The 54,282-nt window shown below is 59.0% G+C and overlaps 1 protein-coding gene across 1 annotated transcript; it reads right to left on the bottom strand.

Moving 5' to 3' along the window:
- Nucleotides 1-8,430: 8,430 nt before the first annotated feature.
- On the bottom strand, nucleotides 8,431-37,084 carry NACC2 (NACC family member 2, BEN and BTB (POZ) domain containing). The gene is made up of 5 exons (XM_012654833.1): nucleotides 36,090-37,084; nucleotides 12,667-12,831; nucleotides 10,774-10,879; nucleotides 10,184-10,281; nucleotides 8,431-9,110 (listed from the first exon to the last, which is right to left on the bottom strand). The coding sequence occupies exons 1-5, from the start codon at nucleotides 36,964-36,966 to the stop codon at nucleotides 8,605-8,607; spliced, it is 1,752 nt and encodes a 583-aa protein (XP_012510287.1). The 5' UTR covers nucleotides 36,967-37,084; the 3' UTR covers nucleotides 8,431-8,604.
- Nucleotides 37,085-54,282: the final 17,198 nt, after the last annotated feature.

Genomic DNA, 54,282 nt, shown 5'->3' with positions numbered 1-54,282 from the left:
GGGCTCGCTGCCCCGGGGCGGGGATGTGGTTGACCCTCCCGCCAATGGCACTGACCCGTGAGATGCTCCAGGAAGGAAGGCTCGAGCTTCCTCCACGTGGGCTTAGAGAAGGAGCTTCCTCCCTCAGGCTGGCCCCAGGGTGGTGGCTCAGCCCGGCCATCCCGGGCCTGGTGGCAGCTCAGACCACCCATGAGTCCCATTCTGGCTTCTAAAATGGCACCGAAGGCAGACCGCGCGGGCCAGCTTGTGCAGACGCTGACTGTGTGCGTGCTGCCCTCGCGAGAGCGCATGTGTGTGTGTGTGTGTGAGCGCGGTGAGTTTCTCTGCGCTGCTCTGGCGCTTCCTTTGTGGTCGGGGGGCTTGGCTGAGGTCCCCTCTCTCTCACCCGTCCCCATCCGTGCAGACCCTGAGTGGGTCCCACCCACCGTCGGCGAACACAGAAGCGGCCTAGGCAACGCCCCCGGCAGCGTGGAGGGCAGGGACTGCGCGGGGCACCCACCCGCACCGCCCGCCTGAAGCTCTGAGACCCCACGTTCGACCCGCCCTGTCCTGCCTGACACGCCCAGCGGCCTGGGGGGGCTGGATTCTATTCCTCCCGTGTCTACATGTATGTACAGGTTACCGTGGCGAAATACACACAGCATGAAATTCAGCGTCTTAGCCATTTTTACAGTGCACAGTCAGTGGCGACGAGCACACGGGGCTGTCAGCCCTCGCCCCTCCCCCACAGAACTCGCGTCTCCCCAGCGCCACGCTCTGTCCCCAGGAACCTGCCCCCCCAGTCCCAGCACCCACCTCTCTGCTCCCGGACTCTGTGGACTTGAGGACTCCGGGGACCTCCCAGGAGTGGAATCCCGCAGGCCAGAGGGACATACAGGGTTTTCTGGTTTTGATTTTTTTTTTTTGGCTTTTAAAGAAAGAGACTTTCGTTAGCGTCATCCGGGCACTCGAACCGCCCTCGGTGCACAGCGCCGCGAGCCGCAGGGGACGTCAGCGGAGTCTGTCACTGGACACAAGTGCAGAAGCAGCTTCGCCCTGGACGTCAAACCGAAGGCGAAAATCACTTGACAGACAAAGTAAATAAAAATAACACCCGTCTTCATGTTTTACAAAGTGCCAGCTCTTGGACGGCACATCGAGGCCACGGAGGCCACGGCCCCCGCCTTCCGCGCGCTCGCCGCCGGCCGCTTACTCCGAGCCTCCCAGATGTGCATCTTCCGCAGTACTTCTGTTTTCAGATTTTCCGTCTCTACTATTTTCAGTTTCTTAAGCACATCAGCCTAACAATTAGCTAGCGTAAGCGTGAGGACCGGAGACGTCCCGTCTGAGGGGCTCAACCCTGAGCAAGCAGGGAAGAAACAGACACCAGAATCTTACGAAGTCAGACGGCAGCACAGACAATCTAGAGACGTGCTCTCCCCTCGGGCTCTGCCGTGTCAGTGCTGACGATCACCCGAGGACAGGTCACTTCTGTCCTCACGTCCCTGACGGAGCCAGGCTGGAGCCAGGCTGGAGCCACACCGGAGCTCGGGACGCCTGCTCTGCCCGGCACGGCCGGCCCTGGCCCAGGTTCCCTCTCGCCCGACATCCGCCCCGAGTAGCAGCTGCCTTCCCTGGGAAGCGGGGCTTCTGTCACCCTCCTGGGAGGCGATGCCATCCGTCTCCTGGAGGCTGGGACAGGGTGGAGGTGGCGTCTGGCGTTTGCTGGCGTGGCCTGAATGTTGCCCTCACTCCTCCCCAGCCCAGACCTGCCCCACGAGGGGCCCTGGGGAGGCTGGCGGCGGGGGGACTTCCCACCTGGGCCGCTCCGCACCCACACCCAACCAGAATGTCTCTCCTCAGCCTGTTGGGGTCCAGGGCCCCTTCCTCTCCCCTCCCCTCTGGCTGCAGTTCCACGGGGGCCAGCTGGAGTCCCCCCTCCTGTGCCCCCTCCCAGCTCCAGCTCTGTTGCCGGCCACAGACACCCCCGGGGGCCTGAGAGGCCTCCCCAGTGGGAACAGGCATTTTCGAGCCCCTCCAGGCCGTTCTACCTCCCAACCCTGCCGCCGAACCTCCGCATGCCCAGACCACGTGGGCCCCAGTGCGCACTGGTCACCTCATGGAGCCGATTCCTCTGTGTGGGCAGAGGGGTCCCTCCCGCCTGCCCCACCCCGGCCCTAGAGCCCCCCAGAGCTCTGGGAATCCAGGCCCACTGAGAGCCCTGGCCGCCGTGCCCACCACTCCAAGCCACCAGCCCCCTTGGTGACAGCAGCAGTGGGCCCGGACCCCTCGAGCTGCAGGGGGGCAGCGGGCCAGGACGGGGCCATTCTCTCACTGACAGTCCCCCAGCCTCGGTTTCCCCCTGGAGTGGGATTCGCCCTTCCTGTGGGTGGCTCGAGGCACACGGAACTCCAGCAGGTCAGTGGCGGCCAGCACCAAGCCCTGGTGTGAAGGTGGCCATGGCCCCGCCCCCAGGCCCTCCTTCCCCCAGGCTCAGCTCCCGCCCAGTGCCCCTCCCCCACCCAGCACTCCTGTCCCTCTGTGCCAGGAGCAGGAAGCGCCAGGACACAGCCTCTGGGTCCTGCTGACACAGCAGCCTCCTCCCAGGAGGCTGACAAAGGGACGTGCAGAGGCGGGCTGGGATTCGGGAACCCAAAGGGTCCGATGCCTCAGCCACCTTCTGTCTGCAAGGCAGCCAGACCCAAGGACGGGCAGAGGGCAGTGGGACGCAGCACTGGGTGCAGGGGCCCAGCCCCCCCCTTCCCAGAAAACCAGGGAGACTCGGCACCCAGCGCAGCCGGGCTGGGGGGCCGTCCCAGGTCTGCAGGACCCCAGCTCTTGACAATCCTCCCCGCCCCTGCCAGCCACCGGCCCCAGGGTCCTGGATGCTTAGGGGCTTGGGCCCCGCCTGGGTGGGGCACTCGGGCCGTGCAGCTGCACCCAGTGGCGCAGAGGCGGGGATCGTGTCCTCGCCACGCTCCCACCAGCCAGGCGGGGGTCAGACACCGCATCTGTGGCGTCCCCCCCATCCTAGAGGACAGACCAGGCGGGAAGGCTCAGCCCAGGACCGAGTCCGCCTGGTGGGGCGGGGTCAGCCACATGGCGCCTGCCGCGGGCTGGGCTGTGGGACGGGGACAGGCAGGCTCAGTGCTCCCTGGCCCCAGCCTGGCACCAGGCCTCTGGGGCGTTCCTGGGGGACAGTGTGATGTGGCACCTGCAGGGAGGGATGGCTCAGGGTGACCCCAAACTGCGAACCCGCTGCCACGGGGGCTCTTTGGTGCAGAGGGTGCGGGAGGAAACCACAAGCATCCAGTTGAGACTCAAGGACGGCTCCACGCAGGCTGCGACCCCGGCCACACACGGCCCACCGCAGGCACAGACCCGCCCTGGGGAGGCGCAGTGAGTGAGCCCCAGATAAGCCCACCTCGCTCTGTGGAGCAGGGGCCGCGGAGGCCCCGGAAAGGTGGAGAGCCTGTCGGGTGGTCAGAGGGCCCCCACGGACCCCGGCGAGACTGCGGGCAGGGAGGCGCCCACCACACAGGTGTGAGAGGAAGACCTTGCCAGGCACAAGGCACCACCTGAGCACCGGCTGGTCCCAGGATCCAGGGCTGGGGACACATTAACGCAAAGCCCTGCGCAGGCCCATGGCAGCTCAGAAAGGTCCTTGTGGACACGGCCAAGGAGCAAAGGAGTGGGGAAGGTGGCCGGCTTGAACCGCAGGACCTGGGACCTGCTCCGCCCACTTGCAGCTGCCCCCACCGTCCACCTGGGGGCAGGCCTGGGCCAGGAGGGGGCAGGGGAAGGGAGGGAGAGAGCTGCGCACTGTGGGGGTGGCAGTGGCCAGGCGAGCCCCACCTCGAAGACAGTAAAGCCGGGGCCCAGGAAAGGAGCTCCTCCCTCCGCCACCCCAGCCAGGTCACCCAGGGCTCGGGGCAGGGCCCCCCTGACAGGCAAAAACACCCCTGGGGCCACCTCCCCCTTCCCTTGTAAGACACTGGGGGAGGGGAGATGAACCCCCAAACCCCACAGCCAGATCCCTGCCCCTCTGTGGGCAGCAAGCCTGGGGCTGGCTCCAGCAGCTGGGGGTCCTGAGGGCATCCCTGGGACAGTGGGATGCCCTGTCCCCAACAGCCCAGCCCCCTCCTCTGGCTCCTCCCTGTCTCCCCCACCAGCCCCACTGCCAGGCACAAGTCCAGGAGACTTAGGTTTGAACTGACTTTATTATTCTGTAAATGTGAATTTTACAAAGCGCTTTACAATAACATCACATCCTCCTGTTTGTAGGAGTTCCACTCGTGAAACGGCTCTGAGCGCGCTCGGAGCCCTCGGTTTCCCTGGTCACGCGCGGATGTTTTTGCTGAGTTATTGGTACAGTGTCAGCCGTGGCTAAAGTAACAGTCTCGATGCTACGAGTGACAGCCCGGGGAGTGAGGAGCAGAACACAAAAGAGGCTAACGCCCTAAAAGAAACAAAGAAAACTGCGACTTGCGCGGCTGCGCTCTGACCGGTTCCTGAATCTTCCTCGACGGCACAGGAACAATTATTTTATGTTTAACAGTCTTGAGTTACAGCACTACTTAACCCAGCGGACTCTCCACAACCACCGTCTCCTCTGAACGTCTCTTTTTCCCAAACATCCCGTCCAAAGGACGAATGCTCTATTTGCACCCAGCGCCGTCCGAATGTTCAAGTCAAAAATATTTATACATTTTATACCTAGTTTTTTTTTTTTTTTTGTCTGCTAAAAATAGTATTGCAAGTTTTGGCTCCTTTTGACATAGAAATCACAGTCATGTGCAAATGCTAACAATGGAAGTGACTGTTAGGATGCGAGCAGGTTGTCCTAGCCAAATGCTTTAGATTCTGCATAATTTTCCTTTTTGTCCCCAAAGAAACAAAACAAACAAACAAACAAACACAAACAACCTTTGCCGTTTTAGAAACATCTTGTACCAAGCCCTAAATGCTCCGGGTCTGTGTGTGTGTGTGTGTGTGTCTCACTCTCTCACACACTGCTACACACGCTCTCGTGCACGCACACACACGCACACATGCACACGCACACGCGGAGCCAGCTGGCTGACATAATGACAAATCATGCAGCAGCAACATTCTGAAACAGTAGTTAAAGCTGAAGACAGCTATGAACTCCGCATTCCGAGTGCAGGATTTACTGCCGGCAGAGGCAAACAGAGATTTTCTCCGAGTTTTCAGCCGGTTAATGGGCCATAGGCCTTTTCCACTTGAAGCAAAGACGTTTCCATAAAAATAACTCGTCTGAGGGGACCCAGGCAGTACACAACGGAGGCGGGGGCGGCGCTGGGCCTGTGCTCAGAGTCCCAGCTGTTGAATGAGGACAGATCAGGGCCAGGCACACCAGAGTCCCCTCGTCCCCTCGGAGGGGACAGGCCACCCCTCAGCGTCCACCTTCCTTTTGCCTTCCTCCCAGCTCTAAACACAAACACCAAAGAATGAGTTTTCATGGAAGAGAAACAAAACCAGACAGTTTTACCTTCGTGAAGCCCCCACCGCAGTCCCCAACCCCATGACACCCGGGCAGGGTCCTGCTGGCCTGTCACTCACAGCTCCATCCACATTCAGGGGCAAAGACAGACACCCGAATCAATGCAGAGTCAAGCAGCGACGGAGGACGCGGGCGCGCAGACACAGTGCAGGACACAGACGGAATTCAAGTACCGAGGCGCCGGCCAGGCGGGGCCGCCGGCCACAGTATCTGTCCCGGCTCCCGGTGCTGCTCCTGGACCTCTGCCCTCCGCACAGCCGTTCCTCAGCCGTCCCCGGGGAGCCGAAGGCAGGGCAGGGTAGGGTGGGGTGGAGGCTGGATCCCAGGCCGGCCACCCGCCACCCCAGCAGCTCCTACGTGGCCCAGTGCCTTCTGTCCTCCCCGAAAAGGCGCGGCTATAACTTAGCTCTAGAATAGACTCTATATAGTATATGCGTATTGCTAACAGTTAGGCTTAGGGATAGAGGTGCAGACGGCGCATAAATACTGAGTGGCTCTCTCTTGCCTACAGGGTCTGGATGAGTCAGGGTCACGCTTGCAGGACGGGACAGCCCCGGACTCTGGAATTAGTCATCTTGTAAACAAAGGAGAAGGGAGGGTCCGGTTGTCTCAATTGGTTTTCCTTGGGAAAAATGATCAAAGGATGCTAAGGCACTCTGGAAGGCCCCTCCGAGCCCAGGCCCGCTGCCGCCGCCGCCCCGCGGCGCATCCAGGATGCGGAGGGAGCACCCCGGCAGGTACAATCGTCATCTGCAAACGCTCGCTCTGACCCGCGGCCACCACCGCGGGACACATTAGTGCAAAACGCTCGGCCTGGCCCGCCCGGGGCGCAGGGAGAGCTCAGAACCCATTCACATTAAATTATTAGCATTGAAGTCTCACCTACAGCTCCTGCCTTCCTTACCCAGAACAACAGAACAGACGGCGATTATAAAGTTAAGGAACAGAGGTACGGGACATTGTGCTAGCCTGAGGGGCAGTAGTGTCCTCTGTGCAGCCACTGCCTCCAGTGGCGGCCAGCGGAACCCTCCCTGTGCGGGCGGGCGGGGCCTGCTGCGCAGCAGAGGGAGAGACGGCCCTTCGGCCAGGTCTGCCTCCCGCAGGTCCCGGGGTGGTCAAATTAAAGTGCAAACTTGGGTGGGGCAGCGATGAAGGAAAACTCCAGAGGGGGCAGGGTGCAGCTTCACCTCTCCCCATCCCCCCCACACCCCACGGCCGCCTCCCGGTCCCCAGTGGGCCCCACGGGGCTCCAACCCCATCTGGGCCCACAACAGGGGAGAAAGAGGTCACCTCTGGGCCAGGTGGTTCTCTGTGGCCACCTTCGCCCCGGGAACGCAGGCCTCGGGTCTCCCGGACATGGGCTCCGAGGGGCAGGTGGGGGGGCCGAGGTTGCCTCCACAGTGCCTGCCATGGTCCCCCCACCCCTTTCTGGAAGGCACCGCATCTTTCTGAAGGGCAGGCACACGCTCGGCCTGGCTGGAGGGGCCCAGGAGGCTGGGTGCAGAGCAGGAAGGAGCCCCCACGGGAGGGTCCCCAAGGCCTCTCCACACAGGGAGGGCAGTGTCAGCACACGCGGTCCCCACACCAGGGCACAAGCACATGGCCCCTCGCTGCGGGGCCTCAGCCTCGGGGCCCGTGCTGGGCTGGTGCACTGCGCTGAGCCAGGCCCGTCCAGCCTGTGCCCTGTGCGGGGCCGGGTTCCGGGTGGGCTGGGGGCAGAGGGGAGCAGCAGACCCTTCACGACCTGGGAGGGTCCTTTGGCCACACCTGGGGACCTGCCTGTGTCACTGAAGGCAGGCAGCCCCCCCGACAAGGACAAAGGCACCTGGGCAAGTGGCCACACCCGCAGCTCACACCACCTGTGACCCTCACCACTTAGGAAACAATACTTCAACTTCACAGTGAGCACTCCAGCCTCCAGCAGGCCAGCCCTCCTCCCCGGGCCCCCCCCGACCACGTACATCCCTGGTCCCCTTGCGGTGTCCACACCTGCAAACCACACCAGCCCGGGCCTGTGCCCGCCCACCTGCAGGCTGGGCGCCCCAAGGCGTGGCGGCCTCCTGCCCCTGCAGAGCCCCTCCTTCCTGAGGCTGGCCCTGAGCTCGGCCTCCACACGTCCTGGCTGCACTTCCTTGGACTCCTCCGCCCCCACTGGGGTTGGGTGGACCCTGGCCCGGTCTGGGGGCATGGCATGCACCTGCCCACCATAGGTGACCTGCCCCAAGCCATGGTGGGCTGGGCACAGGGACACCCATCCCTCCCCAGTTTTTTGCTCTGTTGGGTCTGACAATTTCCAAACAATATATGAAGCAGACCTAAATTGCAAAAACAAAAAGACAGACAAGCATAATCCCAAAGTGGCAGAGGAGGCAGCGGGTGGTGTGGCCACATCAGCCGCGCACGTCCACCGCGGGGCCGGTGGACCAAGGGGCCGCAGAGCCGAGAGGGTCTAGCAGGGCAAGGACGGTGCGTGGGGAGCTGGGCAAGCACCCTGCGTCCACCCCCGAGTGACCGGCCACAGCCACTGCTGCACCCTTACCGCGGCCCCCCGCCTGCTCGCACGCCTGCACACGCCAGCGCACACGCGCCCCACACAGGTGGAGGACCCGGTGGGCTTGGCCTCTGAGTCTCAGGAAGAAGGAAAATAAGGAGTTTGGCCCCTGGGCCACAGCCCTGCCCACCGCCCAGAGGGGGCCCCGGGAAGGAGCAGAGTGTCACGGGAGGCACAGCCCAGCCACAGGCCACCACTGGCCCCAGCTCTGGCTTCAGGGTGGCGAGGGGGGCAGAGTGGGCACCAGGGGCCTGGCAGCCTCTTGACCCCTCCCGGAGGAGCGGGGAGCTACAGCTTGGAGACTAACCTCGCGGATATCAAAAGGGAACCCCGGGGCTCTGCAACTAGGTCCCCAGAGGCCTAAGTGTTTACAGTATAATGAATGCATTTGTTTCCTTCATCAATTTTAAATACAAGCAGAATAAAAATCACATTTTTCTCAGGCAACAGTAGCAGTTCAGTAGGTAAGTGGCTTGATCACATTGGTTTGTATTAGTAACGCATGCAAGCAGCTCTAGTACTCGGTCCCTCGCGCGGCGCCCGGCTCCTCTTACAAAGTCCCCGCGTAGGCGCCCTCTGGCCTCCTGGCCGTGGCGGCCGGCGTCTGGGGCCTGCTGGAGCTGGCGCTGCCCTGCTCGAAGGGCGGCGGAGGGCTCTGGCCGTCGGCGGGCAGCGGCTCAGGGGCGGCCACCTCCTGGATGACCGAGCCGGCCCCGTCCACCTCCTCGCCGGCCTCAAAGGCAGGGTTGGCGGCACTCAGGTCGACATTCACGGCGTCAGTTCTCAGCGCCACGATGGTGGCCGTGTCGCTCCGCCGCTCGGCGTAAATGCGCTGCTCGAACACCTGTGCCGCCGCAGGCGGGAACTCGGGGTCGAGGGGCACGCCGGCGGCCGAGGCGCCCATGACCGTGCGGTACATCTCTACGCCCTCCGGCAGCATGGACTTGATCTTGGGCAGCCAGCGCTTGCGGACCCGGCGGGCGTTGGTGCACATGTCCGCGGCGATCACGTTCATCTCGCTCTCCTTGAAGCTGGGGGCGAAGTTCTGACAGTACACTGCAGGGACGGGGCGGCAGAGAGCGCGGCGTGAGCATGGCCGCCTGCCCCTGCTCGGCCCACCCCTCCTGCGGGGCCACGGGACCAAGACGCCCTGGACCAGCCTCAGGGCCGGGGCCTGTGTGCTGGAGTGGCCAGTCCTGGGGCCAGGCCGCTGGAGACCGGTGGCCCCCCACGGGCAGGTCCGGCAGCCCTGGCCGCCGGCCCACCTGTTTTTAGCCTCTCCTGGCCTCCCCACCTTCTCCTGCAAATTGGGGCTGATCAGAGGGTCCTCGCACAGGAGTGGGCAAGGACCGAGCCTGTAGAGACTCTGCCCTGTCCCCGTCCCCATCCTGGAGGAAGTGAGTGACAGATAGCTGCCGCTGTCATCGACTAAAAGCACTCTCCTCCCTTGTCCATGGGAGCCGGACCAAGGCTGGGCCTGATTCTCCAGATGGCACCAAAGCCGGAGGCAGGTCCCCAGGGGCAGTGCCAGCCTCACCCCGCCCCCCGCCCCCGGCGCTTCGGGGCTGCGCTCACCGGCTGCAAAGGCCCCACTTTTGCTTTAAAACAGAATGAGCCTCACGAGGGTTGTTTTAAGCAAGAAAGTAAGACAGTGTTTCTTGAGCCGACAGCCTAGGAGGCCGAGGTCTTGGCCGGCCCAGCCGTGCGGGCAGCAGGCGGCCTCTCCCACGCCGGGGGCACGGGGCAGGCGTCTGCCCCGCCACGGGCTGGGCCCCGCCCGCGTGCCCAGGAGCTGGAGGCAGAAGCCGGCCGAACAGATGGCACAGCCTCAAAATAACTGCGAAATGTAAATAAGGGGTTTTGTTCAAAAAGGAAAATTAGATCTATTTCACATATTAAAATAGTTTCGCAGCTGAATTCATCACACTTGGAAACCTACCAAGAACGTTAACACCTCGAGACCTGGCTGCCAGAGCTGCCAGAGCTGCTCTCTTTGCCTCCTCTCCCCGCCCCCATCCCGCGGCCGCCTCTGGCACCCTGCGTGGCCGCAACTCCCCTTGGGCCCATCCAGCCTTCCTCCGCAGGCACCTGACCCCAGCGACCCCGCCCCGCCGACCCCAGGCCCTCACGTTTCACAGCGTTCAGGACGCGGCTGTCCAGCGGCTTGCGGCTCGGGTCGCTGGTGGACGAGCGGATGCCGGTGCCACAGCTGTTGGCGAGCGTGTTCCTGCAGAGAGACGGGGCAGGGGCGGGTGAGGTGGCCGGGCCGGGCCAGAGCGACAGCTTGCCTGCCCCGCGGCCTTTGCGTCCACCCGGCAGGAGGGCACCCGGCCGGTGTGTCCCAGGGAACATGGGCCCAGGGTAGGAGCAGGTGCAGCCCCCCTCCAAGGGATGAAGGAAAAGCCCCCCAGGCTCGGGGTCGGGAAGATGACAGGGTCAGTCTTAGCCGTGTCCGCGAGGACCCCGGCATCTGAGCAGGCTGCTTCGCCCTGGGGACGGTGCTGCTGACCCTTCGTGCGACGGAGTAAGCGCGGCTCTTCACCTCGGGGCGCACAGGCCCTTGGGGAGACGCCCCCCGAGACCCGAGTCCTAGTCTACGCCCTTCCCAGGGCCTCCCACATCCCAGGCGCTGGGGAGTCAGGAGCACGCGAGGGCCTTGAGCGCTGAAGCTCGCAGCCAGAGGAGACTGGAACCTTCCGCCATCCACCCCCCGACCCACCTGTCAAAGAAGGTGGCCAGGAGCCTCCGCAGCAGCACTTTGTGCTTCACCCCCGCGCAGAGGTGGCAGTTCATCAGCTGGCCACGCGTGATGTACACTCCGGAGCCTGCGGTCGCCAAACACGAGAGGGTGAGGCCTTGAGTTCGCCTCGGAAACGCAGGGCTCACGACCTTCCCGGGGGAGGGACAGGTGTGCTAGGGCCACGGCAGGTGGGCGGGGGGCCGGGCTGGGGACCTCTGGGGCCTGTTTTTGGGAGAAGCAATCTCCTCTCCTGCCTGCTGGTCACAAGGACGTGCCACGGCCAAGGCCACGGCCCAGCAGACCCCCAGCCACAAACAAAACCACAGTGGCCACCCCCTGCCCCCAAGGAGTCCCAACCTCCCAGCTGTCCTTGCTGTGCTGAGGCCCTGTCAGCTGGAGGTAGCCGCCCCGGCCTCGGCCACCTTCTGGGAACACACTTCCAGGGGCCGCCCCTGGCCCTGGCTTGGGAAACACTCTGGCCTCGCCGCTCTGTCTCGGCCCAGATGCAAAGAGTCTCGGCCGGACCGGGGGTCTGGCTGCGGCCCCCGTGGGCCCAGCACTGACCTCCCCTGGGTGCTTCACAGGGGAAACAGCGCGGGGCAGGCAGCCGGGGTCATGCCCCCCGGGGAAGTGCCCGCCCGAGTGCCCTGCCAGGGCGAGGTGACCAAGGGACTGAACCCACAGCAGCATCAGACCCCGCGAGGAACAAAGGGGACGTCGCTGTCTGGAAAGGGAGCTTTGGAAACCGCCGGAAGGCTGCCCCACTCCTTAAAGGAAGGCACAGTGTGAATGCAGCGTGGCGGGCACAAGGAAACCCGCCCAGCGCTCAGGGGCTCTGGAAACTTTGTCTTGTCTGACTCCTCCTCTATCCTTGGATTTCTCGCAGACCACACCCGGAACCCTTCCATCGCGCTCTTTCTGGAGGGCTGGCCCGAGGGAAGATATGAGGACCTTGCTCTTGTCAGGGGACCCTCGGTGTGGCAGCCTCAGGGCCGACTGGTCCCCACGGAGGTCGTCGCTCTGGCGACAGCTACACGGCGACCGGCCCCCAGGAACCCACCTGGCCTGACGAGCCACCACAGCCCCACCCTGCTGGCCAGGTGGCCCAGGAAGCTGCCCTCCTGCAGGACGGAAGGCCCCACAGGCTGAGGGTGGCCCCAGGCGGGGCTCCCAGCAGAGGGGACCGCACCCGGGGTGCCTGAGACACCGCCCAGGGACTGGCCGAGTAGGGCGCGGGGCAGGGGCAGGGCGGGCGGCCCAGGAGGGCGCTGGGCGCTGGGGCCAAGGCCGGGCCCGAGGGGCCTGCCCAGCTGGGGTTGGGACTTCTCGGCAAACCGAGGGGAAGAATGACCAGAAAACGGCTCGAGCGTCACTGAGGAGGGTGACCACATGTTAAGTTTCATCTTTCTGTTGAGCGGCCTTCAAGACCCACAAGGAGCCGCAGTCCCAACACCTGGAAGATAAACCTTCGGACGGGCACAGGCCTGGCGGGCCCGTGTGTCTGCTCAGAACTGCATTTCTGCGCTGCCGTTTGGAACCCGGCTGTCACCCCCATGTGGCAATTGGATGCTTGGGGCAGGGGCTGGTAGACTGTGCACGGCGTGGTCTCACCGCGACCTAAATTAAAACACGTGATTGCAGCCCCTGCCAACCAGGAGCCCCAGCCCAGGGGACTCAATTAAAATGCCAAATTAATTCAATTGAATAACTCCTCTTAATGACACATTCTTCTAAAAGGAAATTAGAGGAAATTTAAGATGTTCTATCCTTTTTTTTTGACTAATTGGTGATGAGTACATTGTTCATGGCTCTGAAAAAAAGTAAATGAGCGAGGACATTTGCATACAATAGGCGGGTGGGACGCGGCCTCACCTGCCACCAGCTCCAGCTTCTCACCAGGGTCCCCCTCGGAGTAGAGCTTGGGGTGGCAGCGGTATCCGATCTGGCTGATGAGGCTGGCGGGCAGGGCCACCAGGTCGCGGCGGATGAGGACGCAGGAGCGGCTCTCCAGCGGCACCGGCTCCGGCTTCTCTTGCACTGCAGGCCCAGAAGTAACTCGGTGAGGGGCGACCGCGGGCAGGCTGAGCCCTGCACGCTCCCGGGGCCCGGCCAGACCCGCCCCAGCCGCCCCCTCTGCCCACTCGGGGCCCTCCTGCCCCTGGCCCTGCCCTGGCAGGGAAGCTCCAGTGTGGAGTGAGCAGAGGACGCAGGGAGCGGTGCCCGCCCAGGCTGGGCACCAGTGGCTGAGCCCAGGAGGCGTCCACCCAAGCTGGCCTGGACTGGGGCTGAGGCTGGCAGGGAGGAGAGTGCACGTGCAAAGGGTAGGGCGGGGGACAGCCTGGTGGTGGCATCGAGGCTGGAGGTGGGGCTGGCACAGCAGGGCCTGCAGACGGGGTTCAGCCAGGCGGGGCGGCCCCCGCGCTGCCAGGAAACTTTGGGCAGAGGGGAGGCTGGGAGCTAGAAAGGGTCCCAGGTACCGCTGCCCCGGCTCTCTCCTTGAAACAGCCCCATGCCAGAGACAGCCGGGCATGGCCAGCTGTGTCACCGGGGAGGGGACGTGGGGGCCCTGGCACGCCCAAGGACACAGCCCCTCGACCTCGCCAGGCTGGCAGGAGGAGCAGCCTCATAAACGTTTGTCAACAACGGGCAGAGAGTGTCGCCGGGGGCAGCCCTCCTGGCCACCTGGGGATGTTCCCAACACTCCACTGCTGGGGACGGACGACAGTCCGGGTCCCGAACCCGCAGCTGCGCCAGCCTGTGCCCGCAGCTCTGCTCCCAGACAGTCCCCTCGACGTCCCCGTGCCAAGTGGCCAGCTGGCGCTGCTGCTGTGACCCCGAGAGCTCCACAGGCCACCTGCCAGCCCTGCCCTCGGTCCCCTCCTGACCTAGCAGGACCCACTACAGTGGGGCTGAGGGGTCCACTCTAGGGCTCCCAGGGGGCCAGGGCCCAGACCCCACTCGTGCCTCGACCATTGCCGGACACTCGGCTCGCGCTGGGCGCTGTGAGGAGACGTGGTCCTGCCCCCAAACCCTGCCCAGCACCGCGTGGGCCGCCTGTTTCCCCGCTGCCCCTCCTGCCCCGAGTCCCAGGAGGCCTCACAGGCTGTGACCTCACTCGGGGCCTGCACAGGGCCAGCAGGGCTCCAGGGTGAAGCCCAGCTCCCCGGAGCAGCCCCTCGGCTCCCACATGCCACGCGGCCACCAGCCCTGCACTCACCACGAGCCTGGCAGGCTGCCCACGTGGTTGCCTCCCTCACCCCTGTGTCCCCACCGCACGCGATGAGGGCTGGGAGGGGCTCCTCTCCCAGTCAGCTGTCCTCGTTAAGGCACCACACCTGCTCTGGGGGAGGCCCCCGCACCACCCAGTGAGCGCCGTCCCGCCCCCGACCCGGGGCCCAGAGAGAGCTCTGCCGGTAGGAACAGGTCCTCCAGTGGCTCGACGGCCACCCAGGATTGGGTCTAGCTCCCCAAGAGTGGCAGGAGGTGCTTTTCACAGCCCCAGTGGGGTTGGGAGCCCCTGGGTGGAGGGGGTGGCCCGCAGGATGTCCTGGTGCCAGGACGCCCGTCCAGAAGGCTCGGGGGGGTGGCTCAGACCAGACCCTGCCCTGTAGCTGCCCTAAGACAGTCGGAGGCAGGTGCACCTGCCACCCAGGCTAGGCCAGCACCCCTGTCCTGCTGTGTCCTGGCCCCGCCTCAGGGAGTCACAGGAAAACTTCTCAGCGGGGGCAGCTACCTGGGGCATGGGGGTGTCGGGGGGCTCACGACGGAGGTTGGCAGGAAAGGGTCGGGGCAGGAATTCACCCAAGTTATCTTCACTCCCGTGGGGGAGCCCCAGAGGGCCAACATCTGGGCTACTGCGGTGACCCCACAAGTCGGAATCCACGGCGAGAGCCACGCGGAGGAGGCAGGGTCGGTTCCAGGCCTGAGGACTGGGTGGGGTGGGGGTGCTGGGACCCCCTGCAGCTCTGGCCCCCACCGTGTATCTGGAATCACAGCAGAGCTGACCCCGCCCTGCCCCCAGCGTCCCAAGTTGACAGACACCTGGTGGAGGGGTGGAGGCCGCGGCAAGCAAGACGAGGACAGAGGCCACCGCCACCGGCGCAGCACGGGCATTTCCCGTCCGGGCAGAGCAACGGAGAACCTTTGAAGCCCAGAGTTCCCGGGGCGCAGGGAACACAGCAAAAACAATCCGGGTGATATTTTAAAACATAATTACGGGCCCCACCCCCAGCACAGCCTGCTGTGATTACACATGCAAATGAGCAGCCAGCGAGCGTGGCATTTACATAAAGAGAGTGCGCCAACAGAAATACTCCCTCACCAGCACCGTCTTGAGATGTTTTTCTCAACAGCAGAAGTTGTTTGCGCTGCGCGCCCCTCCGCAGCCCCAGCCCGGCTCCCCGGGAGCCAGAGACCGTCAGCACCAGAACAGCCAAAAAAACCTCTTCTATTTCTGCCCTGCGTGTGCTGGATCTGCCGTGCGCTGGATGTGCCGCGGCTAAAAATACCCCGGCCGAGTTGTAGCTCATCCGCAAAGGTGCTCCGAATTCTCCACGCGCCGCCCCTTGCCCGGCCAGTCCCCGGGCAGGAGCTGAGCTTCAGGGGCCCAGTGACAACCGGGCTTTGAAGAAACTCAGAGAGACTTGTTCACAGGTTGGTGGGACAGCGCGTCCCTGGAGGGCAGCGGACGGGCTGTTCTGACCACAGACACAATCCCGAGGGTGGCGGGAGCCCCTCTGGGCCGCGAGCCGGGAACAGGCTCCTGCCCAGGACACCGGGTCCCTCCCGGGCCTGGGTCTCAGAGTCACCCTGGGACCAGCCACCTCTGCCACCACCGGCCCCTCGATGGACTTGGATTCCAGGATCGTGGCTTGCACGTCTCGGCACGTGACATCGGGTGAAAAGTTCGAGAAAGAGCAATTAACTGTTGTGTGGACCTGTAAGTAACTGCTCTCAATGCAGAGGGGTGAGTCCCCGTCACAATGGAAAGTTCTGGAACAGCAGCTGGTCCAGGCATGTGGGGCCACCCAGGGCAGGCGAGCAGGCAGCTCCCTTGGTCACGCCGGCCGAAGCACACAAGGCATCCTGGTCAGGGGACCCGACCTGGGATCTGGAAGGAGCCCCTCTGAGCCACGTGGGCAGAGACCCAGGGGAGGCAGAGCCCACGGATGCCACAGGCAGGGCCCTCAGGTCCAGAGAGAAGCACGGGGACAGCAGGTGCCAGGATTGGGGTGTCAACATTTCATGGGACAGAGTGTCAGGCCGGGAAGACGGAAAGTTCCGGAGATGGATGGGGGTGATGGCTGCACAGCACTGAACGTGCTCAACGCCACTGACTGCGCACTTAGGAACGATTTGAACAGTCTGTTTTATACTCTGCGTATTTCACCATAATAAAGTTTTTAAAAAGAAAAAAGAATGAGCGTGAGGAGGTCACGCAGGCCTGGAGGGGAACCAGGTCCCGCGGGCCTCGGCCCCGACCCTTCTCAACCTCCCTGGTCACTGACTGGCCGTGAAGGGGGCTCCAGACCATCCCCCGCAAACATGCCAAGACCCTGCCCCACGGGACACTACCCTGGCAGGAAGTCCCAGACGTGGAGCGTGTCCCTGGGGACTCACCCAGGGGCGCCACTGGCACAGGCAGCCCCAGCGGGGGCCCACAAGGCATCCCGTGCCAACGCAGCCGCTTCTGCAGGGGGCCAGGGGGCCCTCCATGACAGCACCTGCCGTTTGCTAAAATGCAGAGTCAGCAAATGCACCTCCAGTCCCCAGGTGTGTGGAGTGCACAGCTTCAATCCAGACTGATGGGGAAAGTGCTGACTCACGCTGATTTTCACTTCCTGTCGAGCTGCAGTAGCCGAGACCACGTGGTGCAGGCACTGGGGGACACGCAGCTCCGCGGCGTGGCTCAGCAGGCCGCCAGGAGCCCGAGGAGCCCGTGCATCCAGTCCCCTGGGCGGCACGGGCCGGCCACCCACACGCAGGGGCCAGAACCAAGCCGCTGCAATCCACTCATGCTTGCACAAAAATGGGCCACGGACCCAAATGTAAAACGCAAAGCTATACAACTTCTAGGAGAAAACAGCAGAATATCTTGGTTAATCTAGAAGCTTGGACAGGACCGCAGAAGCACAGCCCCCAACGGGAACAACTGGCACCAGGCTTCACCGAGACGGAGCTGCGGTCCGTGCAAGAGGATGAGAGGCTGTCAGGCCAGAGAAAGCAGCCGCGAGCCACGTCTCTGACAGGACCGGGATCTGGCAGACGCACAGAACTCTCACAGCCGCACGGTGAAAACCAAACGATCCCGTTTCAAGAATGGGCAAAGGATTCGAGCAGACCCTTCGCCAGCGACCGCAGATGGAAAATTAGCACGAGAGGATGCTCAGCGCATCGCACCTGCGCGACGCAGACGAGAGCCGCGGCGAAGCACCAGCTCGCTCTGTGGCTGAACGTACAGGCACTGGCGACACCAAATGCTGGCCAGGCGCGGAACACCGGCGCGTCCCCGTGTGCCGGTAAGAAGGCGAAAGGGCACCGCCACTCTGCAAGCAGCTCGGCGGTTTCTTGCCAAGGCAAACATACGCGTAGCACATGACCCAGCAGCTACACTTCTAGGTACCGACCCGGGAGAAAGGAGAAAGGAGAAAGGAGAAAGGAGAAGTTATCTCCACAGAGAACCCTGTGTAGCAGCGGCCACCAACCTTTTCGGCATCAGGGACCGGTTTCGTGGAAGACACTTTCCACGGACGGGGCTGGGGACGATTCAAGCGATCACGTTTATCGTGTGGTCAGACCTCTCTGTACTCGCAGCCGCTCCCCAGCGCTCACGGAGCATCAGGCATCGGATTCTCACGGGGAGCAGTTTACGGCGCGGTCCGTGCTCCTGCGAGACTCTCGGTGACGCGAGGCTGGGGGCGGCTGTACGTACAGACGAAGCTTCGCTTGCGCACCTGCCGCTCGCCTCCTGCTGTGCAGCCGGTTCCTAACAGGCCACGGACCGGGTACCAGTCCTGGACCGGCAGCTGCACAGAATGTTCACATGCACAAACGCCCCAGACCGGAAGCAGCCCAAGCGTCCTGCTGCAGGAGAGCGGGTAAATCCCCCGAGAACCATCCACACGACGGTCACTGTTCAGCGACAAAAGGGACAAACTATTGACACACGACCTGGATGAGTCTCACGTTCTTCCTGCTGCACAGACGACGCGCCTCCACGGCTACACACCGGCGTACGACTCCGTCCAACATCCTCCGAAAGACAAAACCAGAGGGACAAGGACAGACCCGGGGCTGCCGGAGTCGGGGTGTGGACGGCTACTGGAGGGATTTAGGGATGAAGCTGTCTGTGTCATGGAAGGTCGGGTCACACAACACCTGTGCCCAGGTGGCCGCCCGGCCCTTCCCGGCCCACTCTGCTTGCCCAGCACAGACACGCGACTTGTGGCCCATCGGCAGGCGCCCTTCCCCCGCCTCTGCAGCTGCCCCCCTGGTGAAACCTGGACAGGGCCACACCCGCGAAGGACCCAACAGTGCATAGGGACAACCAGGTGGGAGGGATGCGGGGATGTCGTGGGGGGTTGACGTCACGGGGGAGATCACAGACGGGGAGCCAGGCGGGCTGGGGACACTCCCAGGACGGGGGCCCCGTGTGAGGCACGAGGGGAGCCCCGCATGCACCAGGGAGCCAGGAGGAACACAGCCCCTGCCCTCCCCACAGGGCTGTGTCCTGCCGCCTACGACAGGCGCCTGTGCGCGCCACACCCTCCTACCAGGCCAGGGCCGTGCCTGCTTTCCTGACGGCCAGAGCCTGGGGCAGCAGCAGGGCCACTGTGTGTGGACGTGGCGTCTGGTGTGGTCGACGCCACTTCAGACACCTGTCCTCCCTGGCGCCACTGCCTCCCGCACTCAGCCTCAGGTGGGGTCCGTGCTCCTAGCTCTCTGCCCACTGGCTGGTGAGTCTCTTCCAGGCCAGTGTTCCCGGCTGTGCAGGGGACCACCTGCTGGTCCGTGTCCCCGGGACGTGGCCTTGTCACCAGCAGCACTGGGTGGGGGCAGTGCCTCTGCCGCCCACGTGGGCTCTGCCTTGTTCCAGAAAGGCCCAAAGTGACTTCAACACGCTGTGTTCGGTGGAAGCAAAGAAGCCACTGATGACCACACATCACTCCTTCATGTGCCAAAGGACAGAAACGCCACCAGTTTAGCCACGATACACCACTGAAACATAGGGGAAATAACACATCTCAGAACCACTGAGGGGCCACGTGTCGGACACGAATAGCGAAAGCCCGGCAGGGAAGCCAGGGGAAGGACAGACAGAGGTGGGCGCAGAAATTTAAAGTCAGGGTCTGTGCCCACCTCCCACCCTGGGGACTCCCCCAGCGGGGACAGAAGGGGCACATGGACACAGCTGCGGGGGGCACCGGGGCTGGCAGGAGGTCAAGCCTTGACAGTGCCCCAGGGGGCTCGCGTCCAGCACCCACAGCCCACACAGTCCTGCGGCCAGGCCACCGGGACCCACTGACGGCCCCACGCTGCTCCGCTTTTCCTCCCGGCTCAGCTCTCAGAACACCGGGGACTCCTGGGCGATCCGGCCCCTGGGCTCCTCCCAACTGGACCAGGCCCAGGCACCACGCCAAGTGGCACAGTCAGTAGTGGCAGAGCTCTGTGTGTCTGAGAACGATGACTGGGACACTTCAGAACAAACCAAGAGCAAGGTGCAGGGCTGCAGCAACATCACACGTAGGCACACGCGTGCACGTGCGTCAGACACAGACGGAGCACCCCAGACACGGGGCCAGCTGCGTGTGCCCACGGTAGCATGGCTTCTCACTCCATGGCCTTTTTCCAGTCTTTAGGGCAGTGAGCACACATTTGCCGTGCAAAATACGTTCACCATGCACAGCACTCCAGACACCCCCCTGCGGCTGCGAGGGAGGGGCCGACATCTGACCAACCCCTTCACCAAAGACAACCCTAAACGCTGGGTTTTTGTTTAAATGCTGAGGTAGCCAGGACTTGAACGGCCAAGAGCCTGAGGCGAGGGAGCCCCAGCCACGGGGTTGAGCAGCCAGAGGCGGATCCCGGAGCTGGGAGACTGGAGGAGCCAAGATCGGAACCGGGGTCTTGGGTGCAACCTAGCAACTTTCCCTGGGGGTACTGCTGACGACTAAGCACCTACGTATGTGGGCTGAGATTCAGAACAAACAACTGCCAAGAAACTCACAACAATGAAGTCTAGAATTTGGTGTCTCACATATTGGGGAGACAAAATTAGATTTCAGGGCCTGCCAAGAGGAGGAGTTCTGGGGAACCCCAGGCTTTCGGCTGAGACCCAGAAATGGCCCTGGCCTCGGTGGGGCAGATCAAACACACCCAGCCCGGACCCGAGGCCGTGCCCAGCACTGCTGGGCAGAGTCAGCTCCCTCTTGTTGAAGATCTTCAACCAACGGTCCCCAGACCCTGCTTGGAGTAGCGCTGCTTACAGCTTCTAAAATGTTTTTAAACAACGTCCAGCAATCAATAGGGAAGTGCCAGGAATACCAGAAAACCAGCACCAAACGACAAAAACCAATTTACAAAGAGACATTAGCTCAGACAATTAACAGACATCGACTTTAAAATACCTACTCTTCCAGTCTGAGAAACATAGTGAGACCCCATCTACAAAAAAATTAAAAAAAAATTAGCCTGGCGTGGTGGCGCCTGTGGTCCCAGCTACTCGGGAGGCTGAGGCGGGAGGATGGCTGGAGCCCAGGAGTTGGAGGCTGCAGTGGGCTACGACGACGCCACTGCACTCCAGCCCGGGCGACAGAGCAAGACTCTGTCTCTGAAGTACATAAGTAAGTAAATAAATTAAATAACTACCCTTACTATGTGCAAGAAATACAGGTAAGCGGTGGAGAATTTCACCAGAAAACTAGAATCAATAAAAAGGATCACATCCTAGAAATTACTAAAATGCAATAACGGAAATGAACGCAAAAGAATGATTTCGGGAGACGTTAAGGAAAGCAGATGAGATTTGTGAGCTGGAAAATAATCCAGCACAGAATATCCAGACTGCAGCAGAACAGAGAAGAGGCAGAAAAGACCCGTGGAGCAGGCAGGACTGGGGACGGCCGGTGCCGCCGGGGCCCCAGCGGGGAGCCGCCAGGGCTGAGATTTCCCCAAACTGGCAGAGGACTCGGGCTGAGGGACGGACGGGGCTCAGGGACGAGGCGCGTGAGATGCAGGAGAGACGGACGCGCATGGGGAGGACAGACGTGCGGATAAACGCTCGGCGGTTTAACACAGCAGCGCGTCTGCGGGGCTCAGAGCACACCCGGAACTAAAACACAGCAGCACCGCGGGCAGGACGTGACGCCCTCGTGTCAGGGAAGGAGCGACAAAGCTCCCATTTGAGGAAAATCCTAAGTCGAGAAGAATGTCGAAATCTCCGCGCCCTGGAAGAGCGGTAGGAAAACCTGTAACAAGCGCGTACGGGGAATAACCAAAACTGAACCCGGTTGACCCAAAGGAGGGAAGGAGGAGCAGCACGAGCCCAGAGGGACGGGTGGGGAGCGACCAGCAGACGGTGGCTTCAGCCCAAAGTCGGGGATCACGTGAAATGAAAGTAGACGAAATACCCCAACTAAAAATTAATGTTTGTTAAGACTGGATAAAAAAGGAAACCCAAGAGACGACCTTAAACAAGAGGACAGAGAAAGGTTGAAAGCAAAAGATGGAAACAGAGGCACCAGGTGAGTACCGGCCCAGGCCGCCGGGCAGCTCTGCTGACCCCAGGCCACAGACACGAGCAAGAAGCATCCCGCACGGAAGAAGAATTCCTCGTAACGGTGACAGCATCGCCGCAACGGGAAGACAGAACAACCTGAAGTTAATACGCACCCCCCGTAACGAGGACGGTGAAGGAGAAATGGACGTTCCCACTTGGAGATTTTAACACGGCGTCTCCGGAGCCAGCACGGGGAGACAGAGGGACACACAGGTCCGCCTTCCTCACCGGCGCAGTCTGTTGGGCTGAACAGTGCGGTTCTTTCCACGCACCTGGAACACATGGCGGCGTGAGACGAGCCCCAGCGAGCTTGTCTCAGAGCTGAGAACTGCTCTGCGTCCGTTCCTCGACCACAGGGAAGCTGATTTAGAAATCGCAACCAAAAAGGTGACCAGAAATCCTCAAAGGTCTGGAAATGAAGCAACACACTGCTATGTGTTTGTCTGCACGGTAAGAAAAGGCGGCAGGTCCAAATGTGCTGCCTTGGGCAGTGCTGACCAGGAGACGCGCGGCCCAAGTGCTCTATTTTAAAAGGCTAAGAAGTCAGTGATCCACAGATCGATCTCAAAAACTAGGAAAACAGCCTACTAAACTCAAAGAAAGCAGAAATAAACTGAAATAGAAACATACATAAGAAAAAAATCCAGAAGTCGGTTCTTTGAAAAGACCAACATTAACATGACGGAGCTCGGCGGCAGACCTGAACGAAGGAGAAAGAGAAAAGACAAATAAACGCCACCATGATCGCTGCCCCGTGCAGGCTCCGCGCAATGGGGCGTGGCAAACTTCCGCCGTATAAAGGGCCGCACGGTGGCTATTTTAGGCTGTCTGACCACATGTGGCTGCTGTCACACATCCACGCTGGCCGGCTGTAGAAAATGAGCCACGGGACAGAGCTGCCACGGCATCGCGTGCTCACCCGGCTACAGACGTGACGATCTTAAGGATACTGGAACAATTTCATGCCAATACATCTGAGCATTAGACCAAGCTGACAAACTTACAGAAAAACACAACTCACCAAAACTGACATAAGAAGAACTAGAAAATCTGAACTCCTACAGCCCTTACAGAAAATGAATCTAAATAAACATCTCCCTGCAAAGGACTCCAGACCCAAACGGCTTTGCCTGTGAATTCTTTCAAACGTTTAAGAAACAGCACAGAATCATACAAACTGTTCCAGATTGTTTTCTTTAAAGGATATAATTCTCAATTCATTGTGTGAGGCCAGATAACCTTAATATCAAAACATGAGACTTTAAGGGAAAATTAGGATGCAATCTCTCTCGTGAACATGGAGCAAAAATCCTAAAGAAAATACCAGCAAATGAGAAAAGCGTGAGCTCACCCTACACAGACAGTGGTCACTCGCTGAGCCGATTCAACCCGCTCGGCCTCAATCCCTGCCCCAAGGCCCTGGCTCTGAACTCCCACCTCCTCTGCTTCCAGGATCTGGGGCGCCACACCAGCCCCCCACTGCACGCGCTGTGCCTAGGGGTGGCCGTGGGACAGGTCTCCCACGGAGGAGTGTTCTGCCCTCTGCGGCACCTCTGGTCCTCAGGCCGGGCTGGCCAGGCTCCGCTGCACACCTGGCCCTCACCTGCCCTTCCTGCCCACCCCTTCCAGGAGATTAACACCGAGGACTTCTCACAAAGAGGGACAAAGATATTAGCAGGTGAATTCAGAGGAATATAGAAAGACAGGACGCCACAACCAGGCGGAATGTATTCCGTGAATACACGAATACACGTGTGCTCCAATGTTAGAAAAAGCGGTCAGTGTAGCCAAGCACGTTCACAGAGCAGAGGAGGGAAACCACACGGCCGCTTCAGGTGTTTAGAGAAAAAGCTTTGTTAAAATTCAAACACTTATTTATGAGGAAAACAAATCCTCTTAACCTAGGAAATGAAAGAAATTTCCTTAGTCTGATAAAACGGTTCACAGTTGGGCCGCGAGTGAACATCCCACTCAAGGATGAAATGCGAAAGCGTTTCCTGAGCTTGGAAACGGGACAGGGATGTATGAAAAGTTCTGGCTACTTCCATGAGGCAAGAAAGAAAATAGAAAGGTTAAGATTAGAAATAAAGAAATAAAATTGTCATTGTGAGCAGATGACGTGATGATAGACATAAAAGATCCCAAAGGATCCGCAGGTTAGCGGCTAAGTAAGTTTAGCAAAGGGAACGGGTTTTTAAAATAATCCAATTTGTTTCTCTATATGAGCAACAATGAAAGCAGGAAAGGCGAATACTATGTAACTTAAACAAACAAATGAGTTTCTAGGAAGAAATCTACAAAGAGCCTCGCGGAGGACTGCAGAGTATTCCCAAGACAGACGGAAAAGGGGGTGAGCGAATGCGGGCTCCCCGCGCCCGCGCGCCGGACGCCCTTCCACCGGGTCAGCGCGACCCCGGCCGAGTTCCGGCAGGTGGCATTGGTGGCATTTCACAACCTAGTTCTGAAAAGCAGATGAAAATGCAGACGATAGCCCAGGCGGCGCATCCGAAGAAGATTTACGCTGCGGAGAGAAGAAAACGCACATTGGCGCCGGGACAACGGAGAGACCAGCGGAACGGAGTAGAGCCCAGACGTGAAGTCGCACGTTTTACTGACACTGACACACCAAAGGGGCCCACAGCGGGGGGGAAAGACGGTCTCCAGGAAGAGCTGGCGGGAGAGTCGGCTGGGAAGGGAAGCGGGGAGAGGGTGACTCCAAGCCCTACGTCACTGCACAGCCAGAAGCCCATCCCAGACGTACCACTGACCTAAAGCCTTTCGTGCATCATCATTGGCATCGTGACCACTGCGGAGAAAACTGCACACCGGGAAGAGAGGAAGGCTAGGAAGAACCTTGGGTGCTAACTGGTTTTGGAGACACTCATTGATATTCATATAAATTCATCATTTCTATTTTTATTTATTTTTTTAAATTTATTTTCTTTTTTAGGGACGGGGCTCACTCCGTCACCCAGGCTGGAGTGCAGTGGTCACAGCTCACTGCAGCCTCAGACTCCCGGGCTCAAGTGATCCTCCTGCCTCGGCCTCCCCGAGTGCTGGGGTCACAGGCGTGAGCCACTGCGCCTGGCCGACGAGTTTTAAATATAAACATTCCTAGCTCTGATGGCTGTAAAAACGAGGACACCCCAATAGCAACGAACAATCCCAGCGTCAAGACTGTGGCTTCTAAATCCCACTCCTCACAAAAATAACTGGCTCCAGTGTGGGGAACAGAAAGCATGAGATGAACCTGGACCACGTCACTAAATAAGACAGTAAGAAAATTAAAAAAAAAAAAAAAGCAAAACCAAAAATCTCTACAGTGACAGTAAACCAATAATAGCAATAAATGGAGGAATAAAATAAGTCAGTGGGGAAGTGGGGGGAGCCGTCCACAGCAGACGGCTGACTGACGGACGGAGCCGCAGGGACAGAAATAACCTTATTTGTCACCATCCGAGCAGGGAACGGTTCAGGCGAGAATCCCCATAAACACTAAAGGGTGAAAGGTCGGTAACGCACGAGATGTTTACGCGGCCTCTTGTCACGAGGGGAAAACAGCGACTTCATCGGGCAGAGCCCACCTTAGCCGGATCATCGGGGTACCCGCAGCGATACGGAGCCCAGCAGGGTCGCGCGGCTCCGAAGGAAGCGCTGGGAAGGGCCTGACGCTGCCTCCGCGCGACCGCGGCCAACACACGCCCCGCCCCGCCCCCGCCCCGCCGTGAGGTGGAACCTGACAAACCCGCGGGGCTTCTCCACGCAACTCAACCGCGCGCTTGCAAAGGTCGGCGGCGTCGCGAAAGACAAAGGCTGAGAAACTCTGCGCAACACGGAGACCGGAGAGAATAAGCACGAAATGGCTCCGGATTGCGCACGGGTCAGGAAGCCACGTTGCCACGGGCCCGTGCCGGGGCGTGGGGAGGTGTGAATGCAGGCGACACTAGCTGCATGGAGATAAAATCTCTCAAATTTCAAACCTTGTCCTTCTCTGTAAGAAAAGCTCAGTATTTCGGTGTGAAGGGGCATAGTGTCTGCGACTTACTCTGCAATGGTTTAGGAAAAAACCTACACGTGTACAGAGGAAAAAATGAAGAAGCGCACGTGGCAACTTCCCGCCGACGAGCGCGTCCGCGTGACGGGCGCGCAGGAGCGCCTCGTACTCATCCCTCCGCTTTCCTGCAAGTTCGAAATGGTTTCAAAACAAAGCGAGTCTCTGCATTTTTTATGAGCACGTAGGGGAACGTCATAATGATCTCGAGGTGAGAAAAAAACTTCTTTACATGGGATATAAAACTGCTATTAATAAAACGATTAATAAACTTCACTACAGCCAAACTGTTATTAAGAAAATGAAAAGTTGTACCGCGGGAAAGGCATTTATAGCATGTGTGACAATAACGCCAATTCGCAGCCCAGCGTGTAGAGTGTGGAGAACAAGACAGAAAACTCACTGTGGGGTAAGGCGGGACCAAAGGCACCTCACAAGGGAGGATGCCCGCGCGGCCCCTGAGCTACGAAAAGGTGCCCAACAGTGTTACCGAAATTCAAGTTAACACCACTGAGACTCAAGACAGCGAACTGCCCAACAGTGGAAGAGTCACAGCGTCTGCTGTCTATCAAAAGATTAACAGACACGTGAAGAAGCACAAAAAGGTGATCCTGAGGGCAAAATCAGTCAACGGAAACAAACCAAGAAATGAGCAAATGACGGCGGCAGCTGGCGGAGGTTCACGCCGGGTGCTGCACGTACGGTGAGCACGTTACACACAAACAGGACCTCCAGGAGGGCAGACGTGGAAACGCAAAAAGCAAGGAACTGTGGAGAAGAAAACCCACGAGTGTGAAGAAATCACAATAGAAATTATTCAATCTGAAGCCCACAGAGGACCCAGGCAGCTGAGCACTGAGAAATCAGAGACCACAGAGTTTAACTGGGGTTCTGGGGGAAGCAGCACAAAAATATCTTAAGAAGTGATGGTAAAAAACATTCCAAATTTGGTTTTTAAAAAGTATGAATGCATACGTCCAGAAAGCTCAGAGAACCCTAAGCAGAATAAACACGAAGAAAACAAAAGCATGTGATAATCCAGTTGCCGAAAACTAGAGACAAGAGCCCCTGAGAAGACACGACAGACACGGAGAAACACAGACGAGAAAGGCTGTGGTTTCCCGGGCAACCCGGAAGACGAGCGTGCGGCACGTTTAAAGTACTGAAAGCAAAAAATAACTGTCAACCTAGAATTCCATACCCAGCAAAAATATCCTTCAAAAATGACAAATTATTCAAGGAAAACTGATGGCTTCTATCCCTCAACAAGGCAGGTTTTTTCTTTTTTGTGGTTTGTTGTTATTTTATTTTTTGGAGACAGAGTCTCGCTTTGTTGCCCAGGTTAGAGTGCAGTGGCGTCATCACAGCTCATTGCAGCCTCAAACTCCTGGGCTCAACCGATCCTCCTGCCTCAGCCTCCCAAGTAGCTGCAATCACAGGCATGCAATCACCATGCCTGCTAATTTTCTATTTTTAGTAGAGACAGGGTCTTGCTCTTGCTCAGGGGGGTCTTGAACTCCTGACCTCAAGTGATCCTCCCTCCTTGACCTACCAGGGTGCTAGGATTACAGGCGTGAGCCACCGCATCCAGCCTAATTTTTCTACTTTCTTGTAGAGGCAGGATCTCACTATGTTGTCCAGGCTGATCTCAAACTCCTGGTCTCAAGTGATCCTCCCAACTCAGCTTCCCAAAGTGTTAGGGTTACAGGTGTGAGCCACTGCTCTTGGCCTGTAAGCCATATGTTTTTTAAAGGTGACACAAAGACATTTTTATAATTTTTCAGAATTCGCCACTAGTGTAACACTAGGACTATAGGAAATGTTAAAGGAAGTTCTCAGGCAGAAGGAAACTGACCACAGATAGAAACTCCAATCTATACAAAGTGTGAGGAGCTAGGTAAGGTCAGTATGTGGGTAAACATGTATTTTTCTTTTTTCCTTTTAAAAATTTCTTTAAGTAAAAATTGAATTGGACATCCACATGAAAAACCTTGACCCACACGTCCCACCTTGGTGTAGTTTGAGTTTTTCCCAGCAAAGTTCACGCTGAAATTTGAGCCCCACGTGGAGGTGTTGGGTCACGGGGTGGACTTCTGATTCCTGGCTTGGTGCCCTTCTCCCTCTCTGGGGAGGACTGATTGGTTCTCGGGAATGCTTCCTCGCCAGTGGGTTGTCACAAAGCCAGGATGCCTCCGGGTTTTGCCTCTCTGCAAGTGTCCGCTTCCGCGTTCACCTTCTCCACCACGCGGACACGGCGCGAAAGTGCTCGCCGGCGGCTGAGCGGATGCTGCGCCTGGTCCCGGAACGCCCTGCCCGCACAGCCGTGAGCTCAGTAAACCTCTCTCCTTCGTACGTTACCAGCCTCAGGTGTTCTGTTCTAGCCACAAAACGGACTGAGACACACCTTACACAAAAACTAACTCGCAATGGGCCACAGACCTAAATATTAAACCCAAAGCCGCAAATAAGCAGATACACAGACGGCACATAAACACATGCAAGATGTTCGACATCATTAGACCCTAGAAAAGCATGAATTAAAATCACAATGAAATAATACTTCAGACCTACTGGAATGGCTACAAGAAAAAGCCCGGGAACTGATGAGAACAGGGACACTGTTGGCTGCCACATGAAAGGACAGAACCACTGACGCTCTGGAAAAGTGCTCGAGCGGTTTCCGTAAAGTCAGACACACACTCACCGCACGGCCTGCGGCCCTACTCCTGGGTTAACTTACCCAGCAGAAGTGAAAACCTGCGTGCACACAAAAACGTGCGTGCAAATGTTTATATTACAGCCGCTGAATGCCCGATTACTAAAAACCTAACGTCCTTTAACCGGCAAGTGAGTTCGCAAACTGTGGGGCAGCCGCACAGAGGAAAACCACGTGCTCAGCAATGAAAAGAATGAGACGCTAACACACGCAACAGCGCGCACGGACCTCAAACGCGCTCCGAGTCCACAGGCAGGTACTGCGCACGATCCACCCACATGACGGAAGCAGACGAGTGGTCCCCAGGTATCGGGAAGGGACGAGAAACGACCGCCCGGGGCAGGATGGGTTCCGAGTCATGAGCGGTTCTGTATCTCGACGGCGGAGCCGGTTACGTGACTACTCGCCGCATCTGTGTAAGCTGAGAAAATGCACCAACGAGCACCTGTCACTGCAGGTAAACGTTAAGTGACTAAACCTGGAAAGAAGGCGACTGACTGTTCACGGTGAAATAATAACGTGTTACGAGGCTTGCGGCGTGTGGAGACGTAAAACATCTGGGAGGAACGTGAAAACACGCCGTTCCAAGAGCCCTAAGCCGCGCACGCGGGCGCTGCCGGCTGAGGAAGTCACAGACCTTAGGGCAACCGCCGAGCAACTGGTGCGAGGGAGGGATGACTAACGGGTCAGTTCACAGCGGAACTGAAACGCAATACCAGAAAGCACTCGATACAGTCCTGCGCGGTAAAAGAAGACAAGGAGAAAATAAACAGCAACATGGGAGACCTAAACCTGAAACCGCTGAAAATCACATCAAACGTAAACGGTCTAAGGACTCCACATTAAAGGCGATTGTCAGACCAGGTAACAGTGCAAATCTCAACCACGCGCCCCGTCGCTAAGAAACGCACCTGACGACATGAGAAAGGATGCAAAGGGCCCAGGCCGTGCAGATGCGAAATACGGAAAAGCCGGCGGGGACGTCAGTACCAAAGCGGCTTCAGCGAGGGACTAAAGCCACGAGAGACAAAGTCGCCATGGCTGGAACAAGATGAACGGGAGCATCTGAGCAGTTCTATGTCTAAAGTCAACTGTAATTGGTAAGAATACCGGTAATTACAGTAAATTGGTAATTAAAAACCTTCCATAATTAACAACAGCAACACACTCCAGGCCCAAGTGGCTTCGTTGGTAAAATAATTCTATCAAACACTTAAAAGACATCAAACTTACACAAACTCTTTCGGAAAGTGACACAGGGAGCCCAAGGCGCTATCCTGATGCCAAAACCAGACACGACATTGCAGGAAAAGTACAGACCAACAAGCTTCGTGAGCAGAGACACGGCATTCCTTGAGAAAATACCAGCAAACTGAATCCAGCAACATACATACGATATAAACACTGCAAAGCAAAATGACCAGGCGAGGTTCATCCCGGGAATGCAAGGGTGGTTCAACCTTCGGCCTGCAACTGACGCGATTCACCTAATCAATGAAATTAAGGAGAAACCCACACAATCACTTGGATGGAAACTTCCGCAAACTCACAAAGGGCGTCTATGCAAAACCCACGGCTGACGTCGCACTTATGATGAGCGACTCAACGCTTCCCTGACGCTGAGAACATGGCAGAAAGTTCTGTCTGCTTTCTCCATGTCCTCACTCCAGCCTGGGTGGAGAGAGCCACACAAACCGGGCAGAAAGCAGCAAAACTGTCTTTATTCGTAAGCAACATGGTTCATGTAGAAAATTCCAAGGAATTTACAGAAAGCTACAAGAACGAATCACCAAGTGCAGCACGGTTGTAGAACACAAGGTCAACAGACAAAAAAATCAATTTATTCCTACATACTAGTGGCAAACAACTGGAAAATCAAATGATAAACAATATAATTCACAAAAGCACCAGATTAAACAAAATATGGGAAAGAAAATATATGTGCAAAAAAATATAATGCCAGCAGTTCCACTCCTAGATGCATAGCCAAACATATGATAACACGTCAGCCAAACACATGATAACACGTCAGCCAAACGCATGATAACACGTCAGCCAAACACATGATAACACGTCTGTCAAAGCTTGTACGTCAATGTTCATAGCCGCATTGTTCATGGCAGCCAAAAAGTGGAAACACCCCGAATGTCTGTCCACTAACGAAGTGATAGATGAAATGGGGTGTAGACACACAATGGAATTTTATGTAGCAGGAAAAAAAATGGAGTATTGACATATTGTTCAGTGTGGATGACCCCTGATGCCAAATGAAAGAAACAGTCACCAAAGACCTCACGTCATAGGACTCCGTTTACCTGAAACGCCCAGAACGATCTATGGAGAAAGCAGACTGGCGACTGCCGGGGCTGAGAGGAACGTGCAGGAAACAGAAGTAACTGCCGCCCGGCACGAGGCTTCTTTTGGGGCTGACAAATGTTACGGGTCGCGGTGATGGTGGCACGGCTCTGAATGACTAAAACCCACCGAATCCTAGATTCTAAATGAGCGAGCGGTGGGGCACGTGGATTGTGTCCCAGTAGAGCCGTCACATACATGATTAACACCCATCCACCAAACACTAGAAGCCATCGTTGAGAGAAACTGGGGGACACGAGAAGACCTGACATCGCGAAGCGGCCGGGGCCTCTCACGCTGAGCTGCGGACTCGACGCAGTCCGGCCGACGCTCCGCTCACAGCCTGGCAGCCAGAAGTCAGCAGACGGCACGGGGCGAGGAGGTAGACGACTCCGCGTGAGAGCAAAGCGGCGGCGCTTGCAGCTCCGAGACCTCCGGAACGCGCCAGGAGCCCAGACGGGGGTGTGGCGCGAGCCCAGACAACGGGTCAGTGGGACAGGACAGGACCCAGGGACAGACCTGGGCACAGTCGCTGGGTCTCGCGAAGGTCACTCGGCGGGGACGCGGCGCCGGAACGACCACACGTCCAAGTGGAAGGAAACGAACCTCGCCCCTTGCCCGACTCCTCACGCAGAAATGAACCCAGAGCGAACCATCGACCAAAACGTACGGGTGAAAATCACAAAACCTCTGCAAGCACACGCACGCACACACGTTAAAAAAAGAATCCTCTGAATTTAGGTGAACAAAGATTCTTGAACAGGCCACAAGAAGCACTAGCTATAAAATAAAATATTAATAAATTGGTCTTCATCAAAATTTAAAACTCCGGTCTTCGAGAGACAGCGTTAAGGTAATGAAAAGGGAGCCAGGCCAGCGGAGAATGTCTGCAAAACACACTTCGACAAGGGACTCGTCGCAAATGCCGTGAGAAACCCCTAAACCCACTTTTTTTAAATGGGCAAAAGATCGGAAGAAACGCCTCACGGTGAGGTTCACGGTAGCTGCTGAGCACGGGAAACCCACTCGGCATCGGTGACCACCAGGGACACGCAACCGGGACCGCTACAGGCTACCGCTGGCACTGCCCCCGCCAGGAGCCGAGGATGAAGGGATGACAGACGGACACTGCCGTCCCGAGGCTGCAGAGCACCTGCCGGTGGAGGTGGCCGGGCCGGGGCAGCTGGAAGTTAACCGCGCGTGTGCCGTCTGACCCAGCACCGCCACTCCTCGTTATTTACCCAGGAGCAATGAAAACAGAGTGACCCCCACAGGCATCTCTGCTTCCTGACAGGGCAGGAGAACCTTCTAGACCGTGCTGAGCTGTGAGGGGTGCGCAGCTGCAAGCGAGACCACCCTGGTCGGGAGCCCTGTTTCCACACTGGTCCTGTGGTCCAGGGCCGGGGCGGTCGCGCGAGCCCGGGTGCTCACCTGGGGGATGGGACTCGGCCAGCACTGGCCTCGCAGGCCTCTGCCGCGCCCCCGACCCCGCCAAACTCGCAGGAGCCGGAGGGCAGAGCCGGGGCAGACGCGCTGCTGTGGTCCAGGCCCCTCCCCAGGAGCGTGTGCTCAGCGTCCAGGCGTGTGGACGGAGCCTCCCGGGGGCCCTGAGTGGTCCCAACTTTCTCCAAGTTCTTCGTAAGTTCGGGCAGCCTCACTCGGTGACAAACGCGCAATTCCCCTGCCCCCCGGAGCAGTGCGGAGGGCACCAGGGTAGAACCCGGGGAGCTGGGCGGCCCCCAGAAGGAAGGAGAGCAAGAGGCACACGGCCCCCAAGGCCAGACACGTCCCTCCCGGGAAAGGGTGACGGGAGCGTGTGGCTGGTGTGAATGCCATGGTGTCGTCTCTGACAGCCACGGAGAACATCTGCAGTGACAATTAAACATCTGGCGACAGAAGTCACTGCTGAGGGTGCGACCAGGCAGCTGGGCTGAGGGTCTTGTCAGACGCTGCAGGCGTCTCGGGTCCTGGGCCGTATGTGGGGAGGGCAGCCATGGCGCCCTGCCCGTCTTGGCCACCACTGCCTGGACCTATGGGTGCAGATGTGCCACGGGACACGTGAACAAGTGGAGACCACAGAAGCGGCCCTGGACACGCCTGGGAGCCCTCTGCCCCGCTGGCCCCAGAGGCATCGTCCAGTCCCAGCGCCGACCCCCACCAGGCCGGCTGCCTTGACCGGGGCAGCCCCGGCTCTGGGCTGGGGACACACAGACACCTTCCCGTCCCTGGCCCTGTGGCCCCAGGGGGAAGCCCAGCACGCCCTCTGGGGAAGGAGGGGGGAAGGGAGGACTCGGGAACGCCGGAGTGGCGGGGGTGCTGCTCGGGCCACGGCACTGTCGCGCCTCAGCTGGACCAGGCCCAGGACCGGGGCTCTCTTTGCCTGGGCCAGCACCCTGCTCTCTCCAGGCGCTGGCCCTGACACGCCCCCACGTCAGGGTGGGCCCGAGGCAGAGGTCTCGGTCCGCAGCTCGGGACGCAGGGCCCCGACACAGGTGTGCCTTGCCCCGGCAGACCTCGCCATCGGTCTCAGAGGAGCTGCGCCGGCACTCCCACCTCTGGAGACAGGTGTGTGCTTGTGTCCCTGGTGTGCTCCCACACCCCCTTTGCCCCGGGTGGCCCGTCAGTGCTGGCCACAGGGCCAGGAGCAGGTCGCCCACTGTCAGCAACAGCTCGGCCCCTGCAGGGCGAGCCCCGAGCCCCCTGTGTGGGCAGCGACTCGGGCAGACAGCAGAGAGCACCCAGGGCCACATGCCCAGCGGGGACCTGAGAGTGGGACGAGCCTCCCTGGGTGGGGGCCGAGCACACGGCAGCATAGGCCCTGCCCGGTGGCATCTCTCCCGCAGCAACGACCCGCACGTCCTCCGATGGGAGGAAAACCACAGGCAGGGGAAAAAGGGGAGGCCCAGAGACGGAAACAGATGGGCCGCGGCGGCACAGCACACAGCAGGGGCAATTAGCCTGACCTGCGATGCTGTAATTTCAACAAGAGGTAACTACACGGGACACGCTGTTAACGGTTCCCGACGGGACAGGGTAGAAAGGGGTCATGTGTCCCTGCACCACGGCTGGATCGAAGACCCCCGAAGATCACTCAGGCCAAACTCTCACCTGACAGGTGGGGAAACTGAGGCCAGAGAGGAGAAGGGGCTGGTCATGGGGGCAGCTCGGAACATGCTGGAATCCACCAGTTCAAAGACAGCACCTGCCCGGCTCCTGCACTGGCCCCGGCAAGGGGCAGCAGCTGGCCGCCTCCCGGGTGGGTGTGAGGATGTTCCCCGGACAGACCAGCCCCAGGGCACAGAGAGAACCCGGAGCGGGGGGTCGGCACCCCAGGGGCAGCTCTGGGCCAGGGGACAGGCCCCGCCTTCCTGCTCACCCTGTGGCACCGCCGTCCAGCACACCCGGTGACGCCGGCTATGTCACTGCCAATAACCTAGATTTCAACCAAGAAATCACACACCCCCTTTCTCTGCCCCACTTATGGGTTTGCCGAAGACAAAACCACGACGAGAAAACCCAGACTGCAGCGTCCAGAGCCAAACCGTATGGCAGGCGGGGGCACGCGGGGCAGCTCCGCTAGCCCCCCGTTTCCTCCCTGCTGCCCCACTACTGACACACCTGCAAAGGCGGGGACCCCTCGTGTCACCAAGGCACAGACAAGCCCCTGCGGAAACACAGCCCGGGGGGGGTCCCCACCCCTGCGCCCCAGTAGGACCCTGGCCTTGTCTGGGTACGGGCAGCTGGCACGAAGGCCTCCTGACGACACCCTGGGGGACCCGGCACCCTGAGAGCCTTTTCACGCCGCTGCACCCTGGCCCCTGAGAGCCCGCGGAGCAGGTGGGCTGTCCCCGTGCGGGCGACGCGAGGGCTCCTGGCTGACCCAGCACCCAGGGGCTCTCAGACTTCGCCGTGCTCCCAGCAGTCCTGCACCCTGCCCTTTCCTCACTGTCCCAAGCGTGCTGGGGCCAAGGTCACACTGGACCGGCAGGGCTTGTGCAGGGAGGACCCCGGGGAGACGTCAGAGACCAGAGTCTGTTCCCCGCTCCGCTCCGTGGTGCCGTGCACTGACCCACCCGCAGTGCCCTGCCCGGCTGCCGCCATTGTGGGGGGTCCTGGGGACTATAGGGGGTGCCCAGGCCACCAGGGGGGCTGCCCAGGACCGGAGGCCTCGTGGCCACGGGGGGTGGGGGGGATGGGAGGCTGTTGGCAGGGACACGAGAGTGCACACCGGGCAGACTCCCCTGGGCCCGTGTCGGGGACGTGAGTTTACGTCCTGTACTTGCTCCGTGGTCGAGCCAGGGCCACGTGCTCTCCGCCCTCTGGAAGGGCCAGTTCAGTGGCTGGCACGGTTCTTGGTCTCAGGAAAAACCAAGCCCTGCTGCCTACCACAGACAGAAAACCAAAGCCTTCAGGACCTACGGTCTGTGGGCGAGCGTTCTGCAGAGTTCACGCAAACGCGGCAACACTCCTTTAAATCGAGTACGGAGTCCAGGGAAAAACCAGGTGCCGGGGCGCTCGGCGGAGGGCAGTGGTCCCTCCCAGGCAGGCCAGGCAGAGGCCTCTGTCCAGGCTGCAGAGGGACCCGGCTGTGCCAAGGGCCGGGGCTCCTGGCTCCCTCCGCCCCCACGGCACTGACCAACGAGGGGAGGCAGAGGCGGGGGGAGTGTCCCACCAGGGCACAAGGACGTGGGGTCGGAGGGGAGGAAAGAGTCCTCGCACTGCCCCAGGGCCGCCCGCCCACTGCTGGCACCGAGCCCGGGTCCAGGCTGCTGCGTTCGTTCGGGTCCCGCATGCAAATCAGCACAGGCGGCCAGCCCAGGCGCACAGCCGGGTTGCGGGGACGCGCAATCCTGGGCCCCAACTGCAGGACGCTCTGCCCAGCAAACCCTGAACACGCTCCGGGACTGCACCCATCTGTGGCGCCGGCATCTCAAACCGGGGCTCCCTGAGGTTACAGGTCCCCAAAGGGGGAGCAGCCCTCCCTTTGACAAAAGAACTCAGGGGCCCCCTGACACGGGGCTTGGAGGGGTGGCAGTGCAGAGGCGGAGGGTCTCCAGCCCCAGAAAGTCAGAGGGATGGTGGAACCTCACAGGTGAGGGAGCGGCTGAGGTCAGAGGGCAAGGAGGCGGGACCTCCAGGGCGTACATGGCGCCAGGCACTTCACAGACAGGGAAACTGAGGCCTTGAGCCCTCGGGCAGGTCCGTGGGCCCCCGAAGCCCTCAGTTTCCTCATCTGTCCGGAGGAAGCTGGGCCTTCCCTGCACCCGCACGGCAGGTCTAACCAGTCTCCTGCGGCCTCCCCTCCATGGGCTCAAGCCTGACCTCCTTGGTTAACAGAGCTCCGGGCTGGGTGGGGGCGCGACCCGTACCCCAGCTGCTTGGCCCAGCCGTGTTACCTGCGTAGCTGCCCGAGGCCTTGATGTACACCTGGCCGTACTGCTCCTCCACCATGGTGTCGTAGGCCTCATCGTCCTCCTCGTCCTCCTCGTTGTGGTACGAGGTGGGGCTGTCGGTGGTGGGCAGGCTGCTGGCCCCTGGGCTGGCCCGCTCCCCCTGGGGGTAGGGCACCTGCTGGATGCCAGGGACAAGGGTGGCCAGGCCGGGCACCCCGTAGTAGGAGACGCGGGGCAGTTTGAGAGGGGCCGCGCCCGCCACCACCGCAGCCCCCGCCACGCTGTCCCGTGGCCCCGTCTCCAGCGGGCGCTTGGAGGCCAGGCCTGGGCCGGCGGCCGGCGGCAGCTCCACGGCTTCATGCTTCACACGGGCCAGCAGCGGGATGGGCACCGAGGGGGACGCGGCGTAGGGGGCGGCGGCGGCGGCAGGCTGCAGCTGGTTGCAGGGGCTCTGGGGCTCGGAGCTGGCGTCCTCGATCACGGCCGTCTGCGAGTCGCAGTGGGGCGAGCTCACCTTGAACATGAGGTCCGTGCCGCGCTCGATGATGTGCTGGATCTGCAGGAAGCCGGCCGTGTACATGACCACGAGCTGCTCGCTGGCCGTCATGGTGAGCCGGCCCGTGTAGCAGAAGGACAGGATCTGCTGGAAGCAGGCGGGCGGCACTGAGCCGGGCAGCTCGAACGCGCTCTTGCTGTTGCCGCTGAACAGGTCGCGGAAGTAGAGGCTGCTGGCGGCCAGGACGGCCCGGTGGGCCTTGAAGGCCTGGCCCTTGACCACGATGGACACATCGCAGTAGAGGCCCAGCAGCCGCTGCTCGTTGAGGCAGCCGAGCACGGTGTTCCCGAAGTTGGGGATCTCGATGTGGAGCATCTGAGACATGGCGGGCGCTGGCGGCGGGCCTCGGACTCTCAGCGCGGGGCGGCCCGAGCGGGGCACATCTGCGGGGGATGGGGACACACAGCGGTCAGTCCCCTGGCCGGACAAGGGCTCCCATCGGCAGCCCATCTCCGCGCCCCTCCCGAGAGGGGCTGGGAAAGAGCAAGCCCTCCCCACGCACGCCTGCCCCCCGCCCCTCCCGCTGGGACAGTCCAGAGAAGGTCCCTGGGGACCCCAACGGAGGGACCGGGATCGGACGGCTAAAGGGCTTGGCTGCATAGACCCGAACTGCACTACCCCGCTAGACCCCTAGGAGGGGGCTTCGGACACCCCATCGCGGCAGAAGGCAACGACAGAGGCCTGAAGCCGTGGTGGGATGGGACGGACAGGGTCAGCAGCAACTCCTCTCCCAGGAAAAAGTTCGCAGCCCTCTACGTAGCCTCCCTGCACTGCCTTCCGGGAGGGGCGGGTGGGGTGGGGGGCTCTCGGAGGCGTTCAGTTTCTCGTGTGTTTCCCTTTCCCCTCAGAGCAGGTGGCCCTTGGGGTAACCAGGGCAAGCGTCCTGCCACCCCCCCTCCACCGCCGCGGCCCCCCCGCAGGTGGGGAAGGGGGTGCGGGGAAGTGAGCCGAAGCCGGGAGAACTCTGAGAGGCCCCTGCGTCCTCCGTGCAGGGAGACCTCCCTGGGCGCACCCCGCTGGCTCTGTGCTCCTGGATCTTCCCAGCTGGGACCCCAACCCAGGTCCAACTGGGTCCCGGAGCCGCCAGCCGGGGCCGCCGGAGTTAGGCGCCCTCCCTCTCGCCTACTCCTGACTCGGGCCAATCCCTGCTGGCTCAGCCCCAGCCCAGGTGACTCAAGGGGTCCCAGCCCTGAGCCGTGGCACCCAGGCAGGGGAGGCAGGGCGGCTGCCGCTGTTTATCTGTGCCCATCTCTGCGAAGGGGGGCGGGGGCGCCAGAGAAGGCGCCGGCCAACTCTGCAGGGCCGCACAAAGGGCCGCTGTGTCCCGCGGGAGGAAAGTGCGGCGGCCGCAGAGGCGCCGGGCGCTGGGAGGAGGGCGGAGCCACCCTGCACCAGGAGTTGGGCAGGTGGGCGCCACGCAGAGTGGCCCGCAATGGCCCTGCCTCGGAGAAGTTGCCGGCCCGGCCGGGCCACGGGCACCAGCTAGCAGGGAGACCTACCTTTGGCCGCTGCGGCCAGCGGCCCGACACTGCCCGCTCAGCCTGGCAGGGCAGGCTCCCCGCACGCCAGCCTGCCTGCCCAGCTGCTCCGGGAATGCAGCAAACGGAGCGGGAGCCCTAGGGTGGGGAGGGCGAGGAGCCGGGGAGGGGGAGCGGGAGGGGGGAGGAGGAGGAGGGCAGAGCGCGGGGCGCGGGCCGCCGCAGCTCAGCTGCACCCAGGCCGGCTCTCCCGGGCAGCGCACCGCATCTCAATGAAGCGGCCGGATGCAGACGAACACTCAGGCAGCTCTCGGGAATGAATAGCCGCCTTTGATTTGGGAGCCGAAGTAAATGCCAGCTCCCAGCCCCGGCTTTAAAAACAGTGGAGCGCCGGTGCCAGAGGAATGCGCGGCTCCGGGTGTTGGTACAAGACAGACTTTTGATGACTCACTGCAATGCAAACAAAGATGGCAGAAATACTGTACTGTACGCGGAGAAATGCTTCGCGGTGCCACGGCAACTGAGACAGCCTGGAAATTTATGGTGCAGTTTTGCATATGAATTACCCAGTAAACTGCCTCCTGGCCTTCCAGGACAGCCCAGTGTCAAAGCATTTAAACTATTCCAAACAGTCTGCAGGGCTGGCAGGGAGCTTAACTCCTCCAGGGCGGGCAGGGCTGGTGGAAGGGCCCTGGGAGGGCGAGGGGGGCCCGGGCCCGGGACGCACACATGGGGGGCTGGGTGAGGGGGGGAGCAGCCCGGGAGCCAGGGAAAGGAGGCAGGAAGCGGGGCAGCACCCCAGCGCCGTGCTGCCACCACCCCTCCTGGGGGACTGGCCATGTCCCCTGCCCTGCTGGGGTCCCAGAGCAGCTGGCCCGGCTGGTGCAGCCCAGAACCCGTCCCCACCCCACGCCCCAGGCCCCTCCTGGCACTTTCAGAAAAGAGCAACTTTGTGGCCCGGCCACCGGGAGCTGGAGGGACCAGCCAGGCCGTGACGGGTCCCCGCAGAGGTGGCAGCGAGGGCGCCCACTGCTCCGGCACACTCCCAGCCGTGCCAGACGTGCAGCCCACTCGCTCAGCTGGAACCTGGCCGTGCTGTCAGCCCAGGGGGTGCTCAGCCTCTGACCTTTATTGAGACTTTTTCTGGGAGGGGCAGGCACACAGGGTTGGCGGCCAGCCCCAGGCCCACTCCAGAGGACGGGCTCGCCCCCCCACCCCCCGTGCTGAACTGCACGGGCCCTGGGGCAAACCACTGGACTACCCAGCCTCAGTTTCCCCACCTGCCACCAACCGTGACCCCGGGAAGGGCATATCTACCCCACAGAAGGGGAGCAGGATCCAGGCTTGAGAGGGTAGGATTGCTGCCCCCACAGTAGAGGAGCTGTCACCCCCACCGCAGGCCTGGTGGGAGGGGAGGCGACACCACCCTGCCGCCCACCCCAGCGTCCCCTCCCACCAATCTGGCGCCTATGTACGCACCGTGGGCTCAGCTTCCGAACACCAGACAGACCAACAGCCACCGAACAGGAGCAGGAGGAAACCCAGTGTGGGGAAGCCGCCGACACAGGGCCCCCCAGAGACGGCTTCGCGCCTGGTGTTTTGATGGCAGAAATGGCCTGCGCTCAGGGGTGCCGAAGAGCTGGGGAGACGCAGCTCAGCCGTTACCCCCCAGCCACACCCTCCACCTTCAGCTCCCTGCTTAGTTGCTGCCTCCTCTAGGAAGCCTGCCAAGAGCCCCTCGTGCAGTCAGCAAGGGCAGGGCCGGGTCTATCCAGGGCCAGGTGGGTGACTAACTGAATGCTGGGCACAGCCGACCAGGGCCACTGCAGAAGGGCTGTCGTGGCCGGTGACACATGGCACAGGCCACCCACCTCACCCCAAGGGAGGTGGGGTCACCTGAGCCAGGCAGGGGCTCTCAGGCCACGACAGGAGTGGCTCAGCCTGGCCACGGGCGGGCAGAGGCCAGCAGCGGTGCACTGTGCACGGGCCCCAGAGGGTCCCGACTGCCCAGGGCGGGGCAAGCCAGCACCGTGCATGATGCCGGGAGCAAGGGACAGAGCAGGCTCTTGGAGCCGCTGGCCGGCTGGCAGGCCTAGGTCCTGCAGGCACCGGCCACTTCTGCACGACACTGTGGCCTCACAGGCCGATCTGTGAATCGGGTCATAGTTTACGCGCAAACGGTTGCAGGGGTAGATGAGAGGACGTTTGTGAAGGCTGCAGCCCAGGCCTGGTGCACGGAAGCCGGCGACGTCCACTCCTGCTGTGACCTGGGCAGGAGGGCAGCCCTCGGCGGGGCGTCTCCATCAGCGCCCGGCCCGGCCCAGCCCGCCTCTGCGCCTCCCAGCCTGCCCCCCACGGCTGGGCCAGACCAGCTGCCCCAGAGAAGGGACCATTATTCCCCTGGAAGGTGCCAGGGCCGCTGTGGTCCCCGGGGACCGAGGACAACTGGTGCTTTTGCTACCTTGTCCTCAAGCTACCTGTGCCGTGAGCCTGCCACCCCACGCCCAGCCGCCAAAAGCCGGACAGGAGCTGGTTTTAGGTTGCTTTCTTCGAAGCCTCAAGAACAAAGCTGAACTTTAGACGGGAGAATAAAATAAAGGCTTGGCGATGCTCCCAGGGCCATGAGAGCAGACGCGGCCACGGGCTGACCCTCGGGCTGAGGCCAGGGGAGGGCCAGGGCCTCAGTGGTCCCGGCTGTAGGCAGGGCTGTCTGCTGAGGAGGGGACGGACCAAGCCTGGCTCTGGGACACCAGGGCCTCCTGCCCTCCCAGCACAGGGGGGGGCTAGCCCTGCTCTGTGACCACATCTCCTTTCCGTGACTCAGTTTCCCCATCCCCTTGTGTCCCGGTTCCCCTGCACCGTGAGGGCACCATGCCCATCTGCTTGTGGAAGGTTCTGAGGAGCCAGGAAATCGGAGCTCTCTGTTACCCCAGCCACCCTCAAAGCAGCCGCACCAAGAACAGCCCCTCGTGACGCCCCTCTGAGAGGAACCCACTTCGGGAAACGTCTGCAGACCACCCAAAGCCCAAGTTCAGTCCCTGCAGCTGTGCCAGCCTCGGGGCGCCCCCATCCCACACGGAGACACACAGAGGAGGAGCAGGGGCCACTCTGAACCCACAGGCCTCTCCTGAGGATGGCGCAAGGCCAGCCCGACCCGCCTGGGGCTGTGGTGGGTCCAGCGGATCCCCTGCTGGGCGGCACAGGTGGGTGGAAGGAGGAGCCCTCTGGATGGGCACACGGGGCAGGTAGCGGCTGGCGGGAGGGCCGCCCCCACCTGAGTGCGGTCCCCAGGTGGGACTCGCGTGAGGACACGGTACCCAGGTTGGGGCGGCCACACGGGCTCCAGCAGGCACGAGACCAGGCCAGGGCGTCCGCCAGGGCAGAGGACGGGGACGGGGCGGCTGTCCCTCAAGGAGGGGCCCCCTTTTCCAGGACCCCACCCCAGTCACAGCCCCACAGCCCGGAGGTCCTGCCCAGAGTCCCAGGGAACCCCCACACCCCCGGGCGAGTCCCGAGGCGCGAGCACGGCCGCGAGGAGCAGCGCTTACTTTCTGCAGGGTCACGACCAGCGAGGGAAAGGCGGCGAGAGAGATTAAATTAAATACAAGTATTTTGCAGGATTTAATTTTACCAATCTAATAAGAGGTTCTGGACCTCGGGAAACGCACAGCCATTAAACACGCAGGCGAGGATGGGAGGGGGACGTGGGGACATTCTGCAGGGAAAGAAGGAAACCCCCCCCCATAGGGAGGCCTGTCCCCATGGAAGCCCCACGGGGCCAGGCCACCAGCATAGCCCACCCGTCCCAGAGGAGATCCAGCAATAGCCCAGGACACCTCCTACAGGTGGATCCGAGGCTCTGGCCCCCAGGACGGGAGGACGGGGCAGGCCTGGGGCACACGTGAGCAACTCGGGGACAAGGAGGATGGCCGGGGGCTGCCCCACTGTGGCCTCAGTCTGCTTCCACCGCAGCCCTAAGGGGGCACAGCCCTGCCCTACAGGGGCCCGGGAGGTTGACCCCTCCAGGGTGGAGGCTGCCCAGGGAGCTGGGCGAGGCATCCATCTGACCCCAGGTTTGCATTGAACTTCTAAGATGCCAGAGAGCAGGGCCGGCTGCTAACGAACCACCAGAGCTCTGGGGCAGGGTCTCAGCTGCCAGGAACCCTCCCCCTGCATCCCCACACCACCCGCCACTGCATGAGCTGCGTGCTTGCTTCCCAGCGTCCCCAGACGAGGACACCGAGGCACAGGCACGGCGAGCCTCCTGCCAAGGCCTCGGAGCTGGGGGGCAGCTGCGTCCAGGGACCTGGTCATCCCCCTTCCAGGTGGTCTTCACTCATCTAGTGAGAAAAGCCAGAAGGCAAGGACTGGCCCCCGCCCGGCGGACCCCAAGTCACCGAGGCCCCCAGAACGCCGCCGCAGGGACGAGAATTCCATCGGCCTTTGCACTGCTGTGCCGCTGGGAAGGGGGGCGCGTGGCCCCCAGCTTCAGGGTCAAGGGAGTCGCGGGTGGGTCGCCCAGCCAGGGAGGCGGGGAAGAGCCCCTCCACTCAGCCAAGCCCCCGGCAGCCTCCACCCCAGACCTCAACCATCGAAGCCGCTTTAACTGCACTGACGAGTGTTTGCTTGGGAGCTTTGTTCTTCCGATGGCGAAGAGCAGCTGCCACAATCTGCAGACTCTGAGTTCCGCTCTCGATCCTCAGGCGGGAGCAGCACGTGGCTGCCCCAGCCCCGCACTGGGCCCCAGCAGGGCCACCAAGGCCAGGGGTGCCACTGCCGCCAACATGCATCTCTGATCTTCACTCTCAAAATACTCTGACCTTCTCAGGGGTCGGGGGCCAAACGAAACACAGCAAAACCAGCCGTGGCCACCACTCAGAAGCGGCTGGCGGGGGGGCTGGGTGAGGAGCAGCCCCCAGAGCCCAACGACCCTCCCCGCTGTGCCCAGCACCCCACAATGCTCCCACGAGCCACAAACAGTTCTAGAAGGTTTCCAAGGAATTGAGCGGTGTTTTGGAAGGAGCCAACAATCTCTCTCACCCATGTTTGTGATTTAGGTAGCGTGAGCTAGGAGAGCGTGTTCCTTACTAACTGGAAGAGCACACGGCAGGGTCTCCCTGCATCCCGGCTCACAGGCGGGATAGCTCCCCGTGCCCCATGTCCAGATGGGCAGGGGAGGTCCCAGAGCAGCCTGCGCCTGACCGTCCCCACCTGGGGGCAGGGGACTCTGAAGGCAGGAAGACCCCAGGAGCTGGCGGGCAGAGGCGGGCTCTGGGGGCGCCTGGCGCGCAGGGGCCTGTCGGTCACCCAACTCGTTAAAGACAGTGGCGGGCAGCGACTCCCCTCGTTAATATTCATAGCTCTCTCATCTGCATATTATGCCATAAATAGTCGAGGGGAGGTGAGACACAAAGCTCCCTGCATTTCTAATTATGCTTAAAAATCTAATGTAAATCAGACCCACACAGAAATCCTAAATCAGCCCTGGGGGCCCCAGCACACGAGCTGCCCCCCCCGCCCCCCGTCCTGGCCACCTCGGCTGGAGCCGGGCAGGGGGTACCCAGGCTGCGTCCTTGGGGGCACCGACCCCATGTCTGCCCTGAAGTAAGAGCGGGGTCGTAGGGCAGCGCAGACGCCGCGGCACCTCTTGAGCCACCTGCCATCCCCTCCCACGTCCTGCCCACTCCGCGGAGGGCTCCCAACCAGGGGTCACCAGCTTCCCGTCCCACACAGGTGCGGCTCCTGTGGAAGCAGCAGGCACCTGCGCAGGTGTGGTGGTTCTTGGGGGTCCCCGGGCCTGGCCACCCCCGCTTTAGCTCTCTGTACCTCCCGTCTGGACGGGGCCTTGGGCTCCCACAGCTTGCAGAAGGACGTGATTCACGTGGCCCTGTCGATTCGGACGGGCCCCACCCCCGCACTTCGGGGCCGTGCCTCACTCTGGGGTATGGAACTGGGCAGAAGTCCCAGGCAGAGCGCTCGGCCACCGCAGGGTCACGGGAGCGAGGGTGCCCCCACCCAATGGACAGCACTGCCCCTGTCTGCAGGGAGAGGTGGCGCAGGGGCCTGAAGGACGGAAGGCTCTGGGCCAAGGACAGTCTGCCTGGCCCCAACCTAGAACCCACATCAGAGCTCAAGATGGCACCAAACCCAAGGGTGGCACCGAAACAGATCGCAGGGTCCCTGTGAACAGAGCTTTAGCTGGGACAGCAGGGGCACCCGGGGCAAAACTGCCACCCAGGCCGGGCGCGGTGGCTCACGCCTGTAATCCTAGCACTCTGGGAGGCCGAGGCGGGCAGACTGTTTGAGCTCAGGAGTTCGAGACCAGCCTGAGCAAGAGCGAGACCCCCGTCTCTACTAAAAATAGAAAGAAATTAATTGGACAACTAAAAATATATAGAAAAAATTAGCCGGGCATGGTGATACATGCCCCAGCTACTCGGGAGGCTGAGGCAGAAAGATCGCTTGAGCCCAGGAGTCTGAGGTTGCTGTGAGCTAGGCTGACGCCACGGCACTCACTCTAGCCTCACTCTAGCAACAGAGTGAGACTCTGTCTCTAAAAAAGAAAAAACTGCCACCCAGGGGGGCCAGGGCAGGGGCCAGGCCGAGGGGCAACTCTCGGTGAGGATGGAGCCCTTGCCCCCCCGGACCAGGGGACACCTCAGGGCCACGGCCAAGGCCCCAGGCCGAGCAGCACAGGGGCCTGCAGAGCCCCACAAGGAGCCGGAGCAGCTCCTGGTGGTGTCAGACAGGCGCCCCTGCCCTGAGGACACACGCAGGGCGGCCCGGAAGAGGGACGTGGCAGGCCGAGCTCCAGAGAGAGGCAGCCCGGGGAGAGCGGCGGGACCGCGGCTGGGTGACGGGCGGCTGTGTTCCGCCACAGGGTGCACAGCCCCTCCCGGCCTTGTCATCGGGGTGTGGCTCAGAGACACCCAGGCAGCCGCGGGTTTGCTGGAGTGTGTTAGATGTTAAACAAAACACAAGTCTCTTCTTCCACAAAGCGTCCAGGGTCAGCAGGCCAAGCGACAAACCCAACCAGGCCACAGGGACGGCCTCCGCGCCCCTGGTCTAGGCCTCCGTGCATGATTCGGGCAGGACGATCTGCACTGACAGACTGAGGGGCCCCTGACGGTGTGGCCGGTGTGTCTGTCCGTGTGGCCCCCAGGCAGGTGACCAGGCTCCCCAGCGCCCCTCAGCCAGCCTGGCCCCTACCTGAGCTCCGCGGGGGGTCCCCACCTCCCATCCCCAGACAGGCCTCAAGCCCCCAGCCGCCTCCTCCTGGGCGCTCAGAGCACTGCCCAGGCTAGACCCGCAGCCAAGCCCCCGTCGACCTGTCCGGAGGGTGCTGCCCCCTGTCCTGTCCCCGGGGACCCGCAGGAGGCACGCCCAAGTGACGGGGTTACCCGCTCTGCCGTGAGGCGGGGACGCAGAGATGTCTGCTGCCCGCATCTGCCCTGGCAGCACGCCCAGACCTATTTTTAAGCCCATTTACTAGAAATCCCACAAATTAAAGGAAATACGGATACTGCAGTGAGAATCCTGGGGGCCAAATAAAAGCTGCACATAATCGTCCTCGTGCTCCGGCGTGAGAATCTTAACCACAAACCCCAGCTCCCCAAAGCGCTTCTGCAACACGACGCACGTGTCGTGCATAAGAAGGAAGACAGCGCAGGGGTCCTGCGCTGGGCTCCGGGGCCGAGGGAGGCTCTGAGCGGGCCGGGGCTGCCTGTGCGCCATAAAAGGTAATTGCTGATATGAAAAATAAAGACCAGAAACACAAACGCCCAACTTTTATGGCTTGGGAATGCCAGCTGCGGGACAGTGGCGGCACCACCCAGCCTGGACTCCCCGGGGCCTCGGCGCAAAGGCCACGCCCCACGTGGGAGGACGGTGGCACCTCCCGCTGCCTCAGGTGGGGCAGCGAGGCTCAGGCTTTACAGAAACTGAGGCACAGGGAAGAGGACCGCCCAGCTGGGACGGTCCCAGGCCACCAAGGCATGTCGTGTGTACGGTTGCCCCAGAGTCAGACCCAGGCCTGCTGGATCCAAGGCCGGGGACCCCGCCACCACACACCCACAGCCCCGCCAGGTCTCAAAGGTGCACGGTAGGGCAGCAGGAGACACCCGGTGAGGGGCATGGAAGACGCAGCCCTGGGCACGTCCTCGCCAGCCTCCCAGCCCTCTGGGCCCTGGCCCTCCCCTGCTCATCCCCCTGCCAGACATCCAGGGACCAGCCAGCCCTGCACCAGAACCTCCCCCCTGCAGCCTGGAAGCCCCCAATGCGGTCAGGCCCAGACACTCCAGGCCCTAAGAGACGGTGGGTGGAGATGGGTCTGCCCAGGTGGAGGGCAAATGGGGGAGGGGTGCGTGTGTGTGTCACCCTGGTCCCTGGCCTGAGGCCATGCGTCATCATGCACTGTCGTAGGGGGATACCACATCCTAAGATGGAGCAGACCTTCCCCTCCGTGTCTAGGGTAGAAGCTACAGTGCCAGGGAGCCGGCTCCTACCCAAGCCTGATCCGCCTCCACCTCCTCCCCTTGACACCTCAAATCCCATGGGGGTCAGGGAAGCCACAGCTGTGAGCTCACTTTTTGCCAAATGCCAGGTGTCTCGCGCTGCCTGGCTGGCGTGGACAGGCAAGGGCTCCTGGTACGCCAGGCTCAGTGGAGCAGTCACCAAGCCCCTGCTGTCTCTGGCCTCCAGCCACCAGGACCCCCCTTGGGCAGGGGCAACGGTGGCAGCTCCCAGCCCTGGGCACTTACTGCATGGGGCACTTCCCTCTGATGAAGTCCCCTCCCTGCAGCCCCTGAAGCTGAACCCCACCTAGCCGGCTACAGGGGCCCCAGCCACTGAGGGTCACTAGGAATTCTGCCTGCAGGGAGAGGCTGGGGGCAGACGGGAGGGGGACACACTGACCACGCCCAGGAGGACGGGTGGTCCTTGCTCAGGGGCTGCGAGGAGAGGCCTGTACAGCACCTGGCCCCAGCAGGTGGGCCCCTGACCCACAACCCGACACCGCCAGGTGGTGACCCCTCCTGGTCAGAAAAAGGCCGCACAGAGAGGGCCGCCAGGCTCCGCGGCAGGTGGGCAGGCTGGGGGCCCGAGACACAGCAGCTCAGGTCCGGAGGGCAGGCAGACTGTTAGGAAAAGCTGTCGAAAGCTGGAAATAAACTGGTGGTGGCAGGCCCTTCGCACCCAGGCCCAGGTCCCCAGCGACCATTCCCTTGTCTCGAGGACACCCCTTCAGCTTGCGCCTACCTAGGCGCTGTCAAGTTGAGCGTAAACACATTCATTTTTGCCCAGGAAAAGACGCAAAGATTTCTCTCCGTAGAAGAGACAACCCGAAGACGATGGTTTGGGCCCTTAGGACACCAGCCAGCTGTGGACCTGGGCTAGCAGGACCCGGCAGAGCAGAGCTCGGTTCCGTCCTCGACGCCCAGGTGCGGGTGCCCCCCGGCCAGCTTTCCCGTCCCACCAGTGCCTTCACTAGCGGGTCAAACAAATACGTGACACACGCTCGCTGTGTATTTGTTCAAGCCTCATTTACAGCTTTTTAAAAATTATACTTTGACAGGATACCAGACGGGACACACCTGCCAGAGCGAGGCAAGTCACAGGCGGCTCTACGTCCCACACCTGTCCGTCCGCGCCGCCCCAGGGGACCCAAACAGCAGCAGACTCGGACGCCACCATCTTTTTCTCTTTTTATTTCTGCTTTTTCCCTGAGACAGGTCACGTCGTCAGCCTACCTGCATCCCGTCTGACTTGTGGTTCGGGTCACGTCCCCCTCTCTTGACGAGGACCAGGAACAAAGTGGCCGGGACCACTAGGCTGGTGTCGGCCACACCACCAGGGCACCCTGAGGCCAGTGCGCCACGAGTGGGGCAGTGGTTGCTGAGTCTGGCTTCGTAGTTTGGCCACATGGGGACCTTTGCAGGACAAATGCAGGATTCAGTCCTGTCCCTACAGGTCACCTTTGTTCGCTCATAATCCAGGAAGTAGTAGCTCAGGCACATTGCAAAGGAAAATGTCTCTCTCTGAGATGAGAACAGGTGAGCCACTTTCTGTAGTCACTTGTGACCTGTGGCCGAAGCTGCAAGTTCTCTCTGTGTCTGTGACCGAGACGAGCCTTTCCCTCCGGTCAGGTGTACAATTCCTTCTCCTTCCTTGGAAGGGTATTCACAAACTAGGTCACAAAACCTCTTCATGATCTGTGCCCTCACTGGCCAGTAGATAATACGCGATTTTATAAATCTCATCGTTTCAGAATTCCCAGAATATAAAGAAATGGAACTTCTAATATTTAAATAAGCTAGGATTTAAGGAGGAAGGGGAGAAAATGCTTTCAGAGAAACTACTAGCTCAAAAAGCATTTCTCTATAATAACCCAGACTCTTGCAATCTAAAACCACAGAACACATCATACACAAACAACATGTGAAATGCTCAGCACATGAGAAACACTCAAAGTAGGAACAGGCAGGAACTTCCGAACCCAATCGCGGGATCTCAGTGGTGAGACTGTGTGTTCCCCGCGATCACAGCCCAGAGCGTCTGCTTGACAATCCTTCACAATCCCGTTCAGCGTTTTACTGGCAGTTCTGCTGGGGGCCTTAGGCAAGGAAATGAAATGAGGCAGGTAGCTGGAAAGGAAAAATTAACACTATCTGTGGATGACGTGACCTTCACATATACAGGAAACCCCAAGGAATCGACTAAAAAACTATTAGAACTAATGAACAAGTGCAGCAAGATTTCAGGATATATGATCAATACACAAAAGAATGAAATGTACTTCTGCACACTTACAAGGAGCAATCTAAAACTGAAATCGTAAATAATTCCACTTAGAGTGATATCAAAAAGCATAAAATATTTAGGCACAAATTTAACAAAAGTAGTGGGAAACTTACACTTTGAAAACGGCAAAACTTTGTTGAAAGAAACAAAAGGTCAAGATACATGGAAATAGTAATATTCCCACGTTCATGGACTGGAAGACCTAACATTGTTAAGATGAGAACACTCCCCAAAATGATCTGCAGATTCAATGCATGCCCTGTCAAAATCCCAGCTGACTTCTTTGTAGAAGTTGATGAGCTGATGTAAAAATTGATATGGAAATGCAAGAATAGCCAAAACAACGTTGAAAAGGAGGAACAAAGCCAGAGCGTTCACACCTCCCAGTTCCAAACCTTACTGTCACTATAAAGCTACAGTGATCAAGACAGTGCGGTACTGACACAAGGACAATCAACGGAATAAAAGTGGGTCTAGAAACAAATTCATGTGTCCGTGGCCGGCTGATTTAACAAGGACACCAAGACCACTCGGTGGGGGCAGGAGCAGCCTTTTCCAGATGTGGTGCTGGGACACGTGGATACCCATACGCAAGAGGACGGAGCTGCGCCCTTTCCTCACACCATACACAAAAATTAAACTGAATCAAAGACCTGAATGTAAGAGCTAGAACTACAACATTCTTAGGAGAAAATACAGGGATAAATTGTTGCTGCCTTGGGTTCTTAGATATGATACCAAAAGCATAAGTAACCCAAAAGGGAAAAAAAGAAAACAGATAAATTAGACTTCATCAGAATTAAAAACTTTTGTACTTCAAAGGATCAAGAAAGTAAAAAGAAATCAAAGAATGGAATGGAATATTTACCAACCGCATTTCTGACAAGAAACTTTTATCTAGAATACGTAAAGAACTCTGAAAACTCAACAATAAAAGGACAAATAATCTAACTTAAAAATGGGCAAAGCACTGAAGAGACATTCCTCCAAAGAATATCCACGAATGTCCAGCACACACATGCAAAACACTCAACGGCATCGGCCATCAGGGAAATGCAAATCAAAACCACGAGATACCTTCCTATACCCGCGAGGATGGCTACAATCGAAGACAACAGTGTCTGGTGGGAATATGAGAGGATGCAGTCTAAACTGCTATAGACACTTTCGGAAAACAGAGTCCGCAAATTCCTCAAAAAGAGGAACCATGTGACCAGCAATCCCACTCCGGGGTATGTGGCCAAAAGTGGAAACACATGCCCATGAGAAAGCCTGTCCATGAAGTGCTCCTCGAATATTATTTGCAATAGCCAAAAAGTGGAAATAACCCCAATGTCCCCCGAGTGATGAATGGATAGATGAAATGTGGGCCATGCACACAGTGTCACTTAGCAGTAAGCAGGATGAGGTACCAACATAACACGGATGAAGCTACACTGAGAGTAAAAAGCCAATCACAGAAGGCCACAGGTTGCGTGATTCCGTTTGTATGAAACGTCCAGAAGAGGTCACTTGTAGCGACATAAAAGATCAGTGGTTGCTTAGAGCTGGGAGTGTCAGGGGTTGGGGACAGACAGAGGGCAGGGGGCGACCACTAAAGGGTACAGGGTTTTATCTGGAGTGATGAAAACATCCCAAAGTTTATCGTGGAGATGGCTGCACAACTCTGAACACAGTCATGTGCTGATTAACAAGGGGAATACATTTTGAGAAATGCATTATTAGACAATGTCCTTGTTGTATGAACATCATAGAGTACATTTACACGAACCTGGATGGTACAGCCTGCTAACGCCTGTGTGTAGCACACCAGTATATGTGGTGTAGCCTACTCTCCTATTAATAAGTAACAAACATACGGCATGTCACTGTATGTTTGTACACTGTAGGCAACTGTAACACAATGGAAAGTATTTGCATATCTAAACATATCTACACGTAGAAAAGGTACAGTAAAAATATGGTATAAAGGATACAAAGTGGTATACCTGTATAGGACACTCATTATGAATTGAGTTTGCAGGACTGGAAGTTGCTCTGGGTAATCCGGAGTGAATGTGAAGGGTTTGGATGTTACTGCACACTAGCGTAGACCTTACAAACACTACACACTTGGGCTACAGTAAATTTATTTTTAAAAAGCAATTGTGCTACAATGTTACTATGGCTATGACATCACTAGGCAATAGAGATTTTTCAGCTGCATTATAATCTCATGGGACTACCACCATATACGTGGTCTGTTGTTGACCAAAACGCTGCTATGCAGCGCAAGACTGTATACTAAAAACCAAAGAATTGTACGCTGTATGGGTGAATTGTATGGTATGTGAATTGTCACGATAAAAAAGTTATTTCAAAAAGGAAAAAATAACTACAGATAAATCAAAACAAAGTTTTAAAAATTCAAATGGCTCACAGGTAGCCTGGAAAAAGAAACAAAAGATAGTACTAACAAAATCAAAATATAAAATAGCAGACTTAAGCCCCGGGCATAGCAATAATTTCATTAAATGTAAATGATTTAAATATACTAATTAAAGACAGAGTTTAACAGAGCAGATTAAAAAATTTGATCCAGTTGTATGCTGTCTGCAAGAAAGTCATTCCAAATATAAGATATAGGTAGCTTGAAATGAAAGGAGAGAAAAAGATAAATCATGTAAACATAATAAAAGACAACACGGGTTGTTTTATTTACATCAAATAAAGCAGATCTCAGAGCAAAGGAAATCCTTGGAGACAGAGCGGACGTAACACAAGGACCAAAGGGTCAATCCGCCAAGACGACGCAGCAGTCTGAGATGTGTACGCACCAGACGTCGGGCTACGAAACAGACGAAACACAAACGGAGAGAACGGGACGACAACAAATCCGCAATTCTACCGGAGACCCCGACAACCTCCTCTCAAAGATGACAGAGCAACTAACAGAAAATCAGCAAAGGCACCGACAGGACACGACACTCCGCTCGACAGCAGATCACGCACTCTCGGCGAGCGCTCGTGAAACATGCCAGGACGGGCGATATCCTCGCCCGGAACACAAACCTCAAGGAGTTTAAAAGACGTGGAATCACACAGAGCGTGTTTGCCAACCACAGTGGAATCGAACTAGAAACCCTAGCAGAAAAGTCACGGGGAAATCTCCAGACACAGAAATAAACAACACACTCCGCGTGTCAAAGGAAGACTCAGGAGGTCGCGCGGCACGAAACGAAGGTACAGCATAGCGATGACGGCTGCGCGGCGGGGAGCGAAGTTCACAGCATTCCGTGCACGTGTCAGAGAAAAGTCTCGTATCAATAACCTAAGCTGCCGCTTCCAAAACCTAGGAAAAAACCCCAAAACCCAAAGCAAGCCGAGGAAAGGACATCAGGAACAGCAGAAATCAATGGCATTGATGAGAAAAGCAATAGGTGAATCAGTGAAACAGCTGGTTCTTTGAAAAGGTCAATAAAACTGACAAAGACGAACAGAGAGAAGACACGAATTAATTATCAGTGTCAGGGATGAAAGAGGGATATCACGTCCGTTCATGATAAAACTCTTGGAGAAATAAAAACAGGTGAGAACTTCATCAACTTGATACAAAGGATCCACAGAAACCACAGCTAATGCTTTCTCCTTGGTCTGAGCAGGGCAGGGGGGTGTTCACACCATTCTCTGCGACGCTGGGAGCTCCAGGCCGCGCGACCAGGCAAGAAAATGCGCACAGAGTGGACGGGAAGAAATAAACCTGTCCCCGTTGGCAGATGTAGGAAATCTACCTCCAAGAACTCCAGGGAAAAACCTCTAAGAACTAAGAAGTTAATCAAGGTTACAGCACACAGGAAAACAACTATATTTCTATATATTAGTAATAACCAAAATGCAAAATACAATACCATTTACAATCACTCAAAAAAAAAAAAAAGAAGAAGAAGAAGAAAGTGACGTCTACACATAAATCTAACAAAACATTCACTGGACCCGTTCGGCAAAAACTACAGAACACTGGGGAGAGACACTGAGACCTAAACACATGGAGAAACGTCCCGTGTCTACGCGCCGGAGGCTCGATGGAGTAAGATGTCAGTTCTCCCCAAATTGACTTATGGGTTTAACACAAGCAAGACGTTCTGTAGATATAGACAGGATAATTCTAAAATTTATATGAAAAGCCAAAGGAACTATGGATAGAATAACGAAGACAACTTTGAGAAAGAATTAAATGGGAGGTATCAGGCTACCTGATGTCGAGGAGACTTATCATAATGACAGTGACCAAGACCACGTGGCATGGCCGGGCGTGGTGCCTGGCGTCCCAGCTACTCGCTAGGCAGGAGGATGGATTGAGCCCAGGAGCTGGAAGCTGCAGCGAGCTGTGAACGCACCACTGCATTCTGGCCTGGGCGACAGAGCAAGGCCCTGTCCCTGAAAAAAGTTAAAAAATAAAAGTATAAAAATACTGTGTGGTATGGACAGAGGGCAAGACATATGGATCAATGAGACAGAATAGAAAACCCCAAAAGAGACCCACAGAAAATTTGCTGATTTTTTTTTTACAAAGTTGCGAATGCAGTTAGTTCAGTGGAGGGCAGACGGCCTCGGGAGCAGGTGGCACTGGGACAGCTAACTGTGCATCCAGAGGCAAAATGATGCACGAACCTTGACCTGAACCACCTCATCCTGTATACGATAATTGATTCAAAGTGGATCAGGAACTTAAAAAACAAACAAAGAAAGAAAGAATACCTTCAAAATCTAGGACTAGGCAAAGAGTTCTTCCATAAAAGGAAAAATTGATAAATTTGACTTTATCAAAATTAAAAACTTTTGCTCAGCAAACACCCTGAGAAGAAAAGATACGATACAGACGGAGAGAAAATACATTGACCCTCGAACCAGGCGCTGACCCTGCTGCAGTCAGAAATCTGTGGGTACCTTCTGACTCCCCCAAAACTTTTTCCCACTTTTTGTATTTAAATTTTTTTTATTTGTGCAAATTTATGGGGTACGTAAGAACTGTTTTTACATGTGTATACTACACAGTGACCAAATCAGGGTACTAAGGGCGTCCGTCCCCGGAGTACAGCACGTTTGGCCGCATGTGGCCACCTACTCTGCTCTCAGACACCGACCTGCTCCTTCCACCTGCGCGTCCTGCCCTTTGACCCACCTCCCTCCTCCTCCCCCAGCCCTTCCGGGTCTCTCATCTGCTTCCCACTCCCGGCCTCTACCTGTTCAGAGTTTTCAGCCCCACAAATGAGAACACAGGACCATGTTGGCCTTTTTGTGCCTGGCTTATTTCGCTTAAGATAATGACCTCCAGTTCCATCCATGTTGCTACAAATGACGTCATTTCATTTATACTGTGTTTTTA

This window comes from Propithecus coquereli, unplaced genomic scaffold (genome assembly GCF_000956105.1).
Source record: "Propithecus coquereli isolate 6110/MARCELLA unplaced genomic scaffold, Pcoq_1.0 Scaffold449, whole genome shotgun sequence".
Classification (NCBI taxonomy): Eukaryota; Metazoa; Chordata; class Mammalia; order Primates; family Indriidae; genus Propithecus; species Propithecus coquereli.
The sequence above is the reverse complement of the archived record's forward strand: the minus strand, read 5'-3'. Positions and strand labels throughout refer to the sequence as shown.

Excerpts from the sequence above, each read along its gene's own strand:
- NACC2 (XM_012654833.1), bottom strand. The coding sequence starts at position 36,966 with ATGTCTCAGATGCTCCACATCGAGATCCCCAACTTCGGGAACACCGTG. Across the intron at positions 10,282-10,773 it reads CTGGCCACCTTCTTTGACAG|GAACACGCTCGCCAACAGCT; the intron begins GTGGGTCGGGGG and ends GTCTCTCTGCAG. Across the intron at positions 9,111-10,183 it reads CGTCCTGAACGCTGTGAAAC|TGTACTGTCAGAACTTCGCC; the intron begins GTGAGGGCCTGG and ends CCGTCCCTGCAG.